Below are 72,089 nucleotides of genomic sequence, written 5' to 3'. Positions count from 1 at the left end.
GGACTGGGTGGCACAGAAATAATAAATAAATAGATAGATAGATAGATAGATAGATAGATAGATAGATAGATAGATAGATAAATAAATAAATAGACAGACAGACAGACAGACAGACAAACAGACAAACAAATAAAAAACCCACCTTGTTTTGCCTCAGAGAATTTCAAAATAAAATACTGTACTGTGTGTCTATAACAGTGAGCTCATAATAGGGCAACTCTATCAATATCAAAATGCCACTTAAATAGTTGAGCTAGTTTCAAACTAGATTTTGATTTTCTTTCTCTCTTCCTTACTCCCATTCTTTTTCTTTCTCTTTTCCTTCCTCTCTTTTTTCTATCTGTTTCTCTCTCTTTCTCTCTTTCTCTCTCTTTCCTTCCCTCTCACTCTTTCCATCTCGGCTTCTGGGCAGGTTTGGAAAACTCTGAGTTGATGATGATTTTTAAGTGAGCGATTGCTCACTGCTCAGCTTAGAGGGAACTATGGTGTCTTCGGTCTATGAAAGTGAACTCTATTGCTTCATATGTGAAAGCGAACACCAAACTGCAATGACAAAAATCTGCTATCAACACTGATGACTATTTTTGCCCCAGAAGCTGCAAAAATCCAATGACCCCTCCAAAAAAGAAAAGAAAATCTAAACCTTAATTTATAAAATGACCCATATATGTGTGTGTGTGTGTTTGTGTATGCATGCATGTTGCACATATAATGCAGTCCAGAATTCCATGGTTATTCCATACCATTGATTAAATATTCTTTGTACGTTGTGCACAGAAAGAGGTTTCTGCTACTGAAAAGTCCTTTTTTTTCATTTTGGGGGGTAATTAATATTTCTGTCAGTGCAATTCCCATGGCTAGATTTGGCTGAGCCTGGTAGAAGTAGGTTTTCCTCATTGTGGCCCCAAGCGTGAATTCCACTTAAAGGTGAGGAAATCATACTCTCTGCCGCACATCTTTTAAAGAAACTCTTCTGCACAGCAGAGAGGCAATAGAAAAACTTCTAAGGCACAGTAAGAGACTTTTGCTTTATCTTTGTAAAAGGAGTCGTGCTCTTCTTATCACCTTTCCCTTCATCTTTTCTTTTCATGAAAGATACATTTAAAGCAAGGAAAGGGGGCAGTGGAGGAGCGGGGTAGCTGTGTTCCTTCAATCCATTTTCCTTGCCTCTGGATACAATCTCCAGACTCTAGACTTTATAAGGAAAGACTGGGAATACACCATCTGAAAAGATCTGGAGTATTTTGACCCAACTATGTTAGCCCATAAAGAACATTCGAGTGCAACAGAGGTTCCATCTTCAAGCTTCAAAGCCTTTCAGAATGAAAGAATCAATTGTCTGCATTGTGCCTGAGGGTTTAGATTCGTAATGTCATATGTCTGCCACAAAAGCCTTACTAGCAAGGAGGGGGAAAAATAAAATAAAACCTCAAGTCTGCAGTGTTGTAATGAAAAAAACCTATCTTCTAACCACAACACATACTAGAATTCATTTCCCCTCCTGGCTACAGGCACCTAGGAGTCCCCTGAAGTCATTCTGTTTTGAACAGCTTTTGTTATGGATCCATTTTGAATCCCCACATATTTGCTTTTCTACTCATTCTTGCTATTTTTTAATTTTATTTATTTAATCAGATTTCTATGTCGTCCTTCTCCTGGGACTCAGGGCAGCTGACAATAAGCAAGTACGGAATATAAAGAAATCTAATATTAAAATACATTAAAATCTCAATGCTAAGACAAAAAATATCTAAACAAAATTATACAAAAAGTGTTTTTAACAGGAAAGTGAACACAAGAACAAGGGGACACAATCTGAAGTTAGTTGGGGGAAAGATCAAAAGCAACATGAGAAAATATTATTTTACTGAAAGAATAGTAGATCCTTGGAACAAACTTCCAGCAGACGTGGTTGGTAAATCCACAGTAACTGAATTTAAACATGCCTGGGATAAACATATATCAATTGTAAGATAAAATACAGGAAATAGTATAAGGGCAGACTAGATGGACCATAAGGTCTTTTTCTGTCGTCAGTCTTTTATGTTTCTATGTTTCTACTCTAAAATCCCTAAATAATTTTTTAAAAAAACCATTCATTCCCATTCATTCCATCATTCTTCACTCATGGGCCAGGTGTGGATCTTAAAGTTTCAGTGCCCCCAAGCCTGTCTGCAGTGATGCTTCTTCAATGCCTTATGGAAGGCCGGGAGGGTGGGGAATGGTGTGAATCTCTGGAGGAAGTTGATTCCAGATGATCAGGGCTGCCACAGAGAAGGCTTTTCTCCTAGGCCCCGCCAGATGGCATTGCCTGGTTGATGGGACATGGAGAAGGCCAACTATGTGGGACCTAACTGGCTGCTGGGATACATGAGGCAGAAGACAGTCACATAGGTAATCTGGTCCCATGCATTGTTATATTGTGAAGGCCAATCTTTATTTTATTTTATTTTTTATTCAGTTTGTCAAACGCGTACGAGATAACAGGTATAAGTATAAGCATAGACATGAATATAAGAAATGAGTACAAATTTATTATTTATTTTATTTATTCATTTGTCCAATACACAAATACATAGGAAGAAAAATAGACATGTAGTAATATATATAAGGGTAAAGTGAACTTAGAGGAGAGGATATATGAAAGAAAGAAAATATATATGATAAGTGAGAGAAAGGAAAGACAATTGGACAGGGGACGAAACAGTAGGACAGGGATGGTAGGCATGCTGGTGCGCTTATGCACACACCCCATACAAATCTATTAGAAATGGAGTGAGTTCACAGTAGACAGTTTAAGGTTAAAGTAACAACAGAGTCAGGCACTGACCACTCTGCTGCTGAAGTTGTATTTTCTGCAATCAAATTTGGAATGGTTTACCTTTAGTTTGTATCTATTGTTTTCCTGTGTTTTATTGGGTTGAAGCTGAAGTAGTCATTGTTGGGTAGAATGTTGTAGCTTACAATTTTGTATACCATGCATAGATCAGGTTATAGGTGGTGTATTTCTAGGTTGTACAAGCCCAAAGTTTTAAGTCTGGTGGCATAAGGTATTATATTGTGAGCAGAGGAGTGGAGTACTCTTTGTTATGACCAGAAGGTTCCACAAGATTCTGTAACTGGGTAAAGTTTTAAGTATAAGTTGTTAAGCAGAAATGGCTGTGTAAAATAGAAGTGTTTACCTCCTTTTCATTGGCTGCTGCGGTTTGGCGCCAATCTTGTAGAGCTGTCAGGCGTCGCTTGTTGCCGGGCGAAACTGTATAAAAGGAAAGTGCCACCGGGCTTACGCGCTTCTCTCTAGCTCGCGTCTGAGTGAAAGTGTATCCGCGTCTAGTTAGTCTCCTGTGAGAATAAACATTTAAAGTTAGCAACCGTGTTTTTCGGTTATTTCACTGGCGACGAGGGTCTTGAGGAGATTTTTTTTAACAGAAAAAATCATTATGGCGACCCCTTCGATTATTCAACCACCCGAGCTATTTGACCCAGAGAGGTCAACTTGGACTGCCTATATGGCTAAATTTGAAATTTTCCTTGAAGCCACTGGCATGAAAGATGCTGACAACGGCCGCAAAAGGGCTTTATTTCTTAACTACTGCGGCACTCAAATTTTTGATTTGGCAGGGACTTTAACTGACCCAGAACCTGCTAATTCGGTTCCATGGGAAACTTTGATGGAGAAGTTGGCCGCTCATTTTAAGCCAACGAAACCTGCCAGGGTTTTCAGACATCAGCTCTCCCGAATGGCTCAGGCTGAAGGGGAGACCATTAATCAGTTTGCCACTCGCCTCAGGACTATTTTAGCCAAGTGTCAGTTTGACAATCCTGAGGCTAGGTTAACTGATGCCATAATATTTGGCATGAGGAATGTTTCTATCCGGAATAAACTGCTGGCAGCTGACGACTTGTCCCTTCAAGATGTAATTAAGGCAGCGCAAACCGCGGAAGTCGCTGAAGCCGCTGCAGCTGATCTTAAGTCAAACGACAAGCTGACCACAGTTTTTAAAATCGCTGAGGCTCATCGAGCCCCCGCCAATTCTCCACCTGAGTACAACACATCTGGATTTGACCCATATGATGACTGCTGCTGCCAGCTGCGAGGACCGCCTGCCAGACAACCTCGTCCTTCTTTCCAAGCCTGTGCCGGATGCCGGGGTCAGCATGCCCATTCTAGATGTCCATTTAAGGATGCCTTCTGCCGCCGCTGTGACAAACGAGGCCACATTGCTGCCGTCTGCCAAGCCATTCTACCCGATGACATCCCCTTCAATCAAGACCTTCTGCCCACGTTCCCATCTCAACGAGGATGGCCATTCAGACAACAAGGACGGGGGAACCGGAGACCATGGACCAACCGAGGTAACCGCACATCCACGGATTTTGCCACATACCCACCTGCCCCTAATAAAATTATTGTTCCCCTCATGTTAAATCATCAACCATGCCACATGGAGCTGGACACAGGCTCTAAATTCAGTTTAATGCCGTGGCATAAACTGAGACTCTATGTGCTTTCACTGTCCCTGGACTCTTTAACACCACTGGACATTGCCATCAAGGACTTCCAGGGACATCCAATCCGAGTTTTGGGGAGCACTAGGGTGCCTATAACTTTTAGACATGTACATTGTGTGTTACCTATTCTAGTTATTGAGGGGGCGAATCATTCCCTTTTGGGACTGGATTGGATGGCTCCTTTGGGTTTAGCTGTCACTTGTGTTCACAAAGTGACTAGTGTGAAGGAGCCTAACTTTGTCCAAGAATTTCCAGAGGTTTTTAAGCCAGGGTTGGGTACCTATAAGGGGTCTCCCATTTCGAGCAGAGGAGTGGAGTACTCTTCTCGTGAAATATGTCTAAACCTGCTCAATTGTATTAATGTCCAAAATATAGTGTGGATTCTAGGCAGATGATCTGTATTTCAGAATTGGTCTAACAAAGTTTTTGTATGCTGTAGTTAATAATACAATGTTACCGGAGAAGACGTTTCGCAAAATTAGGTTCACAACTATTAATGCCTTTTTTGGCAATGTTATTACAGTGAGCTCTGTGGCTGAGATAATTTGAGATGAATACTCCTAGGTCTTTGACAGAGTGATAGTCATCTATGGGGATGGGCTACCAGCCGGAAAGGTGGGAACGTCATTCCGATGGTGGCAATGGAGCGTGTAGCTTAACTCCACTGCTGTCGGGTGTGCACGCACAGTGCACACTCAACTGAAGTGATTCTGGTAAAAAATTACTGGTTATTTTTCTGCCACGCATGGGCAGAAGCAAAAAACTGGCTATTTTTGCTGCCGGAAGGACATACGCATGTTAGATTTCAGCTGCTGAACATACATAGCAGCCAAAATATTACTGCAGAACCTAGAGTGGCAACTGGGGCCGAAGGCAAAAGTGGCCTGCCAGAGCTCCGCCCACATGGCCTGCTCTCTGCTCTCCTGCACCACAGGAGAGAGATACCTATGGTGTGGGAGAGCACAGAGCAGGCCGTGCCACTAGAGCCCGGGGCCACCCAGCCTGCTCACTGTACCATGCTCATGGAACCCCTGCAAGAGGTCATGTGCCGGAGCAAGATAAGGGCCAACTGGGCTGCTCATGGTGCGGTGGGCAGTGGCGTGGCAGAGCAGGCGTTGGGCGGGCCGCTCATGGTGGAGCTGCCGCTCATGGCAGGATAGAGCTAGCATGCAGTGGGTGAGCAGCAGCAAACGGTGGAAGCCACTTACCTTATTTTTGCCTATTTCTGGGCCTTTTTGCTTCTGCACATGCGCAGAAGTAAAAAAACCTGGAAATTGGGCACACACATGTTCTTGCACGAGATTCGGCTTAGGCACATGCGTAGAAGCTAAATCCTGTGCCAGGTGCATGCATGGAATCCCCCTTTCCTTGTGGTAGCCTTCCCCTGCTCATCTATTAGGTCACATCCATAATTTTTAGGCTCACTCTTGGTGTGAACTGAATCTATTTTTCACTGGGAGTTACTAACTTGAGCGGAAATCTGCCCCAATAGATTACTGCTCCTTCTGTCATGTCAGTTTAAGAGATATTCCTTTATTTCTGCCAATGTTGGTTGTTTTAGTTGTATCTGAATAAAGGTTGTTTTAGGATCTTTTGGGTCTCTGCTCAGTTCTTGTGAGGACAAAACACATATACAGTGTTGTACATACTCCTGATCAGTTGGAGGATGATGAAGATATTGAGGACTCGGATTCAGATAGTGTTTATGAAGTAGTGGGAGGGGGGCGGGTTTACAGGTAGTAGAACAGGTGGGAGGCCAGCCACAGGATGGGGCTATGAGTTCAGGATCTAGTGAGGGAGAATCAGACGCTCGCTGGGTTAATCCTAAATTCAGAAGGATTCAGAAACGTAGAGAGCAAAGGTCTGGAAGAAGATATTAAGGAGAGGAATGGGTTAAATATTGTAGTGAGGTAATTGGCACGTCAGGGGGCTAGTGGAGAAGAAGGGTGGAGTTTCAACGTTGCTGAAAAGAAATAGGGACGTGTTTTCGCCACGCTAAAGTAAGCCAAAGTATTTTGTATTGTATTTAGTCAGTGCTGCTGTCTTTTTTTAAAGCTATGTAGTTAGGAAATAAATCTTGTCTAAGTGAAGCAGGAAAATGAATGTGAGAAATGCGGCTAAGAGAGAGATAATGGACCAAGTGATGTCTGGAATGTGTTGAAGTATAAGAGAGCAGAGAAATAAACGGAGTTGCTTTATTCATGAAATGATGCATTTAATGAGAGTTATTTGTAATTACTAAACTTGTACTAGAAACCAGAACATACAGTACTTCCTCAGGAATCTCCATACTTGACAAATTTAAGACTTGTGACCCTCAACTTCCAGAATGCTGCCTGGGGAATTCTGGGAGTTGAAGACTACAAGTCATAAAGTCGTTAAGTTCTGGAGACCCCTGTGATTACCTCATTACCAGAATTGTATGCAGATAATATTTCCAGTGTCTATCTATTTTGTCATTTTATATTTACTAGAGATTAATCAGAATTGTGTTCAGAGTTTTGGGACACATCACATGGTAACGTCCACTTTTCCTCTCATGGATTCTACTGCATTTTGTTTTCCCTAAAGATTCTACCTTATTTTGTTACATCTGCAGATCCTGGTTCAAAACACAAGTTCAGCACTTCAGATTTAGTGCCAAAGGATTTAGAGCTAGAGAATGTGCAGAAATGCAAATAAAGCACCTGTCTATGGCTTCTTAAAGCAGCAACATACAGCAATTCCAGGAAAAATAGGCAGCTGCTTCAAAGACGTGCAGATGGAGGGTACATTCACACTTCTCCATCCTCTAATGCTCCTTTTAGAATTGAATCCAAAATGCTGGGCAGGACTAATGTTTAATATGGTACACCATCGAGTTTTAAAGAATGTATTTATTGTAAGAAGTATAATATGTGGCCAACCTATTGGCAGAGTGTAGGGAAAATAAAGTAATGGGGAAAAGGAACATACTTTCAGTTATCAATGTATAGTTGTCCCAAACTTCCTATCCTCTAGATATTTGTCCTAGGAGTCACTAAATATTAAACACAAAGGCATTTCCAAGAGTTGACAATGGCCCCCGTATCAGAGAAAGAATAAAGTCAAGGCTATTTAGTATCGACAATTAGGTTTGGAAAAGGAGATGGACTTTTGATTTGTAATTTTGAACACAAGGCAGAATTAAGGATCTTGCATAAATGCACCAGCATTCCTACTGTCCCTGTCCTAAGTTTCTCTCTTATTGGTATATAAGAGTATATATACAGTGTTATTTATTAGTATGTAAACAGTGTTATTTCTTTGTACACTACCAATACATACTTCAATGAATGAATGAATGAATGAATGAATGAATGAATGAATGAATGAATGAATGAATGAATAAATAAATAACTAAATAAATTTTGGATATCATATTGTTTGCTTCCAGTGTTTCAAAATTGTCTATTGCTGGGGGATACATTCATACATTCATGTTATAAAACCTCACTGGAATGAAACAAGATCAAGAGCACACAAAGATATTGTAAGTGCTGAAATTCTTCTTAAAATTAACTGTAATTCTAGAGGTTAGAACTACTTACTGAAAACTTAGGATCCTCATGATTGTGCTAGTCAAAAGGATGGTCCCTGCTTAGCAATCAAAATTGGTACCTGCAACTACATCACTCGTTCCTTTGATAGTTAAACAGAAAATCCCATTCCCCCCCCCTAATGGACTTATTGGCAAATGCTTCAAAAAGGACTCTCCCTAGTTTCTTTGTCTGTAAAGGTGAGGAGGGAAAGATGTGTTCTCAGACTTGCAAAATTCTGTTAATATAACCTTACAATGGGGGTCTCCAAACTTGGCAACTCCCAGAATTCCTCAGCCAAGTCATTGAATACTGATCAGCCCATTCTAACAATCTTTCTATGATGTTCAAATGGTATTATTTATGGAAGTACAGTAACTGTCACTCACAAAAGATCAGGTCCACACATGTAAATCCAATTAAACTGATTTATGTATAGGAATCTTTTCAAATAGCAGTTAGCATCTGCTTGGAATTACCTAAGGGTCCATGGACTTCAAGGGAAGTTGGACTTAGCTCGCTTGTGGCTATGTATAGATTCTAGACTGATCACACTTTTAACTCCACTTCCAGGTTCTGTCACTCTTCTCCTACATTAACAGAGAGACCAAACTAATGTTACGTATTAATTATGGATTCAACTGAAAGAAAAAAAACATGAAATATCAAAATGTAATCAAATCAGCACATCTGATTAAACAATTCACTAGATTTTCTTAATTTGTTTTCTCTTGCAAATTATGTCTGTAAACCTGGCCAAGTGAAACTGTTCTCTTTGAAGAAAAATATCAAGCCTGATATAAAAATATCAAGCCTACAAGAATGGTGGAAGGTCTTAAGCATAAAACGTATCAGGAAAGACTTAATGAACTCAATCTGTATAGTCTGGAGGACAGAAGGAAAAGGGGGGACATGATCGAAACATTTAAATATATTAAAGGGTTAAATAAGGTCCAGGAGAGAAGTGTTTTTAATAGGAAAGTGAACACAAGGACAAGGGGACACAATCTGAAGTTAGTTGGGGGAAAGATCAAAAGCAACATGAGAAAATATTATTTTACTGAAAGAGTAGTAGATCCTTGGAACAAACTTCCAGCAGACATGGTAGATAAATCCACAGTAACTGAATTTAAACATGCCTGGGATAAACATATATCCATCCTAAGATAAAATACAGAAAATAGTATAAGGGCAGACTAGATGGACCATGAGGTCTTTTTCTGCCGTCAGACTTCTATGTTTCTATGTTTCTATAATATAGGATTTAAAGCTCCAAAAACAGCTTCTGATAAAGAGAGGAGATGTATAGAACCCCTTTTTATGTTCTATGTTTGTTTTGTCTTTTGTACTGTCATTATACAAAAATTTTAATACTTTTTAAAAACAAAATTAGAAAAATACCAAGCCAAATTGTGCAGCAGAATTTTCACCCTGGTTCTCAGTATGATTATGCATCTTATTCAGACTTTCACATCCAACCCCCAAATATTACTTTTGTCCAGAGGATGTGCAGTGGAATGTTGCCTGAAAATAAATAAATAAAGGAGCTTTTTGTCAATTTAATTAGTTCCTTAATTTACGTTTGCATATGAATGCATACAAATATTTCAGTGTTCGGAATAATAAATGTTGCCCCCGGAGGCGGAGTAAAGACGCTGAGACATGGATTGTGGATTAATTAAGAGTCATTTATTAATTAACATATTTAAATAACTTTAAATAACTTTAAATAAATTTGAATAAATTTGACTAAATAAATTTGAATATTTAATTCAAAACAAACTAAGGACCTGCAGAGCAAAACTAACGGGGCGGAAATTCCTACCATAACATTCTTTGGCAACATTGGGCAATAACTCCTTGCTGATCCAGGTGAAGGTACCACCTTCACCTGGATCCTAGCCACGCCTCTGCGTGTGGGAGGAGATCACCCTCCAATCCCCATGGGACATTGGATCCGGTGATTCCCATGGACATCCTCTCTCCAATCCCCGACGTTGCTCGAACCTCTGGTTCCTGGAGAGAGGCGGTCCATCACCCTTTAATGATGCCCTGAAAGGAGCATGCGCAGTTGCATCTAATTGCCCATTTCCGCCCCAAACCTGCCAAACCCCAATGACCAAAGGGAGGCCTATTTATTATCTAAATGCACCATGCCCCCTAACCAATCCAATCCGCACCCGTCAGTGTGGAATAGGCGAAAAAACGGCCGCCTCTAAAGGGGAGGCCGCAAAAAATTCCTATTCGGCCCCGAGGCGACCTCTGGAGGACACACTGGTGATAGCGGAGGGTGGGCGGGTGTTTGCAAAAAGGACAAACAGTGCAGGCACTTTTGCAGATCGCCCTTTAAATAGGGCGATCTGTGGGCCCGCCTTAGCCAGCCGGCAGCGCGCTCTCATTGGCGCGCTGCCAAAACCCGAACTTCCGGTTTCCGAAGAACCCGGAAGTTCGCAGCTCGAAAGAGCTGATTCATCGTCGCCCCCGCCCCTGAGGCAACTCCGGCCGACGGTTAAAACCGTTGGCCGGGTATATCTGGTATAAAATGTTCAACCTCTATGCAAGTCCATGTTCAGATAGTTAATACTTTCACAAGTCCATATCCAACCAAATATATTATTGCCACCAGCAATTTTTGTCCTCTGGAGAAGAAAGCCTTTGGAAACAATGGGTGTAGGTGAATGACAAAAGCTGCTTTATTGGTGAATATAGCCTACTGAACTTTGTTTTGAAATGGGGCTATGAAATGGGGATGGCTTTGAACTCTCAGTGCCAGCTTTGAAATACAACCCTAATTAGCTCTGAAGGGCACATGATTGGCTTTGGAATTAGGGTGTCACCTTTGAAATCTAAAACGCCCATTTCAAAGCTTTGAAATCCAAACCATACAAAATGAATCTGTTCAAAAGGGAATAATAACTTGGTTGAATCTGGTGTGAGGTTGATGATCCTGCCCACCCTCATTTTTTTTGTTTTTTGGAAAGGGACAGTTTGGGTGGATGTGTCAAGGTTGTTTTGGCATATTCCAGAATTGGGGTGGGGTGGGGATATCTGAGAAGAAGAAAGAAGTAGTCTGTCTTAGTTAACAGGAATAATTTTTGAAAAAAAATAAAAAATAAAATAAAATCCATTAACATTCTAGTTTCCACTTAGTAGAAAGGGGCTGTGGCATTTTTGTAGCCATAATTGAACAATAAGTGCATTGTCACAGTGTTTAATTAAAATATATATGACTCTTTAAAGTTTGCCAGCCATTCTTAACTATAAAGACCATATTTAATTATTTTCTGTTCTTTGAAGGCAAGCCACAAACAAACCTATTTCTCAAAGCATACCACCAATGACTAGAGACACAGCTAAATATTAGATTAATATTGTGTCTTATCAAAATCTGTCAGCTATATTTGCGTGGTCATTTTCTGACTCACATCTTTAATTCCAATATTTGGAATACTACTGTACATTTAATTCTCGCCAAAGTTTCTGAAATTTTCTTTCTAAATCCACATATACCCCACTGAGGCTGTGCTCCAGACATAAAATAAGGTTTCTCTTTTTGAAACACTGCTGAAGTCACTGAAAACCCATCTTTCTACATTTTTCTGCCTCCTGCTTATTTATGTTATAGCAGTATATAGACTTTAGTAATTCTTGAGTATTAGCTGCATTAATTGTATTAGCTGCATATTTTATATTTTTAAGTTTAATATTATAGGTACTCCTTGACTTACCATTCATTTAGTGATTGCTCAAGATTACAATACACTGAAAAACCTGACTTATGGACATTTTCACTCTTATGACTGTAGCAGCATCCCTGTTGTCATGTGATCAAAATTTGGAGATTGGCAACTGCATATATTTATGATGGTTGCAATAACCTGGGGTCACCTTTTGTGATCTTATGATAAGCAATGTTTGTTTTTAAAAATAAACATTTTTAAACAAACAAACAAGCAATGTTAGTTTGTCTAATGAAAAGAAGGAGAGACTTGATAGCAGTGTTCCAGTATCTCAGGAGTTGCCACAAAGAAGGTGTCAACCTATTCTCCAAAGCACCTGAGGGTAGAACAAGTGGAAACTAAACAAGGAGAGAAGTAACTTAGAGCTAAGGAGAAATTTCCTGACAGTCAGAATGGTTGATCAGTGGAACAGCTTGCCTCCAGAAGTTGTGAATGCCCCAACACTGGAAGTTTTTAAGCAGATGTTGGATAACCATCTGTCTGAAGTAGTATAGGGATTCCTGCCTAAGCAGGGGGTTGGACTAGAAGACCTCCAATGTCCCTTCCAACTCTGTTGTTGTTGTTATTATTATTATCATTATTATTGTTGTTGTTGTTATTATTATTATTATTATTATTATTATTATTATTATTATTATTATATAATAGGGAAGCCAGATTTACTTAACAACTATGTTACTAACTTCATGTCTACATTTAGAGTAATTCACTTAACAACTGTGCCAAGAAAGACCATAAAGTGGGACAAACAACTCTCTTGCTTAGCAACACAAATTTTGAGCTCAGTTGAGGACTATCTGTAGTTATTTTTCAAGGCCATTCAAAGAAATAAAGACAGAGATGAGAGCATATTTACCTGTGCCTATTCATTCATTCATTCATTCATTCATTCATTCATTCATTCCATCCATCCATCCATCCATCCATCCATTCATTTAATTTATATGCCGCCCCTCTCCGAGGGATCAGGGCGGTTTACCACATGTCAAAAATAATATACCATATACATATCTAAAAATCCAATTAATACAACTAAAAAACTTTTTAAAACTCTAATAAGATTTAAAATCATTCATTACCATTCACACAGCAAAACATACTACACTCGTCGGCTAGGGGGCTAGGATCTTGTGGCCCCAAGCCAGATGGCATAAATAGGTATTTAAGCTTTTATGGAAGGCAAGGAGGGTGGGGGCAGTGCGAATCTTCAGGGGGGAGCTGATTCCAGAGGGCTGGGCCCCCCACAGAGAAGGCTCTTCCCCTAAGTCCTGCCAAACGATATCTACTTGACGGGATGTGGAGAAGGCTGATTCTATGGGACCTAACCAGTTGCTGAGACTCATGTAGCAGAAGGTGGTCCCGGAGGTAACTTATCCATATACTCTTACTAGTTGGGCCATATTCAATATCATGCAATGCAGCTTTTACATAACAGGAACTCCTTTCAATTTCCACACCCAGGGGTGGGCTGCTGTGGTTCGGGCGAACTGGTAGTTCCTACAATCAGCTGGCCCCACCCACCTACCCACCCCTGCCCTATCCTGTCCTATATTTCCCTTTTTCTGGCTCAGCTGATTTGCGTGGCACAGCTGATTTATACTCCGCTGTTCTACTTACTGAGGCTGCCTTAAAAAATAAGCAGTTGAGCTTCAAATTGCTGTATTTTAAATGCCGCGTGTAAGTGCACTAGGCACGCGATCTTAACTGGTTGTTAAACCAGTTGCAGCCCATCACTATTCCCACCCCACACCTACCAGATCTGCTCTATATAATATTCTGAACCACTGGAGCATTGGGAAGGCAGGTAGAAATAGAGAGAGAAGGTGAATCCCTTAGAGCTATTTATTCTACCAGAAGGCAGATACAGTTGGATGCAATCACTTGCAAGGACAAAATCTGAGCAGGTGTTTGGTTAAGAGAGCTTTATAAGCAACCAGTAATGACATTAAGCATTGCTTATGTTTTAAATATACCACCAATTCTGCATTCTTTTCAAGAGGGTTTGCAACACATCTCTTTGCTCACCTTAGCATTAAAAAATGTCACTCTGGGGGTGATTAATGGACTAACATAAGACACCCCCACCTCCTCCCTGTGTGCATTTGTTTGCTTCCTCCCTGACTTTGTCAATGTTAAACAAAATTTTGCATTGCCATTTTAATGTTTTATATAGCAGTTTTTATAGATTGTAAGCCATCTAGAGACACGTCCAGGTGAGATGGCAACATACTGTATAAGCTTAATAAATTAAATAAGTAGTAGCCGATGAGTCCTTAGTTAGAGAGTGGGCTGAAATTTTATCTTTCTCTTTTAACTTCTTTAGGTTAGGTAATTTTCATCTTCAGATTGCTAGAAGTTCATTGCCATTAGCAAGCACTCATAACTTCAGGTTAAATATGTATGTTTCAGAGGGATCCAGATGTTGGAAAGTTGTTCTCAATAAATAGTCTCCCATAGCTTCAGTGCCTGGTTTGCAATCTTAATTACTGTTAAATTTCAGGGAGGCAAAGAATAAGATTTTAAAATTCAAGTTGCTAGATGTGGAAAACATTTCCATAGCTTAGGCTGGTTAGGTCTGTGTGCTTACACAGAGCAAAACAGCAGTTCTGCCACACTAATATGATATGGTTTCAGCATTACTAATTCTGACAGCAAGCTTATAAGCAATGTTCAAAGATCCAGTCCTAAATATATTCATTAATTTACATTCCACCACCCTATTTTATGCTTTGCATTAGAAAAAGGAGACACGTTAAACTCTAAGACGAATGGATTACTGAAGGAAAAAAGAAATGCTTTCATTGCTAAAGTCAAATCTATGTAGCTTTCTATTTTTAAGAAGGGCAGGGTTGACTTTAAAGCTGATGGATGTTTTGATCACGTTCCATCGAATGACAAATTAAGCCTTTTCATGGAACATGGAAATAGTTTTAAAAAGAGTAAGAGAAATCACAAGAATCTAGAGTTATATATTGTAACAAATGCATTCAGGTATCTGACTTTTGCACATCCATTGTGTGTTCTACTTTATTAAACATTCACAAAAATGATTGCATGTGTACTCTTTATTGACAGCTCTGGATATTTTTCTTGCTTCATGGAGAAGAGATGGGGGCCTTGGGGAAAATATTTGAAGTGCTCTAGATTCTGCAAGACATGATCTTTCTAACTTGTGCTCATTTCTGAATTGAAGTGAACCTACATCCAATTTGACATGGATAGGATCACGTTGTTAATGTTCTACATATAACTAGCCATAACTGTCCCCTGAAGGATTCCTGCAGATCAACCAATGTTATTACCCAAAGAATATGACAGAGAAAAATTTATTGAATATATGAGAATGATAGTAGCAATTGCATTTACAGTATCTATTTTTATTTATTAGATTTTATCCTTCTTGCTTTTTTTTTTTGTAAGTAAATCAAGGCATCAAACATACTTAATACTTCTACACAAGGAGTGGGTTGAGAGACAGTGACTGGCCCAAAATTACCCAGGCAGCTTGCTTATAACTGTGTCCCTCACAGTCACTTGGTTTCTAATCCAGCATCTTCACCACTCTACAGGTAATTCACAATTTACAACAGTTCATTTAGTGACTGCTCTAAGTTACAATAACACTGAAAAAAGTTATTTATGACCATTTTTTACACTTATGACCATGCAGCATCCACATGGTCACATGATTTTTATTTGGATACTTGACAATTTATTGGTGGGGTGAAAGGATGGTTGCATTGCCCCAGGGTTATCACCTTTTGCAACCTTCTATTCTGACTTAGGCTTTCTGATAGAGTACAAACTCTATCAGAAAGCTATCTAAATTTCTCTTGGCTATTGGTCATTCTTCAAAACCATGCCATCGTGTTTCAGTCCATTTCTTTCATTCTTACTTAACTCATTCTGCTTTTTAGACCCTCATTTTATTGTAGCTGCCCTTAATAGAAGAAATTTATAAATTTACTTCTCTTTAAATCCCAGGAAAGAAAGGAAAAAAAAACCCATTCATGTTGTATCTTAATCTAATTATAACAAAATCAGTATACATAGGAGGAAGCGTTATTAGAGATTTACAATATATTTCCTGCTTGATTCATTCCTTTCATTCCTTTCATTATACCTGTATATCATTTCTGCTTTAACAAATCATAACCATTATATGGTTATTATTATTTCATTATTTTTCAAGAAAAGTACCTTCCATTAGAAAACCAAATACATAAGTCCCCGACTTATGACGTTGATCCATTCCTACGGTGCGTAGTAAGCGGAAATTCAGTGTAAGTCAGGATCTTCCTCCATTTTGCTCTAACACTCTCTTGCCTAATTCCCCCCAAACCTGAAGCATGGCCAGCTACACTAATGCTCGATTTGAGATTTGAGTTCGCAAATTTTAAGGGCATTGCTGCCCCCGGGACACCACATCATGATGTCATCATCACGGCGACTAATGAAATTGCCTGCTTGCTAAAGTGCTTCATTCACGCCTTCTTCCAACCCCCATGCTTCAGAAAGCACCGGAGCCAGTGAATGCTAGTGATTCCAGAGCCCACTGCCAAAATTTGGGGAGTGAGGGGGAGTAAGTAGTGCAGCAAGAGTGGGATTCGCTGCCCTCCCATGGGAAGTTTGCCAGAGGGCATGGGGGAGCCATTGCGGTGCGTGACTTGCAAGGCCTGCTTTGAGATTGGGGGGTCCCGGCTCTTCCTCCTGCGGTGAGAGCAAACCAGTGGTGTGGCAGGAGGAGGAGGGCCAGTTTCGTGCTGTAACCACAAAACATTGTAAGTCGGGGCTGTTGTAACCCGGGGACCCCCTGTATAGCAATATTCTTCCCTAATCTATATATTTTCCACGTCCACTCTTAGTGTGATAATCTTCCCTAATCTATAAATTCCACTGCTAATCCCAGTATAATTATCTTCCCTAATCTATGTGTCTCTGTCATATCAGTGCAATAATCTTCCCTATTCTAATTTCTTTCACTGCCAATTGTAGTGCGATAATCTTCCCTAGTCTTTATATTTTCCTAATATATATATTTTCCCCATTTCTATATATCCTCCACTGTTGAGCTCAGTGTGATAATTTCCCCTAATCTATTTAATTCAACTTTTCCTTACTCCATCTATCTTTCACTGCAAATCATTTTCATTCCCAGGCGTAATAAGTCCCAAACAATGATAACAAGTCTGACAACAGTCATTTGGAAGAAGACAGATATGGACTTTTATCTTTCCTGACAAGCTGCCAAAGACCAATTAGCAAGAAACTTGGCAAGGCCAAACAGAAACACCTAATCTGAACGGAAATGCCACAAGTTGAACAAAGTTGCTTCCTGCGACTAGCACTTCCGTATGCTCCACTTATATAGCCTAAACAAGGGTCCAATTATGTCCAAGCCTTACTCCCGAGTAGTCCTTCTCCTCTGTACCTGTTCTTGCCTTCTGGCAGCTCTGTGCATGCGCACATTGAAAACAGGTTCCCCCTGTTACTCTGCCTTGCTCATGTCAGCCTCTGGAAGCTCTGGAGTCGGGACAGACCTCCCAGATGGCCTGGGTTGGCTCCCTGCCTCTGACACGGAGCCTTCACCAGACTCCAGGCCTGGCCCATGTTCCTCCCCAGCCTCTGTAGGCCACTGGAGGACCACAACACCTTTTGACAAGCAAAGTCAATGGAGAAATCAGATTCATTTAACAACCATGTTACTAATTTAATATCTGCAATGATTCAGTTAACAAATGTAAGAAGAAAATTTTTTAAATGGGCCCAACTTAACCAAGTTCTCACTTAGCAGCTGAAATGTTGAGCTCAATTGCAGTTGTAAGAAAAGTGGGAGTTCATACAGGTTGCTGGTCTGCTGCTGCTGCTACTGATGAATAGAATAGAATAGAATAGAATTCTTTATTGGCCAAGCGTGATTGGATACACAAGGAATTTGTCTTTGATGCATGATGATGATCATGATGATCATGATGATGATCATGATGATCATGATGATGATCATGATGATAATCATGATGATGATCATGATGATCATGATGACAATGATGGTGGTGATAAATGATATACTCATCAGTTTTCACTAGTTTGGCCATCGTGGCCATATTGACTAGAAGCAGAACTCAATGGGACATTGAGTCTGTGGCTAATAATGAGCAGTTTTGCTAAGGGGATGCAGTTCTCAAAATAATCCTTCCCTGCTGTGTTTTTCTTGAAGGCGTGGACATTTAATGTCTTCTTTTCCCCTTGTGTTTCAAAGATGCATCAGACAATGTAATTTGGGTCTAAAGCCTGGCACATCTGAAAAACAAATGCCAGTGATACCAAACCACTGTCTGGGTTAGGAATTTGGATCCAAGTCAAAATGTTTCTGTTCTCTAGTTATTAGTGTACCCAGCTAACTGCTGGGAAAGTCTATTGATGAAAAGATAGAGAGAAACACCACCTGCTTTCTCACGCATCTCAATAAAAATGCAAGGCAGCGTATGCAGAAACTGTGCGGAAGCACCATTCATATGGTGATTCCTTTGTATCTGAATAATTTCTTTTCAGGTGCCTCGATGAATGCCAAGCTAAAGGGAGGATTTTGATCATTCTGCTCCTTAAGTTTGTTCACGACCATGTTTAGTGTCTAGCTGATTCTGAGGATCAAACACTACTCCATTGTCTGGGTACTCAACAATAAAAAGTTGAGTTGCGGGTTGCAATCCAAATCAAGTATGCCTGAATAAAATATGTTTAGGCAACATGACCTCAAACAAAATTAATCAAAACCTAGATTTTGCCTGGTCACAGGAAAAAAGGCATTGTTTTTAAAAAAAACCTCAAAAAATCTCCAACTCTATGTTATTTGTAAGCTTGACTAATAGCAAACAGGGAATTGGAGGACCGAATGCCTTTAGCTTTACTCAGACAAACTGCACCATCCAGAAAGGTAAAAAGTAATTGAATGTATTCCAAGTCAAGTCAAGTCAATCCATGAAATTGTATAATGTTTACCATTAAGTTGGCAAGATAGTTGGCACTAATATTAGAAGGTCTGGGAAAGATCCTTGGCTGAGTTTCTAAATAGTTCTACGTTAACTCTAATATAAATAGCTTGTTTTTCAAAATTGCTGGTACTGGTCTTTGCTTTAAAGAAATACTTTGACATCCAACAGATGGAATAAATTTATTCCCTTTTCCAATTATTATTATTATTATTTTTGATGGATAAAACTTTTGAGAAGAACTGTCTGTTCTTCTATGAAGGAAATTTCACTGTAATTTGGCCTGGAAGTACTGATAAGATAAAAATAACATCCTATTCCTTATGGGGAAATTAATTTTATTTATATCTGATGGTAGATAGGAAGTAATAAATAATCAGATGAGGTTAGTTTGTTTTCAATCTTTCTGAAACCATTGAAATGTTCATTCGTACTACCGATGAAGCAAAAATAGCATTGTAAACTAAGAAACACATGATCCGCAACAACATAGATAGGATAATGCTCAAATGAATATTTAAATTATGTTGATATCAATGAGGCATGCTGACATGTTTTTCATTGGTTAGTGCTGCAAACATCTTGGGTAGAATAGTTAGGCTATTGTCTTTTATTAAGCCCTTAAACTATTTCTAATCCTATCATAAATTCATGCAATGCAACATTTATCTGATGGTATGCAGGAAATTGCACGGCAATTCTGCTCCAACTGAAAACAGCTCTGGGCCTCTGCATTCCCATGATGGGTTGAAGGGCTGGGATTATTTATATGTGCTTCATTGGCACTGTAAATGAAACAACCACAAAAATAATTCACACATAATCACCACTCCCTCTTTTTCTTTTTGTGAGACATTGTGATTCAGCTTCTCCATTGAAAGGGAAACTGTCTGAGCTTCAGGTCCTTTAAGAGTAAAGGACCTGAAGTGCAGTGTTCCCTCTAATTTTTTGGGGGGTGGGTGGTTGGGCGGAAAAGTATAGTGTCTGAGCGGCAGTCCCTTCGGGACTGGGCGACACAGAAATAATAAATAAACAAACAAACAAACAAATAAAAAACCCACCCTGTTTTGCCTCAGATAATTTCAAAATAAAATACTGTACTGTGTGTCTATAACAGTGAGCTCATAATAGGGCAACTCTATCAATATCAAAATGCCACTTAAATAGTTGAGCTAGTTTCAAACTAGATTTTGCTTTTCTTTCTCTCTTCCTTACTCCCATTCTTTTTCTTTCACTTTTCCTTCCTCTCTTTTTTCTGTTTCTCTCTCTTCCTCTCTTCCTCTCTCTCTCTCCTTCCCTCTCACTCTTTCCCTCTCGGCTTCTGGGCAGGTTTGGAAAACTCTGAGTTGGTGATGATTTTTAAGTGAGCGATTGCTCACTTAAGGGAACTATGGCTCCATGGCCCTGCAGGACCTTTTTTACAGCTCAGACAAAATGGGCAGAAGCAAATATTGTGTCCCAAAGTTGCTTTTTTTTGTTTTTTCCTTGAATCTTACCCAAGAAGTTTCTTCCGCTCTGACCTATTGGTAAGGAATGGAAGCATTTATATTCATTGCAGCTATCTGATCATTAACACTCTTTCTGAAAGTCATTGAGGCCACTTGGAGGCTTATCTGTGCCCTCAGGGTCAACTGAACAGTGCAAAGAATTGTGGAACTGTTTTTTTTTAAACTGCTAAAAGGACTGTGTGGTAACATTCCACACCCACTTGGACTATTCGGGTGATCCTCAGGGCACAGACAAACCTCCCAGTGGCCTCAATGACTCTTAGAAAGAATGCTGAGAGCCAAATGACTTCAAGGAATATAAATACTTCTATCCTCCACCATTCAATCTGAGCTTTTTGGATGCGAACTGAAATGGCTTCAAGGAAAAACAAAGACTTGAAAAAGCAACCATGAACAACCGTGACCTGGATCACTGAGGATCTCCATAAAGAAATATTCTCTCAGTTTTCTCCCTTTCTCCAGTTGGGAACAAAGAAGAGACCACTCATTACTTGTGCAATGAATTTTGCTTGTTGTGGGATTTGAAGTAGCTAGGGCGAAGGCAGTGATTATTTTTGCTACTTTTATTATTATTATTAATTATTAGATTTGTATGCCGCCCCTCTCCGTAGACTCGGGGCGGCTCACAACAATAACAAAGGCAATATAAGTACAAATCTAATAATTTAAAAAACACTAAAAAACCCATTATTAAAAGCAAACATACACACAAATATACCATGTATAAACTGTATAGGCCCAAGGGAGATGTCTCAGTTCCCCCAAGCCTGACGGCAGAGATGGGTCTTAAGAACTTTACGAAAGGCAAGGAGGGTGGGGGCAGTTCTAATCTCCGTGGGGAGCTGGTTCCAGAGGGTCAGGGCCGCCACAGAGAAGGCTCTTCTCCTGGGTCCCGCAAAACAACATTGTTTAGTCGACGGGACCCGGAGAAGGCCAACTCTGTGGGACCTAACTGGTTGCTGGGATTCGTGCGGCAGAAGGCAGTCCCGGAGATATTCTGGTCCGATGCCATGAAGGACTATTTATTTCCAGCATTTCAAATCAACAGATGCAAAGATGTCAGATTATCCACAAACTGCTTTGGAGGTGTGTGTGTGTGTGTGTGTGTATATCTCTGTGTGTCTAAATAAAGATAATGGAAACATGAAGTGCAGTGCTCTCTACATGGAGAGACACAATTTATTTGGTTATTTTATTTATGTGATTATACTAAAAGAAGAATCTTGGTGGGTTTTTTTTTTAGCTCTATTATAAACATTCCTCCACCACCACCATATGCTTGGATTATTTTATACGGATTCTCTCAGTAATCTGTACAAGTGACTACCGTTAATATGTTTATCTACCGCTTCCGCATATGAATAGAATGCTTTTAAAAATCGTAGCTAAAATATGATTATATTGGTGACTTAACTGCTTCACTGCTTCTCCTTTTAATTCCAATTACATAGTAACATCCTAGAGGCAACTCGTAGCTGAGGCTCAAAATGTTCATTCAGTGGCTCATTGATTGAAACTAAATTCATGTTATTAAAATTGATAAGAAAAGGTAATGTTTATGCAATACCCAGTTTATATTAGCATTAGTTAATTATTATTTTTTTAAAAAATATACTTCTAGGCCACCCAACTGCAAACGGTTCTGGGCAATGTACTGATGTAAGTTTTCCTGGCTTAAGCTGCCCAGTTCTGAACAACTTTACAAGGTTATGCAAATAAAACCAAAACCAAACCAAAAGAGGAATTTTACAAGTCAAACTCGAACTGAATAATTTCCTGGAGCATCAAACTAGCCAGGACTGCTATTTTGAATTGGATTTCTACTGCCTTGATGGCATCATACACTTGCTAAAAAAAGAAAGTGAAAAAGTGCTTTTGCATTCTTCTTCAGAAAGATAAACTTTCTAAATGCATCTAGCTGGCCACTGTATAGGACAGTGATGGTGAACCTTTTTTCCCTTGAGAGCTGAAAGACCGTGAGAATGCACTATTGCACATGTGCAAGTGTCCACACCCATAATTCAATGCCTGGAGAGGACGAAAACAGCTTTCCCCACTCCTTGGAGGCCCTCTGGAAGCCAGAAACAACGTGTTTCCCGACTTCTGATTTGTCCCAGTAGGCTCATGTTTCGCCCTACCCAGGCTCCAAAGGTTTCTCTGGAGCCGAGGAGGGTAGAAACACCCTCCATTAACCTCCTCGAGGCTCTCTGGAAGCCAAAAACGCCCTCCCAGAGCCTCTGTGTGAGCCAAAAAATCAGCTGACTAGCACACATGTACGTTGGAGCTGAGCTATGGCAATGGCTCATGTGCCAACAGATATGGTTCCATGTGCCACCTGTGGCACCCATGCCATAGCTTCGCCACCACTGGTATTAGACAAAATTGCAGCCTGGATGAGTCATTAGTTGGATCTAGTAGGGCTTTTTAATGTTATGGTGGATCTAAAAATACAAAATCTGCAGTGATAATATTCTTTAAGATGTTATACCAGAACAAGAGGAGATTCTGACAACAGTGTCTTTATCACATACTGTGACTACTGTAATTTATCCTTTATAGTTTTGTTATTGATGATAATCCAGAAACCACTGCTGATGGGTCAGAGCCATTATAGGAAGCTAGCACCTATATTGTGGGAACTTCCTTGTCTGCTAAATTACAATTGTTCATTTAGTGACTGTTCAAAGTTCCAGTAGCATTGAAAAAAAAGATTTGTGACCATTTTTCTTACTTCTGACCCTTACAGTATTCCCATGGTTCGTGTGATCAAAATTTGGATGTTTGGCAACTGGATCATATTTATTATGATTGCAGGGTCCTGGGCTCTTGTGATCTCCTTTGGTGACCTTCTGACAAGCAAAGTCAATGGAAAAGCCAGGTTCACTTAACAACCCTATTACTTAGGTCACAAGTCTTTGGCGTGTTGGGACAACATTGAGATTGCTGTCTTCAAGACTGGAGATTTTTGTTATGTGAGTATTGCCATTTGGATTATGACTTATTTTGAGTGTGGACTTTGGATTTTAAAAAAATGTAATCTTTCTAATGTTTTTGATTGGTGTGAAAATGAAGTTTTCATAAGCCAACAACTTACTAGGAGATGACCAGGCTGAATGTGAGGGAAGAGTCGACCATATCTTTACTTTGGAGCCCTATTCTGCCCACAACATTTCAGAATCAATTGATTGTTCCACCTTGTAAGAAAAATTGGGGCCTATATGTTAATTAAGAGAATTATGTAGCATATTTTGGCAATAGAAACTCTTATTTCCAATAACAGGCCTGTCCTGGTAACTCTGAGCGAGGAAAAAGTGATGCAAGGCAAGGAAAAGTGATGCAAGGAAGGGAGATAAACAAGAAGATAAATATCAATTAAGGATGAAATGTGAAAAAAGGGACCAAAAGGATAACAAGGAGAAAATGGGGTAAAAGTATTGGAGGTAAACAACTCTAAATATGGACAGAAGGAAGGGGCCTAAACAAGACATCAAGAAACCTATAAAAGAAGTGCCCTGTAGTGAGTGAACCACCCCCAGAGATACACGGGTGCCTCTCTCTGACCTCTCCGGGTCCCTGTATGCATACCGGTCTATTTTTTCTTAATTTTGTTGTCAATAAAGTATTTTTCCTTTTATTCTCTTCGTCTCCTGGAGACTTTTCTAACACACCTTTTCTTCCCCTCCCATATTACCCCTTTTGAGTTGGATGATAACAGAAGTACCAATAGAAAAAAAAATACAGTGTTCCCTCGATTTTCGCGGGTTCGAACCTCGCGAAATGTGTATACCACAGTTTTTCAAAAGTATTAATTTAAAAATACTTTGCGGTTTTTCCCCCTATACCATGGTTTTTCCCGCCCGATGACGTCACCATGTCATCGCCAAACATTTGTCTGCCTTTAATAAATATTTTTTTTAATAAACTTTAATAAATAAACATGGTGAATAATAATCTAAATGGTTGCTAAGGGAATGGAAAATTGCAATTTAGGGGTTTAAAGTGTTATGGGAAGGCTTGTGATACTGTTCATAGCCAAAAATAGTGTATTTACTTCCACATCTCTACTTCGTGGAAATTCGACTTTCGCGGGCGGTCTCGGAACGCATCCCCCGCGAAAATTGAGGGAACACTGTATTTGTAACCAGGGCCGAACTGTGCAGTCTTTGATTTTCTCTGAGTTTGACTATTTTCTTGCAGACGTTTCATTACCCAACTAGGCAACATAATCAGAGCTAGTAGGGAATGGAGTTTGCTCCCAGAAAACAATCAAGCTCAGAGAGCACTAAGGACACCCCAGAAAAATAGACTGAATTTTTCTAGAACCAACCAACCAATCAATTAATTAGTTCAACCTATGTTCCAGATTTGCATATGCTATCTTCTATAAAGGCTTGGACTTAATTGGATTCTTTTACAAGTCACCAAGTTAGGCTCCAAATCAACTTTAAAACAATTGTGAGGCCAGGACTTCAGTTAGGAATAGGTCACTTCCATTTAAATTGTTCCCCTCTCTGTACTTTTTTCTTGTTTGTTGCTTTTGAAGTCAGAGACTGATTTCCATCCATTGCTTTCTTCCTTTCTTCATTTCACACTAAATGTGTGAATAAGACTAAGTTTGAAATGTGTAAATAAGACTAAATGTTTAAATATGTGAATAAGACTAAATAATACAATGAGGATCATACGCGGCTGCATAAAATCTACTTCTACTTGTTGGCTCCCTATCTTGAGTCACATTGCACCACCAGCTCTACAAAAGCAGGAAGCCTTAGTGAGGGGGTTAGAACAAATAATAAGAAAATCACTTCCTGTGCACGCTGATCTTCATCATCTATCAATTGGCAGGCTTAAATCCAGGAAGACCCCTCTGGCATTCGCTCGATGGTTGTCTAACAACTTTGACATAAACACACTGTGGAAAGCCAAATGGGCTGTGAATGCCCAGACACAGTCAGTTACATAGATGACCCTACCAATGTGTCCTCTAAGTTGTGCGGTCGCGCACATAACAAAAGAACAGCGTGCTGCAGTTTTCAATTCACACGCCGCGTTTTCCAACGATAGAGGGATCATTGGATCCTACTCAAAAATCCTGTGAGGTTTTGACCTTCCTTGCCAGCATTGGTCAACTCTGAACAAGATCCGTACCCAACATTGTGTCTGCCAGGATTTATTGTTTAAGTGAGGTCTTGTCTCAATCTCTCAGTGTGATTGTGGTGCTCCTCAACAAAATATCCCTCACGTTGTGTACAAATGTCCATTAAGAGCTTACACCGGCCCAATCTCTGATTTTTTTTCAACATAGACCATTCTGTCCTTGAATGGCTTGGTGGACTGGACATTGACATTTGAACTACTATAAGTCCATGCGGGGGTTGCTGTACCACCACTACTAGCGCAATGAGCATGCAGCTCTGGGTGATCAGTGGATGTGCATGTGTCCCAGTGATATTTTGCTTTTGTGCATGTGCAGGAAGCAAAATCTCATGCAGGGACGTATGCGCAGGAGAGATTTTGGGCATTTCTTTTCTTTCTGCATGCACAGAAGCAAAAAAGTCACCAAAACCTCTTACGCGTTGTTGTGATTCAGTCTGAGGCTCCTCAGGGAACGGCTGGAACTCTGCCGGCTCCATGCTCAGAGGGGGAGGAGGAGGAACAGGAGGAGGAGGAGGACCAGGCAGATGGGGAAGAGGAATGCCAGGACGAAGAGGAGGGAGAACAGCCTGAGACCCCCGGGGGGGGAGCTCTCCCCAGCGAGTAGCCTGGAATCATTAGATGAGAACGCACAAGCCATCATCAATATGAGGCAGAGAAGGGCCTCCCAACGAAGGGGACAATTAGCCAGGTATTTCCATCCCTAATAGGTTTGGGTGTGGTTCTCCCCAGAAAGGTTGAAAAGGCAGGCCCGCCCTTCCTGTATTGTGGAGAGTTATCTTTTGGGAGTCCTGTGACCTTGCTTCTATCCTTGGCGTCTCTGATTCTGGTTTGTGGCCTCAAAGGCTGAAAACTTGGGGAAGGCGTGGGTTTTATTATCTACAGTGGTGTGTGTGCCAGCAAGAAGCCTGTTGTATTGTCTGGCCGTCATGACTCTTCTGTGAAGCCTCATAGCATTCCAGTTTGTATGAACAGTTTTTGTTCTCTGTGTTTGTTTTCAAAGATATAAAGTGACTTTGCTTTTTACCAGTGTGTCTGGCTGCTTTTTTCAGTTGGTGTTGAAGTCTGGGGGCACCCAGACAGAACACGCGTGTGCTCACCAGTCACCCATTTTTGCTCCATTTTTGCTACCACTGTGCAGTGTGGCCCACATCAGGTAGCAACCCAATACTGTATAAATGCATGCATTTGCCATACACTAAATAAATTAAATCCTTTTCACAGCTTTCTGTGTTTATTCAATAATAATAATAATAAAGAAAAATACATCTTGATTTCACCTAAAACTTCTTGAGGACATTCATTTCTTCTTCTTCTTCTTCTTCTTCTTCTTCTTCTTCTTCTTCTTCTTCTTCCTCTTCCTCTTCCTCTTCTTCTCCTCCTCCTTCTTGGTATGAAGATATCCTTTAGATCTTCCTCAGCAGGTGGAAGGATAGCAATAAATGGACAATCCAGAATTGGTACTGGTACATGGTGGACCACATCCACTTCGAAATTATGGAAATAAGATTAAATAACTTTGATGAAAATAAATTGGAGAAGCTGATGGCACGATTGAATAAGGTGAAAAATTATATCTTAAGTAGAATTTATGACGACAATGTGAAAAATAAATTCCAATCACTTTTTGTATGTAAAGAAATGTAAACCGGAGCTAAGGAAGAAATTGAAACTTATTGTAAATAATTTAACCCCCTAAATGGTGGTGGGGTTTATTGGTGTTGGGCACTTTTTCTTTAAGTAATTTTTTTTGTTTGTTGTAATAAAAATTTTAAAAAATATATTTTTAAAAAATAGATCTTCCTCAGCATGAACCACTTAGGAAACTACTGACTAGGCATTAGCAGTAGTACAATAAGCACTTTCTGATTTCCTAATGGACTTTCCACAGTGTCATGTTATTTCCATATTCACTTCCAGGGTGCAAAGAAAACCTTACAGTGATTGAATCCAATGTCACTCTGCTGTTTGTTTGGGTTCCATGCCTTGCTCTTCATATGGCTACTATTACAGCTGCTTTGTTTCTTCAAAAGCTTTCAGGGTGCCTTTTGTTTTCTGTTTTATTTTTTCAAGGTTCAGAACGCACTGCGGAGAGGAGGAAAAAAAGGTTAGAATGTCACTTGAAAAACACATTATTCATAATCAAAATGACTCTAAGGACAAGGCAAAGGAACTAGAGTGAAACAGAAGAGGGGGAAAAAGTTTTCTTAGGCTTAAACTATCCCATTAGAAATAGCATGCAAAGATGAAAGCATTCATTTCCATAATATAGTAAATATATGCACTGGCTTTCTTTCTCTCTCTCTTTTTTTAAATAAAAGCCTTCCATTCCACATTTTCTTTTAGAAGTAAGGAATTATAATTTATGGTTTGCCTGTGCTTTCCAATTGTCAGCTATGCTAACCGATGGACTAGCCATATTTTTTCCTAATGTAATTGAACATTCCCCATGTACACTGGTTAGCCAATAAACCTAATGCAAGCCAAGACAAGTTACATGTGAGGATGTGGTGGTTTTGGTGTTGTTGGTTTTTTTAAAAAAACAAAACAGCGGAGGCCTTGTGGTAAGATTTAGTTCCTTGGTTTTCCTTCCTCGTGCAAATTTTAAAAAGGGAAGAGACTGTATTTAAATACGATACCCCACAGTTTTCTGGTGGTTATATATATATCAAATATTTGGTTTCAACACTAAAAATACTTGTGGTGGATGATTGAATGTCAGCCTGGAGAATGGTTGTTTTAAAACAGCTTAAGGAAGTTATTTTCTTTTAAAAAATTTAAAAAGCTGAGGAGAAGCATATTAAGTATATCTGGCAAGCTTTTAAAAAGTCTTTTGACTAAAGTTTTCACTAATTGAATTGAACAAGGAATGATTTAGTATGTGTGTGTCTCTGTGTGTCCAACTTTGAAGACCTGAAGATCTGTGGACTTCAACTCCCAGAATTCCCTAGTAAGCATGACTGTCTGTTTCCCCCACATCCACCTCCACATTCCTTCCTTCCTTCCTTCCTTCCTTCCTTCCTTCCTTCCTTCCTTCCTTCCTTCCTTCCTTCCTTCCTTCCTTTAATTTTTATGCCCCCCTTCTGCTTAGACTCAGGGTGGCTTACAACATGTTAGCAATAGCACTTTTTAACAGAGCCAGCATATTGCCCCCACAATCCGGGTCCTCATTTTACCCACCTCGGAAGGATGGAAGTCTGAGTCAACCTTGAGCCGGTGATGAGATTTGAATTGCTGACCTACAGATATACAGTCACCTTCAGTGGCCTGCAGTACAGCACTCTACCTGCTGCACCACCCTGGCTGGGGATGATTGAGAGAGAGACAAATGTCTGACCCCATAACATCCATGCTTTTGATTTTCATCTGTTATTAATATTAATTGCAATGCTTTTAATGTTTATGTTTTCATACTATTGTAAGCTGCCCAGAGTCAGATAGTGGGACAGGTGGCATGTAAATTTAATGAACAAATAAATACAATAAATAAGGAAGTACTTCTTCGGGGGAAAGTGTCATTAAATTAGTGGATTGTATTTCTGAAAATATATATATGAATAGGAGCTGTCTCAGAAAACACTACTTTTGAAAGAAAAACTAGTTTTGGAAGAAGATTATGAAAATGATTTTTTTTTTTCAGTTTTAGGTATGGAATACAAATTTAAGGATGAGTGCATAGATATGGAAGTTTATCAATATGCAGCCACGTCCTGGTACAAATATAGCCTCTGGCAGAGGCAATGAAGCATTTGTTTATATACATTTCTTATTGCTTCTCAACACGACAAGCATAATTACTCATTGCTATGAATTTTTGCACTGCAGGTGGTAACATTAAGTCATGCTGTGCTGTCATTTCTCTATCAAGCCAAGGGAGATGTGTACCACAGGAATAAATACAAGTCATGTAATTACATGTAGGTGCATATAATTGGCTGATTTTATGACAAAACGTTCAAATTGTACCACTTAGATCCACCGCTATCAACATTGTGGGTTTTTTTTCAACTTCTCTCTCTCTCTTTTGTTTTTCTTTTGAACATTTGTGGAAATTATACTGTGTGTTGCTACCTTTCCCCTTCTAAATATTTAGGTACGGACAATTTGGAGAGAAAAAATAGAATTGGATAAAATAGAATTGGAAGGCCTTTATATCAAGCAATAAGTTATGATGGTCTTAAAAATTAAGCAGAGTTACAAAAGTTGAAACTTTTTGATAGATGAGGCTTTGGGAAATTCTGTAAGCATAGTTAAAGTGGAAAAAAAAGCATAAAAATCTTAGAAGAAAACCAACCCCCAAAACACAAACCGCACCAATTTTTGTATTGCTGAGAAAATAAGAAAACCTATATGGGTGTGACCATGAAGCCATTAATTTCTTTTTTCATGCAAAATTATGAGTTGAATAACTTCAGAAGATTTTAAAGATAATTTCTTCAGCAGGAGATGTCTTTTTAAAAGAGATGGATTGAGACTCTGATATCTTACTACTCCTTGTCCCATCAACTCTTCAATTAAAAAAAAATAGTGCTACATACAAAATGAAAAATAGATCCGCAACCCCTACGCTTGAGTATGAAATCAGAAATGTCCTTTTAATTCAGTGTGATAAAAATAAATAAATAAATAAATACTTTATTATTGTATATTAATGTATATACACAGCATTATTATTGTATATTAATGTATATACACAGCATACCCATACAACAAAATTCACATAACACTTAAAGCCCAGGGCCAATACATATAGCAATCCCAAAAACATGCCCCACCCATCACAGTTTCCCCACCCTGAACCACCCAAACATCTACACAACAGAACAAGCCTAAAAGCAATTTAGGCAAAAGAGGGCATTTAATGTCTCTATCTGTGGAGATTCTCAGTCATCCAGATTATGGTTGCCCCAAAGGTGCTTTTTCAAAAGGCAACTGGACTTTGTTTTTTCTTGAAGGACTTCCACTTTTTATCCCAAGAAACTTCTTCAGTTCTTGGCTCTTCGTGGAAAAATACCAAATCTAGAGGTCTTTAAAATAAAACACTTTTCTCTCTCCGTGTCACCTGCAAGGAAGGGTTTAGTTGCCATGTGCTTTCCTCCATTTAACAAAAGGTAGGGTAATTCCATTTTAGATTTCTAGCATCGTATCCATATGGCAAAAAAGTGCTGAATGGTAAGAAATGCCTGCTCTAGTAAATGTCTCAGATAAGTCACTTCCCCAAATGGCTGTCATTTGTAGCTTAGAAGTAGTCACTGTGGAAGCTGAGGAGAAGTTTGGTTTAATTCTATAGAGTGGATGGGTCAGTTTGCAGTCTGGATTAGGTCCTTTGTTCAGTGCTTTTTCATCCCTAAATTAAATAGTGATAGAAGTGGTTTTGGTGATGGTAGTGATTGTGTAATGATGTGACACACAAACAAATAACTTGATCAAGATGTAAACATTGAGTTATTTGATTGTTTAATAATAATTATTATCATCATCATCATCCACTTATTTTCATAGTCAACAAATTTTATTGTTATATAAAACATTCCTTAAGATACTGATCATTTCTCATAATGCTGGCTTTCAGGCCTGGGAATCTGTAGAACCAGCTTTCTGGATTGGTTCTTTCCACCCCATCCAAAGGAAATGACTGTGCATGTTAAAGATGGACAGTTTTTGTGAGGGTGACTAAAAGGGTCATGGAAGTGGGATTCTTTGCAGGTGTTCTCCAGATTTGGAACCGCTTGCGCCCCCTCCCATCCAATCCCTAGCAAGGGCAGCATTCATAAAGACTTTGAAAGAGCTAGCTGTTTTTGAAGATATTTTAGAGATTGAATCCTGTAAGTACTGAAGGTGGGTTGCTTAATATGAATTATTTGTGTATTGTAACCATTCATATTAAATAACCCACATTCAGTACTTATAGCAATCAATATATTATATATTTAACGTATTGTTTTACTGATTAAAAACTGTAGTCTTAAAATGTACACCAGTTAAAGTGGTTTCGAATGAAACCGTATATAAATAACAAAATATTATTATAATATAAAATAACAAAACAGCAAAACGAATCAGTACACAAAATACAAACTTGAAGGACACAACCTTGCAGATAACCCTCACTCTGTAAAGGACCTTGGAGTACTCATAGCTAATGACCTAAGAGCCAGAGCCCATTATAAAAACATTGCCAAAAAGGCACTAAAAGTTGTTAACCTAATCTTGTGTAACTTTTTCTCTGGACAGAGAAGAACGATCAATGCCTGGAATGCACTACCTGACTTTGTGGTTTCTTCTCTAAACCCTAAAAACTTTAACCTTAGACTGTCTACAGTTGATATCACTCAATTCCTAAAAGGGCTGTAAGGGGCATGCATAAACACACCATCTTGCTTACCATCCCTGTCCCATTGTCCAGATTTACCTATACCTATTTGCTTTTGTTTATGTTTAAACCATACCTGTAATCTTGTACACGTTTTGACAAATTAATAAATAAAATAAATAAATCTAGTCAATCCAATCTATCATTCACATAATAGGTAATAGCAATTTATTAGTGATATTGGTCCTTCCTTTTTTCCTTCCTTCCTTCCTTCCTTCCTTCCTTCCTTCCTTCCTTCCTTCCTTCCTTCCTTCCTTCCTTCCTTCCTTCCTTCCTTCCCCAATGATTAAAAGCAACATATTTATGTGTTCACCCCAGAATGAAATACACAGTACCAAATGTCAATAGATCTTACTCAAATCTGTCATGCTTCTAAATAAAATTAGTTGTCGGGCATTTTACAATCAGGGAGATGAAGTATAACAGCTTGCATAAACAGCCTCTAATAGTAACAGCCAATTTAAAGGTTCATTAATAAATACCATTGGTACCACTGTAAAACCTAGCTTCTTATTACTCAGATTTGAAATGACAGGGATGAAATGTTTCTTTGAAGTGATCCCTAAATCCCAAAACAAACAGAAGGAGATTTAAATGGCAAAGTTCAGTTTTAAGGTTTTTGAGAATTTACAACTTATTGGTGCAATAAGTGTCAATCTGTCTGCCTGATAAGTTATAGTAGGGCAGACTTTGTATGTGTATCCCTCAGTCAGGAACTTTTAGAAGCCACAGAACCATTCCTTTATTTATTTATTTATTTATATTATTTATTTATTGGATTTGTGTGCCGCCCCTCTCCGTGGACTCTCCTTCCTAGTTGCTATCCCCTTCCTCTGCATTAATATCCCTCTAGATCATTTGAATGGCTCCCCTCCCTCCTCAGATAATTTGTGAAGACTTGGCTATTTAGTCAAGCCTTGGAGGCAGGGCTGTTATGATCTCCCTCTGGATGAGTAATTACTTTTAATTGTGTTTTTGGAATGCTTGACTCCCAGTATATTGGGTTGCTTTATAATGCATGATCTTGGTTTTAATTTTTGATTATTATGTAAAGTGGGTGGGGGGAGCAGGGTTGCTTAGATAGTTAGGAGCCATTTAAAATGATCAGCTCCTTCTTTTTCTTCTTTATGAGATGACAGATGTTGTAGGCACTGCAAGGGTGCTACAAAATATGGCTTTCTCATTGTGAATGGTTTCTGCTTTGCAAAGACTCAATTATCCATTGCCAAAGTGCTCCATCTCAGTTATTACTTTGTTTAGATTGATGTTTTCTGACATAATTACTTGGCTAAAGGGTAGCTGGTGGGTGGGAAGAGTCAAAAAATTCAAGATGGTGGCTGCCATTTTAACTTTTCCATCCAATTTTCCCCACAGCTTTCGCTCAGCAAGAGATCACTTCCTGAGTCCATTAAACCAGCCAATCCCAACCATTGGGAATCCAAGATGGTGGACAGGCTGCAACAGCTGTAATGAATTCTTCCATAATTTAAAGACTTTTTTCCTTTTTTTTTACATTTTTAATTCACTTTTAAAACAATCAATATCCGATTTTTTACACAAGCACATATAATAAGGCTACCACTATATATAAACGACCTTTGTAAACATATTGTAAGCAGCTGCGTCCTCTTTGCCGTCAATGTAAAACTATTTTATACCACAGACAATTCTATCACCCTACAAAATGGTCTAGATTATGTATCTGAATGGTCAAACAATTGGCAACTCCAAATCTCTGTTAACAAATGCTCAATCCTGTACATTGGCAATAAAAATCAGAATATCAAATACAAGCTAAATGGAAATGATCTAAAAGATGACCCACACTCTGTCAAGGACCTTGGTGTACTAATTTCAAAAAATCTAAGTCCCAAAACTCACTGTAACAACATTGCTAAAAAGGCATTAGGAGTTATCAACCTTACTTTATGAGGTTTTCTCTCTGGTAATGTTATACTTCTAACTAGGGCATACAAAACCTTTGCTAGACTTATCCTTAAATACTGCTCACCTGCCTGGGACCTGCATTGAATTTTAGATATTAATACATTAGAGAGAGTCCAGAGATATTTTACAAGAAGAGCACTCAACTTCTCTGCTCGCAATAAAATTCCTTATTCCAGTAGACTTTAAATTTTAGGCCTGGATAACCTTGAACTACACCATCTACGGTTTATCCTATGCTTAGTACAAAAGATCCTCTATCTTAATGTCCTACCTGTTAACGACTACTTTAATTTCAACCGCAATAACACTAGGGCTATCGATAGATACACACTAAGTGTATTCCACTCTAATCTTGATTGCAAAAAAATATGACTTCTGCAATAGAGTAGTAAATGTCTGGAAGACTTTACCTGATTCTGTTGTTAGTTTCTCTGACCCTCATACTTTTTACCTTAAACTGTCTAACATAGACCTTATACATTTCTTAAGAGGTCCCTAAGGGGGCATGCATAAGAGCACCAGTGTACCTACCATCCCTGTCCTACTGTACCCATTTGTAGGTACTCATTTTATGTGTTAATGGTTATGTTTTGCTTTTTTATATCCATTTGTGTGTGTAAAATAAAATAAAATAAAATAAAATAAAATAAAATAAAATAAAATAAAATAAAATAAAATAAAATAAAATAAAATAAAATAAAATAAAATAAAATAAAATAAAATAAAATAAAATAAAATAAAATAAAATAAAATAAAATAAAATAAAATAAAATAAAATAAAATAAAATAAAATAAAATAAAATAAAATAAAATAAAATAAAATAAAATAAAATAAAATAAAATAAAATAAAATAAAATAAAATAAAATAAAATAAAATAAAATAAAATAAAATAAAATAAAATATAAAATAAAATAAAATAAAATAAAATAAAATAAAATAAAATAAAATAAAATAAAATAAAATAAAATAAAATAAAATAAAATAAAATAAAATAAAATAAAATAAAATAAAATAAAATAAAATAAAATAAAATAAAATAAAATAAAATAAAATAAAATAAAATAAAATAAAATAAAATAAAATAAAATAAAATAAAATAAAATAAAATAAAATAAAATAAAATAAAATAAAATAAAATAAAATAAAATAAAAAATAAAATAAAATAAAATAAAATAAAATAAAATAAAATAATAAAATAAAATAAAATAAAATAAAATAAAATAAAATAAAATAAAATAAAATAAAATAAAATAAAATAAAATAAAATAAAATAAAATAAAATAAAATAAAATAAAATAAAATAAAATAATAAAATAAAATAATAAAATAATAAAATAATAAAGGAAAGGAAAGGAAAGGAAACAAAACAAAACAAAACAAAACAAAGCAAAACAAAACAATAAACCAAGGATCTCCAGCATTGGCAACTTTAAGATTTATGGACTTCAACTCCCATGAATTCCCCAGACATTTTTAAAGTTGCCAAGTTTGGAGATCCCTACCTTATACCCAGTAAACATTTTAAATGATCCTTTAGGGCAAAAACGGATGGGTTATGTGGGGGACACTTTTTGCAACCATATTTCCCCCCTCCAATTTGTTTACCCACAATGGGGTGGAAAGAATGTGGCAGTAGTGGCTCTATTTAATTTTCTTTTTTTAAAAAAAACTTTTTATGTTTTGGTAAAACGGTTCTAAGGATTGCAATTTTAAGGAAATCAGTGTGCTAAGTTTATCAAGGCTTGTAATTGCTTTTCTTCTTTTAAAGGCAGAAAATTATATCGGTGTGTTCAGTGCTGAATTCTGGCACGGTAGTCTGGTTAGCAAGAACAGGGAGACTCCAAAATTTTGAAAAAAACGTTAAATAAACACAAGCATTTCATTCTTCTCAATTTGGAAGAATTTCCCCTCCTCTCTTCTGTTCCCCTACCCCCTTTTATTTTTAATCTCCATTCATGGAATCTCTCCCATTATTTTCTTGTTAATCGACTGGAGTTCATTTACCATTTCTGTCTCTCTTCCCATCCTTCATTTTTTTTCTCATCTTCCCAAGTGCTTAATTATTTAAACATTTTCTTAACAGCAGTAACCACCAGTCTGCTAATTCTCTGCTCCACTTAATCCTTTCAGAGACCGGGCCGTCTGTCAACAATGCTGAGGGCTCTGAATAACACACACACACACACACACACACACACACACACAAGCCAGATTGTGAAAGCTGCAAAACATTTTTTTTTAAAAAAACATCGAGACACTCCAGATGTTTTAAAAGTTGGACTTGGGTGGAGTCAAGTGGAGGGATCAAGGGTCCTATTTTGTGCTTCTCCCTGCCCCAAACCCATAGAATAGCTTATGTCATAAATAATAAAAACTGGATAACAAGAAGGGGGGGGCGAAATGCCTGGGGGAAAGAACTCTGAAGCGATTAAGGCGTCTGGCGGAGGCCTTGTTTTAATCAATCAAGTGTGAAAGTGCTAATGAGAAACCTGTGCCAACTCTAAAAAACACACAGAAGCAAGACAGGCTACAAGAGATTTACATGAGCAGCTTCTTAAAGCTGCCCAGCTCTTTGGATGAGCTTAATAGCATTTTGTTCTTCGGTGGGGCTTTGGTTTTGTTTGGCTTCTTTGAGGTAAAAATAAAAAGGGCCCATGAAAGAAATGTGCAACTGATTTTAGCTCCAACTAAAACAGAGTTAAGAGGAAGAAAGGAATATAATTTAGGGAATGACTGAGGGTGATCCTCAAAGTGGGACCACAATTGACCCTACAATTTCTGTTGCTAAGTGAGGCAGCTGTTAAGGGAGTTTTGACCCATTTTACCACTTTTTTTGCCACTGTTGTTAAGTGAATCATGCGGTTATTAAGCAAATTGGGCTTTTCCTATGGACTCTGATTGCTGAAAGCTAGGGAAGCAGTAGTGGGTTCTAAATCCCTTTGCGACCTGTTTGCGTGTACACTTATGTGCATGATGCTTCTGCTCAGAAGCATCCTGGGTGGGTGAGCAGAGCCTCCCACCACCACCGCTACTGGTTCACTGAACCGGGCTGAACTGGGAGCAACCCACTGCTATGGGCAAGGTACAAATGGCGATTACCACTGTAGGGCCACACTTACCTTCCCCTACTGGATCAGCTTGGGGACCGGCATGGGTGCATACATGGGCGGTGGTGGGTGCGTGCATCCCCGCATAAGATTTTGTTTGTTTGTTTGTTTGTTTGTTTGTTTGTTTGTTTGCTTGCTTGCTTGCTTGCTTGCTTGCTTGCTTATTTATTTATTTATTGGATTTGTATGCCACCCCTCTCCGCAGACTCAGGCGGCTCACAAAAAAGCAAAGAAATCGGCAAAACCCGCGTGAGGATTTTCACACGCATGAGATTTCAGCAATTTACCCTGATTTCTTTGCTTCCATGCATGCTCAGAAGCAAAGAAAAGCTGAAAATCACAGAAATCTTACATGTGTGAGCATCCTCACATGAGAATTTTGCTGATTTTCACCAATTTCTTTACTTCCGCGCATTCGCAGAAGAAAAATCTCACATGGGGGTGCACAGGGGTGCATGGGCGCATGGAGTGAACATGCAGGTGCAAATGCATCGCCATTTCCACTACCGGATCGGTGATCCCAGACGTTCTGAGGGCAGCCAAATACTGGTGATCACATAACCCCAGGACAGTGAAATTGTCATAAATATATGCTGGTTGCAAAGCACCCTAATTTGATTGCGTGACCATGAGGATGTTACAATGGTGGTAAGTGTGAAAAACGGTGACCCTAACAGAATAACTGAGCTGGAAGGAACCTTGAAGGTCTTCTAGTTCAACCCCTGCTCAAACAGGAGACCTTATACCATTTCAGACAAATGGTGTCCAACCTCTTCTTAAAAACTTCCAATGATGGAGCACCCACAACTCCTGAAGGTCATTTTACTCATTCATTTTTCTAACTGAAATTTCTCCTTATTTCTCAATTGGTTTATAAGTCACTTTTTCCAGTGTCTTCGAAACTTTGAACAGTCACTAAATGAATGGTTATCAGTCAAGGAGTATCTGTATGCAACAGGTGTGGGGGGGGATTAACTCCCACTTCTTCCATGGTAGGAGTGGAGAACAGCTTCAGGTAGAATATCTTAACTAACCACAAAGACCGAAATTCCAGTATTGGTGTTAAAAGCTGTTATAACTATCTACTTCAAAAGATTGTCCATGGAATTCTTAATAGAATAGAACCAAGGGTGAAATGTTGCCAACTCTATCTGGCTCACATGGGCTGGTAGCGCTGTTGGCATCAGGCTCCACCCACCCACCTGGATGTCGGTCATATCCTGGTTTTAACCTCTGCACATGGGCCAAACTCACAACATTGATGATTGCGAGCGTGCACACTTTCAAGTCAGTAGGGAACCTGGCTTCATTTCATCCCTGAATAGAATTTCTGCAAGGGGCTTAGATTCAGTTGTCTACAGATCTGGAACAAGTGTTATTTAACCCTTTTTGCTGAGCCTAGGAATGAGCTGTGTAATGAATGGTATATTCATCTGTTGAACAGACCTCCATGACATCTCCATGACACCAAGCTGGCAGGGGTAGCCAACACCCTAGAGGACAGGCTCAAAATACAGAAAGATCTAGACAGATTAACACTATGGGCCCACACTAACAACATGATGTTCAACGTCGACAAGAGCAAAGTCCTTCACCTTGGTAAAAAAAAAAACTAGACACACATACAGCCTGGGAGGAAACCCCACTTAGCAGCAGTAACTGCAGAAGAGATCTTGGAGTCTTGGTGGATAATCAACTAAACATGAGCCAGCAATGTGCAGCAGCGGCCAAAAAAGCCAACACCATCCTAAGCTGCATCAACAGAAGGATACACTCCAAGACCAGGGAAGTATTAATACCACTCTACTATGCCCTGGTCAGACCACATCTAGAGGACTGCATCCAGTTCTGGTCACCACACTTCAAAAGAGACATTGAAACTCTGGAGAAGGTGCAGAAAAGAGCAACCAAAATGATTAGGGGACTTGAAACCAAGACTTATGAAGAGAGATTGCGGGAACTGGGCATGGATAGCCTAGAGAAAAGGAGGGCCAGAGCGGACATGATAGCAGTCTACAAGTATACGAGGGGATGTCACAGAGAGGAGGGGATCACTTTATTCTTCAGGGCACCAGAGGGCCGGACGAGGAACAACGGCTGGAAGCTGACCAAGGAGAGATTCAACATGGAGATAAGGAGGAATTTTCTGACGGTCAGAGCGATCCACCAATAGAACAACCTACCAGCGTACGTTGTGAACTCCAACACTCTGGACATTTTTAAGAGAAGATTGAACTGCCACTTGACTGGTGTACTATAGGGTTCCTGCTTGGGCAGCGGGTTGAACTCGATGGCCTTCATGGTCCCTTTTAACTCTAACAATAAATAAATAAAACCCTTTTTGCTGAGCCTAGGAGTGAGCTGCGTAATGAATGCTATATTCATCTGTTGAGCAGACCTCCATGACACTGAGAGGGAACATGAGACAAGAGTTGCCACAGAACTCAGTCAGGCGATGAAACTACCAAAGAGTTGGAAGTGGAGGAATCCTCCCTTAAGTTCAAGCAGTTGGAGGACTGAGCGTAACATTAGAGACATGGAAAGAAGATCCAGTAAGCAACACAGGAAACCTAGAAATACCACATGTTTTAATTATTCGCTTAGATCCCCGCTGTGGTAATTCTGTGTTAAGCCTCTCTCACATCTGTTCACAGTATGTTTCTTCCCCCCCCAACCCTTCTCTTTGTGAAACCAGAATGGATAGATGTGTGTGGGGGGTTTCAACCAGTAGTAATGGGTCAACCTTTACAGTTGACTGCTGTAATGGAAATGTGGATTGGAATCCTTTTTTTCCCCAGCAGAGGATGATGGCATTTGGAGTAAACCAGGATGATGCAGAAGTAATAACCTGCGTGCAATGAGGTCACGATGCATGCATATATTACATACTTTCATTCTGATCTCTTAAGTAAGTAGAAACCTATAAAGCCCTACCTGGCTTAGGACCAGATTACCTGTGGGACCGCCTTCTGCCTCATGCATCCCAGCGATCGGTCAGATCCCACAGGGTCGGCCAGGCAATGTCATGTCACAGGGCCCAAGGGAAGAGCCTTCTCTGTGGTGGCTCTGGCCCTTTGGAACCAAATCCCTCTGGAGATCCATATCACCCCCACCCTCCTGGCCTTTCGCAAGGCCCTGAAGACCCATCTTTGCGGGCAGGCATGGTGGGGGCACGAGTGTTAAGAACTAACTGGCTGATGAATGTTTAAATCCAATTGGATGAATGTGGATGATTGGGTTTTTTTTAGGAAAATGGGGTTTTAGAAATTTTTTAGATTTTTTAAAATTACATTTCTTGAACATTTCATATCTGTTATTTATTATGTTGTAAGCCGCCCCGAGTTGTTTGAGGACAGCATAGAAATATAAATATAATATAAAATAAAATAAGATAAGATAAGATAACATATAAAATAAAATAAAATAAAATAAAATAAAGTAAAGTAAAGTAAAGTAAAGTAAAGTAAAGTAAAGTAAAGTAAAGTAAAGTAAAGTAAAGTAAAGTAAAATAAAATAAAATAAAATAAAATAAAATAAAATAAAAAACAAAAAAAAATAAAATAAAATAAAAACTAATGACATCATAATGCATGAAATTAAAAAAATGCCATTTTGACCTATCTCACCTTCTGGCACCATTAATTTAGGAGATTAAAAAAAGACTGCTATAAACATGTGATCCAAATTCCACCACTTTTTAACCTGGTGCATGTAAAAGCTCCAATCATGTGCTGATACCGTGCTGTAGACCTCCTTTCACAAATAAGTATAAAATCCCAATGGTGGGACAAGACATGTCTGCATCAGCCACATGAATGCCACAATTGTGTTTTTATTATTGTAACTGAAGTAGCCTATGATGATGCATTTTACCTACACATGAGGAAATGCTCTTTGCAATAACAGATGCTACTTGTGAAAAGGCATGTTTCTATATGAAATTGAGAGAATGGAACCAACATATTGTCATGAGTGACATATCTACTATATGGAATTTGATTACTGAACAATATAAATGGATTTTCCATGATCTTACAGGTAGTCTTTGACTTGTGACCAGTCACTTGATGACCATTCAAAGTTACAACAAACTTCAAAAAAGCTACTTACAACTCACCTTCAAAATTATGATTGCTAAAGAATCCCCCCTCTGGTCAAATTATCACATTTTAGGTGTTTGGCAGCTAGCTCTCATTTGCAACCAATTGCAGCATCCCAGAGTCATATGACCATATTTTTAATGTTTTCTACAATGACTCATTGTAAAAAATGTTGTAAAAATAGAGTCTGGTTACATGATGTCTTGCTTAATGAATGCAATGATTAATGGTCAAGATTCCAGGGCTCAATTCTTATTAAAAGTCAAGGACTATCTGTACTATTACGAAAAGACTGATATTCCAACATTTGAAAGATAAATGTATGGCCCCATTTACTCAGTGAATTCAGTTGCTACTTATGATCAAATTGCCTATACACATAGATTTTACATGGATAAGTATAATGAAATATGAGACATATTTATGCAAAATACAGTGGGTTAAAAAGTATGATAGTTTAGAATGTATTCATACATACATACATACATACATACATACATACATACATACATACATACTGAAAATAAGGCAATGTCTTATATTTTTTGAAGCCTCAAATAAGTGCTTGGCCTTATTGTCATGAACTCAAAGCCTGATTAGGCTTATTATTAGGGGATGTCTTATTTTTCAGGAAACAGTGTGTGTGTGTGTGTGTGTACACACTCACACCCACAGACATATACACACATATACACACATACATATATATATACATATATACATGTACACACACACACACACACACACACACACACGGGCATGGACATATACACACATGTTTGTATTAGACAATCATATGTAAAATTATAATAGTTATTCTAATAGCATATTCTATATTTTATTTTTGTTGCATTTTTTTCATTTTTAACCACTTACACTTGCTTTTTATGATGTATACTTTCATCTTCATTTTTATTTCTTTTTCTGTTATTATTTTAAAAGCAGTGAAATTTTAAAAAGACCAACAACACTATTGCTTAGCTTTGTAACAACTCTGATTGGGTATTACAATATATTCCACTGATACAGCTGATTACGCTATTTAGACTAACATCTTGTACACATGTCCACTCTAATGAACACAGTCAAAAGAGCCCAATTAAGCCAGAGTCACACTCAGAAATATTAGTTGATAAACAAAGTGATTTTTTTTCCTAGGAGACCAAAATATGGTTTTACTCTACAGGCAAACATTGCCATTTTCTTTTGGTGGGATAGCTATCGTAGCAACTAAATTAGATTAAGATCTTCCCCACCACCCAGCTTGAAAACACTTTGCAGAGCCAAGGCTGTTTTCCATTGTTGAGATCTGGATCTCATTGTGATGCCCTAGAAGGAAAGATTTCCCTAGAGATAACAAGGAATAGCTTGCTTTCAAGTCTCTCCATCCATTATGTTTTCCCTCCATTTTTATTACTTTAATTTATTACCTAAAGAGTATGTGGCTTATTATGATCAGGGAAAAAAAGGGAGGTGGGTTATAATATTCTCCAAGAACAATTTCCAGGTGCCTTCCTTATGCGGAATATAAAAACCACCCGTTTTTATGAGCTTGTTATTTCAAGGTGCTGATAGTTATGAGAAAAATTAGAACTGTTTCAAATACAGTGATACCTCGCCTTACAAATGCCTCATCATACAAACTTTTCGAGATACAAACCCGGGGTTTAAGATTTTTTCGCTTCTTCTTACAAACTGTTTTCACCTTACAAACCAACCACCGCCGCTGGGATGCCTGAGGCTCCTCTCCATGGGAAAACCCACTTCCGGACTTCCGTGTTTTTGTGATGCTGCAGGGGAATTCCAGCAGGGGAATCCCAGCAGTGCAAAAACGGGTGCTTCGCTGGCAACAGAAGTCCGGAGGTGGGGTTTCCCAGCAAGGGGAGCCTCAGTGAAATCACAGCATCACAAAAACACAGAGGTCCGGAGGTAGGGTTTCGAGGAGTTCGGTGTTTTTGCGATGCTGCGATTTCACTGATGCTCCCTTCACTGGGAAACCTCACCTCCAGACTTCCGTTGCCAGCGAAACACCCATTTTTGCACTGCTGGGATTCCCCTACTGGGATTCCCCTGCAGCATCACAAAAACACGGAAGTCCGGAGGTGGGGTTTCCCATGGAGGGGAGCCTCAGGGGAATTCCAGAAGCGCAAAATGGGTGTTTCGGCTGGCAAAAGGGGTGAATTTTGTGCTTGCATGCATTAATCACTTTTCCATTGATTCCTATGGGAAACATTGTTTTATCTTACAAACTTTTCACCTTGGTCCCAGAACCAATTAAGTTTGTAAGACAAGGTATCACTGTACAGGGTTCCATTATACATTGGGTTAATGTGAGCTATGTAAATTCAACTTTATAATTTCTAATTATCAAAACGCCCATGTTTCTCTTTAGGAATATACTAAATATTAATTTACCATGATTTCAGAATTATTTTCCATATGTATCTGAATGCAGAATGGGACAACTCACTGCAACCAACTCGTTGCAGGCAACTGATCGAGGTACAACTCATTGCGGAACAATTTGATTTAATTATTTAAAATCAGTGAAAACTTATATTAATTTTTGCCATCCAGATTTCATTCTGTCCTCCCTTTCCCATCTTTTCTTTAATGATTCTGTTCCACTATTTCTTTGATATTGCTATAACTTTTGTCTCCAGTGACTTGTCCAGCTGTGAATTGGTGGTGGTGAGTTGGCCATGATGAATTGGCATAGCCCCATCTGAATGTACTTCATACAATTATGCTGATGTCTTTAGGCAATTTCAGTTAGCAACAGTGAAGGGGAAAAATAATCATATCAATACGGGATGATCAATAAAAGCCCTGTTCTTATACATACGCTTTCCAATGTCAGCCATAAGCACAGACATAATACAGATAAATCATGGGTGAGAAGAATTAGAACAACATCATTGGAAGGGATCTTGGAGGTCTTTTAGTCCAATCCCCTGCTTAGGCAAGGAAACCCTATACCAGAGATGGCGAACCTTTTTTTCCTCGGATGCCGAAAGAGCGTGAGCATATGCTATCATGCATGCGCAAGTGCCCACACCCATAATTCAATGCCTGGGGAGAGCAAAAACAGCTTCCCCCAACTCCTGAAGGTCCTGTGCAGGCTGGAAATAGCCTGTTTCCCAACTTCTGCTGGTCCCTGTAGACTTGTGTTTCACCCTCCCCAGACTCCAAAGGCTTCCCTGGAGCTGGGGAAGGGTAAAAACGACCTCCCCCACCCCCAAGAGCTTCTCTGTAACATAAAACCGCCCTTCCAGAGCCTCTGTGTGAGGCAAAATTCAGCTGTCCAGCAAACACATACACGTTGGAGCTGAGCTAGGGCAACGGCTTGCATGCCAGCAGATATGGCTCGGCATGCCACCTGTGGCACCTGTGCCATAGGTTCGTCATCACTGCCCTATAACATTTCAGACTAATGGTTATCTATTATTATTATTATTATTATTATTATTATTATTATTATTATTATTATTATTATTATTATTTAGATTTGTATGCCGCCTCTCTCCGTAGACTCGGGGCGGCTTACTGCAAAGATAAAAACAATATATAATGAGAAATCTAATAGTTAGACTCTAAAATAACAATAATACATTTAAAAAGTCTAAAAAACAAGAAACCCCAATATATAAAAAACATACATACAGTCATATCATACACAGAAAACTACATAGGCAGGGGGAGATGTTTCAGTTCCCCCACGCTTGATGACAGAGGTGGGTTTTAAGGAGTTTACGAAAGGCAAGGAGGGTGGGGGCAGTTCTAATCTGTGGAGGGAGCTGATTCCAGAGGGTCGGAGCCACCACCGAGAAGGCTCTTCCTCTGGGTCCCGCCAAATGACATTGTTTAGTTGATGGGACCTGGAGGAGACCAACTCTGTGGGACCTAACCGGTCACTGGGATTCGTGCGGCAGAAGGCGGTCTCGTAGATACCCTGGTCTGGTGCCATGAAGAGCTTTAAAGGTGATGACCAACACTTTGAATTGTTACCGGAAACTGAAGCAGGTTTTGGTGCTTTTGGCAGTGTGGGCAGGTGACAAGTTCTGCTGTAAAATTTAAGTCACCATCCCCATAAAACTCATATGCAGATGGAAGCATGGAGTGCTCCAAAATCTCTTGGTAAATGGCTACATTGACCTTGGACTTAATGAAGCATCTTGAACTAACTCCAGCAGATGACATAGCTCTCCAAATCAACACAGACTGTGGAAACTTTTGCATCTCATTTGGAAACCAAGGACCCAGAGTATGGGGGAAGAATGGAGAGGCACACACTGAAAGATGCTTGAAGTCCACTATAAAGTTTCCACAGTCTGTGTTTGGAGAACAGTTTAATTGTCTTATGGCAACACTGTAAAGCTATTGAAAGAAGAGCCTCTGAAGTTTTCTGATGACAAAACTTTAGTCTCAAAATTTGTTTGTAAGGTGACCACTTTCATACAGGTACAACACTTTCCAACTCTGAGGAAGGAAGCTTAGGGAGGCAAATCACTGCTGTGCGCATTCATCTGCCATGGTGGAAGATAAATTATCTGACAACTTGCCTTCATTGTTTCAGTTGCAGGAAAGGCTCAGCTTCGTTAGAGACGGGGAGGGAGAAGAAAAACAAAAGATAGCTGAACTTATTTCCTCCATACTTCAGCTTCTTCAATCTGCTATCAATTACACACAGTGTTAAAATAACTCTGCCAAATTCTGTTTTATCAATTCATCAGAAACCTCTTCCCCAAATTGATTGATCTGGGCAAAATCATTCCAATGCACATCTTTAGAATACACCTGGAAGTCAATGATGTGTTCATAAACTTGGCATATTCCTAGTCCTAGCATTCAGATCTTGCGATTCACAATTGTTCTTCTGCCAGGTTGTCAAATACAGTTCTAAATCTTTGTATGACATTTTGATAGCTGTGCTCATGCCAGCTTTCTAAGCTACTTTAAAAAAATGAGGAGCAGATTGCGACAGTTTGGCAACAGTTTGCAAGACACCCAGTATGGATTGTGGGTCGTCATATCTTCCCCTTGGATAATTCTCCTCCTGTCATTGTCCTGTTTTAGGAAAGCAATGGCCAATCACTTACTTTTGTGTAGGTGGGTCTTCCTACAGATATGACATTTTCTTCTTCTCCTCTTTCTTTCTTTCTTTCTTTCTTTCTTTCTTTCTTTCTTTCTTTTTTACTTTCTTTCTTCCTTCCTTCCTTTTTCTTTCTTTCTTTCTTTTTTTCTTTCTCTCTCTTTCTCTTTCTTTCTTTCTCTCTCTCTCTTTCTTTCTTTCTTTCTTTCCCACATTTATTATTTTTATAAACAACACAAGGGGATGGACAACTGTTCTGTTGTCCTATTTTTCCCAGAACAACAATTCTGCAAGGTGGGTAGGACTGAGAGAGAGTAACTGGCCCAAAGTCACCCAAATGGCTTTCATGTCTAAGGCAGACTGTTGAAACATAATTCCCCAAACTGTGTGAAAAGCCAATCTTAGGAACAAATACTGTACTGAAAAATATGAGAAATAAATCTTTCAGTACCCTTTTTTTTAAGGCCACTGATTATAAAACCCCATATTAGAATCCACAATTAGGGGAAGTTTCCTTTTCATGATAGAGGGCTTTAACCTATTCAATATTAAAACGAATGAGCTTTGGCAAAATATGTATTCATTCATGCTATTAACATTTATTTATTTATTTATTCATTCATTCATTCATTCACTCACTCACTCACTCACTCACTCACTCACTCACTCATTTATTTATTTATTTATTTATTTATTTATTTATTCGATTTTTTTAATGCCGCCCTTCTCCTTAGACTCAGGGCGGCTTACATCATGTTAGCAATAGCACTTGTTAACAGAGCCAGTATATTGCCCCCACAATCTGGGTCCTCATTTTACCCACCTCCGAAGGATGGAAGGCTGAGTCAACATTGCTTTCATCTCATTCTCTGTCCATAAATGAGATGGTTTTAAATAATCCTTACCAGACCTGATCAATGAGTAGCTCAGTTCTTACCCAAAACAACTCAAAGTGTGTAAAATCTTTAAAAGTCCACAACTTTAATGGAAAGTTGGGATGCTGCATGTCTTGAAATAGAAAAAGTAGGAGCCGGCTAGAGATCCACAGAGGAAATGCAAGCTAATATTATCTTCTGTTGATTTAAGGACAGATGGGTTCAACTCCCAGTGGGTCCTTAAACCTTACTCATAAAGTCACTATGAATCCTAAACTGAAATTTGGCAAGAAATCATGCTATCTACATCCAAAAAAGTCTTTATTTAAGTTTCAAGGTAACAAAGCAGGGGAATCTAAATTATCCTTAAACTTGTATTTAATTTTCTTTTCACTTCATACACATGGACAAATTTTATCCTGTGCTTTTATGCCTGTTGATCCAAAAGTTCCTAATAGCTAAAAAGCAGTTGACAACCAATTTCAGAAAATGATTAGATAAGGATGTATGTGAACCTGGTGTCCATAAAGGTGCTGATCATAGTTTGACTGAAGATTATCTTGCAGTCTTCTCCTGAGGACCCACTGTCTGGAGCAGGGGCAGGGGTGGGCTACTGTCCGGATGGGGGGGTGGGGAAACACAGTGGGATAGTAAAAATGGAGCTTCACCCAGAGCACCCAATTTGCACTGAAAGTTGTTGAAAGAAAATGCAGGGCATCCTGCATAAGCCACACCCACAGTGTGGCAGTAAAAAAATTGGTAGCCCTTCACTGAGCAGGGGTCATGAAACTTTTAGTCCTCAGGGATCACTAAATTCATAATTTTAAATCCCGTGGACCACTAATATGACCTGTCTAATGACCAGCTGGGTGGGTGTGGCTATGTGGTCATGAGTCTGGATGAGCATGCCCAATTTGATGTCACTCATGTTGAGGGGTGACTTGCCAACCTCTACTCACCTCCCTGCCCGGGCTCCTTAGGGTCCCAATAGGAAGCAGTTGTTGGAGCTAAGCATCCACCAAGAGCAAGTGTTGGCAAAACAGCTCAGTTCAAATTGGATCTGAGAAGGAGGCTCAGTAGAAGCACCTCACCGAGGACTACAAGCATAGGCTTTCCAAGCAGAGGGAAGACAGAGTTCAAGGACAGGTATCAGCATCTGGAGGCTCAGCAGGCTGAGATGGTCAGCCAGTTCCAGGCCATGTTGCAGACCAAGGTTGGGTTTTAATTATCTCACTGCCGATTCACTTCTTCTGGCGCTGCATGGGTGCATCGTGTGGGTGCATATGCACAGTGCCAAAAAAAAAAAAAATCCCCCCCAAAAAGCCAAGGTGACAATGCATGGCAGTGCTACTAATTCATGTGCAAAAGAAAAACAAGCTGGGGGAGAAAATAATTTTTTAAAAAGAAAACCATAAACAAGATGGCAATGCATGCAGAGTGCTGGAAAGTTAGCTTCTGCCCATGCGCAAAAGAAGAAAAACCTGGGGGGATTTTTTTAAACAAATCCAAACAATTAATAATAATAAAAAGATCCACAGACCAGCATCGACAGAACCATTTCTGTGATGTCATTGTGGCCTCTCCAGCAGCTTGCTAGTGGTTCAAGCAAACCAGCCCAAACCGGGGGAACCCACCTCTGATGCACTCCCACTGGAACAGGGTCACCCAGCTCCTTGCCACCAGCGGCATTTTTCTCCAGCCTTCAGCCAAAGACCTGCACTAGGAGGCAGAAGTAGACCCCAAGTCAGAATTTCTGCCCCCCTCCTACCCACACAAAAAGACCCCAAAGGGGGAGACAGTCTTTAGCAACACAAACGTTCATTGCATCTATATGTCCCAGGGGCCATAGTTTGAGGACCCCTGATTTACTGCAATATAAAAAATGCAAATTATTTTTCTGCGGACCACCAAAATGTTCTCACGGACCACCAGTTGGTGACCACTGGTCTGGAGCACTTGTGGACAATCTCAAATCCTCTCCTTATCCAGAAAGGAATTGTGAAGAGTCTGTCCACTCGATGGCTTTTCATTTTGTTGTGGTCATTGGGTTTGCCTTTAGCAGAGCTGTTTTCAGGTTACTATTTCTGCCCCAGAAGTCCCCACACTAACTAATAAGGATCCTGAAACTTCAGGCATTGGCAATTAAAATATGATGTCCTCAGTACAGTCTTTGAGATTTTGGTGAATTAAACCTTTAAAGAAAATTACAAAAGCTGCAATGCTGAATAATAATAATTAATAATAATTTATTAGATTTGTATGCCGCCCCTTGTTGAGAACTCAGGGCAGCTCAAAACTTAAATTTATTAGCAATCTGATTTAATTAATGGAAGAAAAGGAAGAATGCGAATGACTAGGAGAAGTGGTAGTACTATTTCTCTATGAAAATATATTTAAAATAGGCTATTCTCCCAACAGAATGAACAGAAGAGGTTCAAGGAAAGAGGATGCAAAACCTGCTTGAAACAAGAATGAAACACATATACCTCACCACTAACAGAGTGTCACTAAAATGTGTGGAGTTATGCTAATTGGAGGTATGGTTGATAGAATGAGGTAATAAGAGAGGCTGTGGATAAAAAAAATGCATATTAAAGAACGGCTATTAGAATAAATGCATATTAGAGGATGACAGAAAGCTATTGCATAATGTATCTATAGAGAAAAGTTAACAGAGTTAATTGAAGTGTTTAAAGAAAAAGGGGGGGAATGTATGAAGCTATATATGATCTTATACACTTGTTATCCATAGAAGTGTGAGGATAGAAGAGTATGAATAGACATAGTGATTCAGTTGTATTTACCTATGCTTCTTTTGCTTTTCTTCCCTTAATTTGTCTTTACACCTTCTTTGTGCATCTTCTGTAGAATTACTTATTCTGAAAGTTTAATGAGCAGATATTTGTAACTTCCAAGCAAAGGAAAACATTAATTCTGCTTTATAAGCTCATGCTATTATTAATTACAGGAGAAAAGCTATCTATGGAAGGGCTTTTTTCTTTTTAGTTTTATTTTTTCCTATTAATTAGATGGTGGCATAGTAATATTATTGCCCTCGTTTTCTTTTAGTACTTTTTGCTTCCTTCCCAACTTTTCCCTCTCTCCCAAAAACAACAACAACAACAACAACAAATTCCAATACCACCACTATCATAGCTTTCTCCTTAGGAAATTGGGTGGATCACATGTCTTCATTTATCTTGCTCTTCCTTCATTTGTTCACTTACCAAGTTGAGCACATTAATTAGCTTTATTACATTTGATAAATTGTTATGTATCAATCATGTTTTTTTTCCTATTCCCTTTTCTTCTCTTTAATTTGATGTGAGGCTGCTTGGGATAAAGGATCTTATTAATGTTATTGCCAAATGGGAAACTTATGCAGCAGACTGGAGCAAAATAGACAGATCTTTCTTTCTTTCTTTCTTTCTTTCTTTCTTTCTTTCTTTCTTTCTTTCTTTCTTTCTTTCTTTCTTTCTTTCCTTCCTTCCTTCCTCCCTCCCTCCCTCCTTCCTTCCTTCCTTTTTTAAAAGCAGAATTGCAATTTTGTGATGACAAGGGCCCCTGGGGCAAATAAAACAACCACATTATCTTAAATGGGGTTGCAAGGTCTGTGCAAATGACCTCACTGCTGTATTTGCAGCTGTCCCGCTTCCCTTAATGACCACTTATCTGTTCCTCTCTGCTGGAGAGAAGGAGCATCACTCTCTCTCCAAAGATGACAAGTTAAATGAATCAGTTTCTATTTTTTTCCCCCTAGTCTGGCTGCTGAGAACATAATTCAGGAACCCACCCATCCCCATGGATAACGGAATTAGATAAATTCTGAAATTGGATTGATTTATGCTTCTTTCAGATGCCATGTTTCTTACCTCCAGCACAAGCTACTTAACAATAAGTCGCCCAGCATCCCCAGGTAAGCAAGCAAAATATTTTCCAGTGCATACAAAACAGGTAACTGACCCCTATCGATTGATTTGCGGCAGTTGTTATAGAAATCCCAACACAAAGCTCACAGTCTGACATACGGCATGCAATTAAGCAATTTTAAATTCAGTCCCCATAAAAAGAGAGAAAGCATGTTTGCAAGTAAGGCTGGGAGAAAGCCTTTCTCTCTTACTCCTGTTCAAAGAGTGCTATGTTGTTCTGTTTGCCACATGGGTGTCAAACCTGTGGCATCATGTTGCAGTCATATGGTATTTTTTCCCTTCACGGATCTGGGGTGGGTGGGACCTATACATGATGCATCTGGCCCAGAGGCCGCCAGTTTGACACCCCTGCTTTATAAGTGACTGCATGCCATATTTTAATGGGCAATGTTGAAGCAGACAGAGCAATGGTGCATATGTTCGTCGATCAACTTTGTGGGTAGGATGTCTGCATTAAATCTGTTGTAGGGTCTATACGATTATTGCTTAAGTTTCACATCTCAAAATGGTAGGACATGGCTGCTATAATTCTATGATGTAGTCATATGGTGTCTGCAGGGGACTGGAAAAAAGAATCTTGCGGTCCCATGCAGACCCAGGTTGCAAAGTTCTTTAACCATTCAAACATTGTAAAATATTTTGCTCTATTTTAAAATTGTAAAAGGAGAGTGCACAAAGCCTTCTTTATTGGTGGTGTAGCCTTACTTCTTAAGAGTCATTGAAATGCGGCAGTATTGGTTGCAAATGTGAGATAGGTTGCACTTGTGGAGATAGGTTGGTGTGAGATTCTTGAGTTTGGTTAGAAGAAGAGAGAGCAAGAAAATTACAAATTGTCCTTAACATATAGCAGTTCCTTTAGTGATCTTTCAAAGTTACAACTGCATTGCAAAAAAAATGATGTGGTTATTTTTCACACTTATGAACTTTGTAGCATCTCCCTTTGATCATGTGATCAAAATTCAGGTGCTTGGCAACTGGTTCATATAATCACCATTGCTGTGTCCCAAAGTTATGTAATCACCTTTTGCAACTTTCTGACAAGCAAAATCAATGGGGAAGCCAGATGCACTTAATAACTGCACTACTAATTTATTAACTGCTATGATTCATTTAATAACTGTGGCATGAAAAGTTGTAAAATGGGGCAAAACTTACTAAACAAATGTCTCACTTAAGAACAGATATTCTGGACTCTATTCTTAAGTCGTTCATAACTGTAATTATGAGGGTTGAGACTTTGTGAGAAATGAGAAATCCCTTATCATGATTTTAGAAGAGAGTCCTGCTACTACCTTTCTGCGTTGGCAAATTAAACAATTTGAAATTCAGTTCCCATAAAAAAGAGAACTCAAGAATTCTGAGCACTGCATTCCATATAATATAAATATTGTTGTACATACTCCTGGTCAGTTGGAGGATTATGAAGATATTGAGGACTCGGATTCAGATAGTGTTTATGAATTAGTGGGGGGGCCGGGGTTACAGGTAGTAGAACAGGTGGGAGGTCAGCCACAGGATGGGGTTATGAGTTCAGGATCTAGTGAGGGAGAATCAGATGCTCACTGGGTTAACCCTAAATTCAGAAGGGTCCAAAAACATAGAGAAGAGGTGTCTGGAAGAAGATATTAAGGAGAGGAATGGGTTAAATACTGTAGTGATGTATTTGGCATGTCAGGGGGTCAGTGGGGAAGAAGGGTGGAGTTTCAATATTGCAGAAGAGAAAAATTGAGATTTTTTTTGCCGCTCCCAAGTAAGCAAAAGTATTCTGTGTTGATGCATATTTTCTTGTTCTTGTTGAGATTATTATTTCTTAATCTGATTCTTTAGTATTCATATGTTCTGTTTTATGCCTTGACCCCACATTGGACTTGCAGTTTTTTAGAATGTGCAGCGTAATTAATGAGCACCTTAATTTCCCCAAAAAGTGTGTGCGTGCATATGTGCGTGTGCATATGTGTGACTAATGCTTAGATTAAAATCCAAAAATGTGTTTCTATAAAGAAATTTTTTTTTTATTGTAAGCCTATTATATACTTCTAAAATCTGTTAGCAACTCCATAACAGCATTTACCACAGTGATGGCGAACCTATGGCATGCATGTCACAAGTGACCCACAAAGCCATATCTGAGGGCACATGAGGTGTTGCCCTTTGTCAGCTCCAGCACACATGTATGCTGGCCAGCTGATTTTCGGTCTTCCAGAAGTCTGGGGGAGGTTGTTTTCACTGTGTTCTCTTCGCCAATAATGTAAAACTATTCAACACCAACAACAATGCTGCTACCTTTCAAAAAGACCTTGACTATGTATCAGAAGGGTCAAACAGGTGGCAACTTCAAATCTCAACCAACAAATGCCCTATCTTACATATTGACAAAAAAATAAAAACATAAGATACAAACTGGATGGACATGACCTTGTAGACGACCCTCACTCTGTCAATGACCTTGGAGTACTCGTCTCTAATGATCTAAGTGCCAGAGACCACTGTGACAACATTGCAAAATAACAACAACCAAAAAACAACAACAACCCCAACCTAAGCCAATAACCTAATCTTATGTACTTTCTTTTCTGGTTATATTGTACTGCTAATTAGAGCATACAAAACATTTGCTAGACCAATTATCTAATACATGCATACTAAAATAGATAGATAGATAGATAGATAGATAGATAGACAGACAGACAGACAGACAGACAGACAGACAGACAGACAGACAGACAGACAGAATAAATAAAATTAAAAACCCCCGAACTTTGCCCGAAGTTTGAAAAAATTTCGCGTTTGTGTTCAGCATACCGAACACTGCAAAATTCGGTGCGGACCCGAATTGTGCCGGTTCAGTTCGCCCATCACTAGTGATATCCAGTTCATTTATAACCTGCAGACTTGTAATCATCTTTGTTGTTCCTCTATGCACTTTCTAGAGTCTGTATAGACTCTTAGTTTCTGTTCTGATCTCCAGCTAAGCACACTGTTAATTGGAATAATATTGCTATATACATAGATTTGTAAAACAACCCAGCATCTTTATTTTTCTTTCTTCTGTTCCACACTGAATCATCTCGGCACGCAGGGCTCTCTTATCTTAACTTTGGTAGGCAAGGCAACATCAAAATCACGAAAACATTCCACAAGTCATTCTAAGATTTATGGCTAGTCAGAATTAGCCCAGACTAATAAAAACTGCAATTAAAAGCACACAAGGCAAAGCTTACTTTCAGAGCCGCTTGAAGAAACCTCCATATTTCTTAATAGCAGATTGACAACTCAAACCTTCTCTTCTGCTGACACCCGGACATGATGAATTAATTGCTTAATTAATTAACCTGTTCCTCTCCTTAATATTTCTTCCCTGACACTGGCTCTCTTCGCCTCTGCAAGTGTCTGAAATAAGGATTTACCCATCTAGTATCTGATTCTCCTTCACTTGAATCTGAACTCATAGAAACATCCTGTGGTTGGTCTCCTACTTCTTCTGCCTGTAAATCAGGCCCTACCAAAAATTCATAAACACTTTCCGAATCAGAATCTGAAAAATCCCCAAACTGAACAGGAGTATACACAATCCTATTGTTTAAAGCTTCCTTTTCTAATGTTCAGTTCTTCAGAAAGCACACTGCTAGGCCACTACTTTTGCTATTTTAAAGAAAGATGTCTTACTAATACTATGCAAGTGTACAATAGACACCCTAGTGCAACAACTACTCAATATTATCTTATCATTAAATATACATATATATATATATATATAAAACCAAGCCTGTGCATCAAAGTTATCTCATTAAAAATAATAGGAAAAAGATCTTTGATCTAGTTAAAAGAGTTATGCTATCTTACGCAGTCTGAGGCCTCATGTATCACTCTTAAGAAATGAGGCCATATTTTCCAGCATAGTTAAATTATGCCTGCCTGATGCATTGGAAATAAAAGAAGTATTCCCTATTATCAGGGGGTAAAATGAAAACAAAGGTAATGGCTGTGATGCTGTGACTGAAGTGCCACCAATTTTTAATGCGCATCTGAAGGGATGTTTTTTAAAAAGTCACAACAGCCCTAGTGGCAGTCCAAGTAAAGTCCTACTTCAGTGTGTATGTGTGTGTGTGTACAAAAGGGTAGATGTTTGGTTGCATTGTTACCTCATGTATTCTCCCTGCCACCCCTTGTTGGAAAGAGATATTCTGTAAAACATTGAATCAGGCCACATTTACCTCATTTTTTTTTGCTGCTTTACTCCTTTTGGACTCGGAATATATATACTGTATATATAAATATACCACAATGTTACTATTGTCCTATGCCTAGGCCTAGAAGGAGAAAATGACAGAACATTTGTCAATTTCAACTGGTTTAAAAACACACATATTTCATTGTCTCACCGTTCCATCAATAAACTTGAAAACAAAGAAAATGGCTCCAACTTTTAAGTATTTCATAAGTACATGATCACTGAACTGGTTTTTAAACCGGTAGGATCCCACCACTGAACTAGACCCTCTTATTTGTGTAATATACCTAAAAGGCATTTGATCTACTCAAAGTCTGAAGGTAAGAAGTACAAATTGCAAGAATTTGTTTCCAAAATCAACAGTTGGATTAAGATTTGTGGCTGAGATTGGCCAACAACATCTAATCAGGAATTTTCACATACAGTACTGAGCCAATTCTGATCCACATCAGATTTCTGTTTTCACTTTTTATGAGTGTATCACAATGATATAAGAGTTCTCTGACTGGCTTTTTCAAAGGACCTTTGCTGCCCAGGAAGCATGAATAGTTGTGGTTAAAGGAATATTTTTTCACACGTGCAGTAGTTATAGCTATCATAGCGGAACTGCTGTTCCAGTGTGTTTTGGAAAGAACTTGCAAATAGTGTGTGAGTCTGTAAAATCATATGACACTATTCACTATGTTCACCACATCAAAAGCCACCATGGCAATTACATAGTTCAGTATACAATTGCTTAGACTGTAGAGCAAAAACTCATGGCATTCCCCATTTAATACAAAACAAGTGGGGAAATATCATTTCAGTATGTAATTTAATCCTCTTTTGTACCACAGAGGTCATATTTAGACATTGGTTTGACCTAACTGAAATACATTAGAATGTTCTCTTTTAGTTTGTTAGATGGTGGATCACTCATCAGCTTGCCAATCAAACATTCTACAGTTGTGGTGGGTTATCACTTTACACCCATTAGCAGCTTATTAATCCTAGTCTTTCATAATGTGAGACTATAGAATATAGTATGGATTAAACAATGTGGAAAACCAATCTTTCCTAAACCAGCTAAATGTTCAGCTCCATATTATGCTAGAACAGAGGCAGGTATCTATGGCTATGACCTGTGAACTTTAACTCCTAGAATCACTGGCTCAATAATTCTGGGGGATGAAGTCCACAGGCCACCGCTATGCAAAAAGCTGACTGAAATCATATAGTTATATCTTAGTGTTGTTTTCTATTAAGGATGAATTGAAAAGTATGATGCTGCATGTTAGATTACTGACCTATTATACATAAGTGTAATGTTTGAAGCCCAAAATTATTTGATCTTATTCTCTATCCCAGAGGTGTCAAACCTCTCAGTCCACGGGCTAGATGCGTCATGCACAGGTCAAACCCACCCCAATTCTGTGAAGGGAAAACATCATGATACGTGATGGCAATGTGAATCTGCAAGTTTGACACCCGTGTTATATCCATTGTTCCAAAATTTATATTTGGCAGTTTTGTTGTTCATTTGAACTACATTGTACAAGCATCGGTTACTCCTATGACAACTATTACGTGTTCATGTATTATTTTTCGCTACACCCTCATGTAGCAATTGACATGAAGTCATTTTTCTGCCTTATAAATGAGATATAATCATTTTAATGACCAACAGGCTAGTCCTGCCTTATGTACATATTAAAATGACTGTTGGGTAACTAGTAGAGCAAAGGCAGCTGCTGTGGTCTCAAGGAATTCAAGATTCTTGGCAGCACATTGTTCAGAGTGCAAGTGGATCTTTCCTGGCAGCTGCCATGAATTCAATGAGGGTTTTTTTTAAAAAATACCAGTGAGCTGGACAAGGTTGCAGGGTAGTCCACATGTTGTGCAAAGGATTATTGCTCTACTCCTCCACTCGAAACAGAATACCCTACGAAAGCAGACTATCAGTCCTAGGTCTAGAAAGCTTAGAACTATGTCGCCTAAAACACGATCTACGTATTGCCCACAAGATCATATGCTGCAATGTTCTACCTGTCAATGACTACTTCAGCTTCAATCGCAACAACACAAGAGCATGCAACAGATTCAAACTTAATATTAACCGCTCCAAACTTGACTGTAAAAAATATGACTTCAGCAACCGAGTTGTCGAAGCGTGGAACTCATTACCTGACTCAGTAGCGTCAACCCCTAACCCTCAACATTTTTCCCTTAGACTATCCACGATTGACCTCTCCAGGTTTCTTAGAGGTCAGTAAGGGGCGTGCCTAAGTGCACCAGTGTGCCTTCCGTCCCCTGTCCAATTGTCTCTCCTTATCTCATTTATCTTTTCTTCCTTTCAAATATGTTCACGTATACTTTTATATCTTTTCTTCTATTCTTTTCTTTACTTATATTATTACATATCTTGCTCTTCAATGTGTATTATGTATTGGACAAAATAAATAAAATAAATAAATAAATAAAATACCTCTACCTGGATAAAGTTTTGCCTTTATCAAGGCCTCAGTCTGATTCAAGATGGCTGCTCAATTTGGAAAATCAATCCTTCTACTCTGACATCTTGATTTGAAGGCTTAGAACAAGATATTTCAATTGAGTAAGGCAACTTGCTCTTAACTGCCATCAAAAAGAAGATCTGAGTTAATCTGGACCACTGGTTTGGAAGAAGTGATTGAAGCTGCATGAAATCCAAGTGTCCCGTCAAAGCTCTAAAGAAATTGCTTATCAAACTTGGCAACTTTGATATTTATGGACTTCAATTCCCAGAATTCCCCAACCAGCATGCTCCCTGGCATTTCAATTCTGGGAAGTGAAGTCTACATTTCGTAAAGTTCTCAAGTTTGCAAAACACAGGTCTAAAGAAAGATTTTCATCCCCCGTCCCACCCCACCTTACTTATATATTTTTTGTGTAGGCAGGTGCATTCATTTCCAGATCAAAACCACTTCCTGTTTTATTTTTTAAAGAATGCCCCTGGGCCCCATTTAGACCACTGAACACTTTTTAAAATAACAGTAAAGGTAGAGGCTAATTTTGCAGCAGGCCTACTTGGTTATTTCTTGAATTACAATATTAATTGGTTAAATGCAAAGCACAGCCCCCAGCAAGTTCCAAAACAGATTAGTGGTCCCAATCTCAAACTGTTCAAAGCTTTGAAAATTAAAGCCAATGCCAGGCTGGAACCCTGGACAATGGTTGGTCACCTGTGCTAATTTTTCTGTTTAGATCAGAATGGAAATGATATGAGAATCCCAAGAGCAGCTCTCCTTGTTAGAATTCCAGAGGAATCCCACTAATAGGGGAAACATGCAATAAAGTCCTCTCGGCAATACTTCATTAATCCTTCAATCTGAGGTAAATCCCTAATTTGTTGAAGGCTTTGTTAATTAAGCAAAGGCAGTGAGATATTCGTAGTTTACAACAAGATCTGCTTCCAGAATGGTGTGACGCCCCACTAATTTTACACAATAGAATTAGGAGCTGGATCAAGCAAAAAAACACATCCCATGTTCTTAAATGGATAGAGACTTGGGTCCAAATCTGGAATGCAGTGTTGTACCTCATTTCCATACCTAATTAATATGTAAATGCTCTTCAGTTTATGCCCTCATTTGCACTGTGTAAACAACTTCAAATGGCTGCTTTCTGTTTTTTGCTAAAACAATGCCCCTTGAAACCCAAAGAAAAATTAATAGCAGGTAAGAGATTAAGTTTAATGAAGCATAGATAAAGCGGTCATTTAGTATAAATTGTGAGGGCTTCTCTAATCTTATTCAGTTCCTCAAAGATATATCAATTTGTTTTGTCACTAAAAATTGGATTCTCTCCCACGCCTTCAAGGCCATTGTTCAGATCCTTATAAATTAACAGGGAGAATATATTTCATTGTTCTCCACCAGATGAATAGAAATAGGATGAAAGAACATGTGAAATCATCAAGATTGTAGAGCCAGTTTTTCTAAATGAGAAATTGCTTAACAGCACACTTGAATGCTTGCCCAATTAGGAGGGTTTCAATGAATGTAATTCATGTTTACTTATATGTGAGTAAACTGAATTCGGTGGCTCTTACTCCCACATAAATAGATTTATTGTAATTGCATGGAAATTTTTTTTATTTTGATTTGAGTTTTGTTTGGATAATAATTATGTGAAGTAGGTCATTTCCCTGGATGAGATATGGAAGAATGAGTTTTCAGAAAATTTGCAAACATTGGCCTGATATTTTGAATTACTCATAGGCTATTACGTTTGTTAATATTCTTGGCTACATGCAGTTGAGACTGATTTAGATTTGCTCTGAATTAGATTTGGTCTAAAGATCGCTTTTACCTTTGGGATATAACCTAGGATACAAATGGAACAACCCACAGTTTAAACACACCTATGATTATGGAACAACACACAGTTTACCCTACATCTGACAAAAAGAGAACATGTCCTGTTTTTGGTCTGCACATCTTCCATCTGGTAGGGATAGACTTAAAATCAAGTAGTGTCCAGCTTGGTTTTTTAAAAAAATAAATAAAAAAAATCTTCTTTTCACAATTGTAATTATTCAAATGTTCATGTATTGTGACTTTATAAATTTGTTTCATCTGTGGATTTCCCCTCCCACTCAACCCAGGCTTCCACAATTCACCTTATTTTCTGATTCCAACAATCAATTTCAATCCAGTATCCTGAAATCTATGATCACTTCAATCCAGGGGTGTGAAACACAAGGTCGGATCTGGCCTGTGGTGCTGTTTGAAAAATGTAAGGAATTGCCCTGCATGGCTTCAGGGCGGTCTACCCAATGTGAAGAGAACGCATCAGGCCAGCATGGCTTTGGCCTGTTCTACCCAATGTGAAGATTAAACATGCCACCAGTTTGGGGAGTAGCACACCCACTCAGTCAACCATGTCCACCTAGTTGGCCACTCCAAATGAGTGGTGTCAAGCTAGCCATGCCCACCCAGTTAGCTATACCCACCCAGTCACCTACACCCACCTAGCACCCCCCTTCATGGTCAACCACAGCTCTGATGTGGCGCTCAATGAATGTGGCCTGATGCAGCCCTCAATGAGCTACATATTAGACATCCCTGCTCTAATCAGTAGACTCATCCTATGACTCATCATATTTTGGGTGAAATTTGAAGATACATTGTCAATTCTATACTATCACTCGGGTATGTTCTTGAAAATAAAAAAATGCTGAAAAAAATGCAGCGATTGAAAAACATATCTTTCTGATGTTGAAAAGGTAATTTCACATATATGTATATATTTTTTGCAGTTTGTTTATTAACATTTTTGTTGTGGATCCAATAAAACTGAACAGTGTGCTCTTCTTCTCATTCTCCACCAATTTGACCTACTTTCCAATTGTCCATGTTATCCTTTGGCTGTTCAAATATATGGTAGCCTTATACTCAACAAAAATATAGAAACATAGAAACATAGAAGATTGACGGCAGAAAAAGACCTCATGGTCCATCTAGTCTGCCCTTATACTATTTCCTGTATTTTATCTTAGGATGGATATATGTTTATCCCAGGCATGTTTAAACTTAGTTACTGTGGATTTACCAACCACGTCTGCTGGAAGTTTGTTCCAAGGATCTACTGCTCTTTCAGTAAAAAAATATTTTTTCATGTTGCTTCTGATCTTTCCGCCAACTAACCTCAGATTGTGCTCCCTTGTTCTTGTGTTCATTTTGCTATTAAAAACACTTCCCTCCTGAACCTTATTTAACCCTTTAACATATTTAAATGTTTTGATCATGCTCCCCCTTTTCCTTCTGTCCTCCAGACTATACAGATTGAGTTCATTAAGTCTTGCCTTCCACCATTCTTGTAGCCTGTCTTTGGACCCATTCAGTTTTTCAATATCTTTTTGTAGGTGAGGTCTCCAGAACTGAACACAGCATTCCAAGTGCTCTATATAGTGGGATCACAATCTCCCTCTTCCTGCTTGTTATACCTCTAGCTATGCAGCCAAGCATTCTACTTGCTTTTCCTACCACCTGACCACACTGTTCACCCATTTTGAGACTGTCAGAAATCACTACCCCTAAATTCTTCTCTTCTGAAGTTTTTGCTAAAACAGAACTGCCAATACAATACTCAGATTGAGGATTCCTTTTTCCCAAGTGCATTATTTTACATTTGGAAACATTAAACTGCAGTTTCCATTGCTTTGACCATTTATGTAGTAAAGCTAAATCATTTGTCATATTACAGACACCTCCAGGAATATCAACCCTGTTGCACACAGCATATACTCTAGATGCTAAATAAAATACCAAATCCCCCTTCTTCATGCACACCGAAGCCATAAAATGGGCATAATTTTTAATTTGCTTTACATTTTTTATACATGGATCAACATTCATTAACACGATACATTCAACATTCCTAGGCCCAGACCTCTAGACTCACTGCTTGTCTGCTGTTAATATACTTAAAGCACAATACAACTGCCCAGCATCGATCCACACATCCCACTTTCTAATGCTTTGCCTTCTGAGAAAATTGCAAAGTACATACAGTCCTCCAAGAGATAAGCTCACAACTTTTCTGCACAGATTCTTCAAGCATGGAATGAGGGAGAACAAAGCAAGCGTGAGTCTGAGATCCAGCTTGCACATTCACAGGCAACAGAATAAAGCTTTCTTTAGTTTCCCCACCTTTATCCTGTGAAGTTTGTTTATTTATACAAGTTTCAGCCTATTTTGCTCCACGGAACATAATTACCCTTGCATGTTTAAAATTACATAGTTCCTTCCTCTCTCCCTCCCTCCTATAGCTTGTTTTAGAAAATGTTTTATGTATTGTTTTGTCGAGGAATACAACTTTGTAAAATCCTTTGTGTTTACTGGGCCATTAAATTAAAATTATAAACATGATAATTTGTCATATGCTGCTTATAATTGCACAAGGGTTTTTTTTTTAAAAAAAACATCACGATCCTATAAGAACCAAATGAATAGCCCAACCCACTTGTTGGAGAAAGCTTAAGCCTTTTAGTCTTTCTAGTTTTATGGCTTCCCTTTTTTTATTTCCTTTGCAGTCTCTCTCTTTTCCCTTTCCCTCTCTCTCTCTCTGCCTCTCTCCCTTTCTTTTTGTTCCTGGAACATTCTGTTTCTTTTACGAGCTAACAAGTTTGATGTGGCCCTGTGTCTCCTTCCCTTCCAGGCTTGCAGCTGTTTTGGCAACAGAAGAAGAAAAAATCTCCATAACAAATCAAATAAAAGCCCATTCTATAAAGAGGAATTGAAAACAGCAGGCCTCAAAGTGGTCTGCACATGAGATGCCTTGTTCTGGCTTTCAACGCAACTCAAATCAAAAACGCATTATCATAATCTGAAACAGCTCACTGCTAACACAAGACAGATGGTGGGTAATAACCCATGCATCATTAATAAATAAATTCCAGCATTAAAGGCTTTACCAAATATGACAACATTATCTGGGCAAAACGACTGGCCCACTCCCACCCCGACATCATTTTGCTACGTTGTGGGTCTCCTCCATCCTCCCATGTCTTTCTTTTCTTCTTCTTAAGTCTCTGTGCTTTGAAGGAAGCTAATAAGGTTCTCTCTGTCTCCCCCCCACTTTAACCAGATGAAAACCATCTCAGTATATAAGACAGTTTTGAAGCTCCAGAAGGGAAAAATAAGATTGCTGCCAAACTGTAATAGGTCCCATGCACTTCCTTTGGATCAGCAAATGGCAAAATATTAAACAGCCCTTCGCTGCATCTCTCTGGTCCTTTGCTGTTGTCATTTTCAGCTCCATATTTCAAATCACAGTTTTGGCATCATGGTGGCCGCAAAACTGAAAGAGAAAAATAGAATTTCTCAGCTTTTCTTTAGGAGATTCTGCCCTCTGTTGTACTGTTGCCTACGTAACTTGCCCACAATGTTAACTTCATATATTTTGCTCTAATTCCAAGACACATAGGACAAATGCACAGTTACCAGAGGGATTTGATCTTGCTTATAAAAAAGAGGGGGGGGGGGGGGTGACCCATGACCCATCACAAATTCTTTTAGGAGACAATACTGTTACAAATAAAGTTTAAAGTTCATCGGGTTTCATAATTGTTCTGTCTGGGTGCCCCCAGACTTCAACACCAACTGGAAAAAGCAGCCAGACACGCTGGTAAAAGCAAAAGCACTTTATAGTTTGAAAAATAAACACAGAGAAAAACCTGTTCTTCCCAACAGGCAGGCTATGAGACTTCACAGCAGAGTCCTGGTGGCCAGACAATACAGCAGACTTCTTGCTGGCACACCCACCACTGTAGAGAATAAGACCCACACCTTTTTCCCCCAAGGTTTCAGTATTCAAAGTCACAAACCAGAATTCCAAGACGCCAAAGATCACAGCCAGGTCCCAGGACTCCCAAAGATAATGCTCCACAAGCCAGGAAGGGTGGGTCTGCCTTTTCAGCCTTTCCAGAGAGCACCACACCCAAACCCAGATGTTGCCTCTTTAGTGCTGAAAGTACCTGGCTAATTGTCCCCTTCGTTGTGTTGCTCTTCTCTGCCGGAGATCGATTATTGCTTGTGCATTTTCATCTAAGGAATCCAGGCTGCTTGCTGGGGAGAGCTCCCTCTCGGGGGACTCTGGCTGTCCTCCCTCTCCCTCAGCCTGAGATTCCTCCTCCCCATCTGCCTGAACCTCCTGTTCCTCATCCTCCCCCTCTGAGCAGGAAGCCGGCAGAGGATCAGCCGTTCCCTGAGGGGCCTCAGACGGAATCACAACAATAATAAGACAATAAAAGGGAAAACACTTCCACACTACCCAAGAAATTCCCAAGAAATGAGTTGAAACTAGTTTTTCTGGAGTTTCAGAAAACAGTGAACCTGCAGGAGCCAATCACTGTTCCCATTCAGGGGGTTAATAGGAGGATGAAAAGAATGGTGTTCAATCACTGCTTTGTTCTCCATCTTCATTTTTATTTCATGTTGGGTGCATTTGTCTGGGGATTTGCAAAAACTCAGAGCGGTTGACATAAGAAAGAGCTGCATAGCTGCCCAAACTCAATACCCATTATTCTGGTGAAATGATAGCATCTTGGCCTGATTGTTTTGGCAGGTTAACCTCTACAAAGAAGGGAGGGGATGATCATGTGACCAAAAATCAGAGAACACGAGTTTCTACCTATGGGAAACTTTCAGATGGAAAGTTCATTTTGGTATGGTTTCAGATGCACTACACTGGATCTCAAAATATACAGTGTAATATTACTTGCTAAATTCAGACAACATCATGAATAGTGTTGGGTGAACCCAACAAAGTTCGGGTTCGGCGAACTCACCCAAACTTTGCTGTGAAGTTCGGGTGAGTTCGACGAACCTGAACCCGAACCCGAACATTTGCTTGCGGCAAGCGGCTGTGGCGTCCTTTTCTGTAAAAGTAAACAAGGAGGCGGGGAATTCCCCGCCTCCTTTTGCTTCCTTTTATTTTTACAGAAAAGGATGCCGCAGCGGTGCTGCAAGCAAAAGGAGGTGGGAAATCCCACTAAGGGATTCTGGGGGGCAGGACTTTGACATCACAGAGACTCCTTCCTCCCCATTTCGGCCGGCCAGGAAGTAGTCTCCGTGACGTCAAAGCCCCGCTCCTGGAATCCCTTCATGAGATTTCCCACCTCCATTTGCATGCAGCGTTGCAAGCAAAAGGAGGTGGGAAATCCCACGATGGGATTCCTCACTCTCCTCCCAGGCGGCGGTGTTTTGCAGTGTTCAGCCAAACCCGAACCCAAACTTTACCCAAACTTTTTAAAAAGTTCGGGTTTGGGTTCAGCATGCCAAACACTGCAAAGTTCGGCACAAACCCGAACTTTGCAGATTCGGTTCGGCCAACACTAATCATGAATCCACACAAGGTAGAACCACATTTTCCACTTGCCCCAATGCCATTATGTCCTACCAGTCATTTTTCGAAAGTAGGGATGCACAATAACCCCCTACCTACTTAAAGCCAACAGGGCAAAGAAGCTTTGCTGTATCTTTCCAGAAACACCACCACTCCTTCATTCATTAGGTAGTGGTAGCCATGGACATTCTCTCCTAAGTTTCTACATTGCTGAACCATCTTGAAGGGGATAATTTACTTTGTCTGGTTAATCCCTCCCCTTCCCTCCCCTCCCGTCTATAGTTATAGAATTGGTTTGAAATTTTCTGAAATGTAAAGCAAAAGGTTAATGTTGTATTTTTGTAATCTATTGTACCAAAGAAAGTCATTTGTTGCATTTTTCTCTTTTTCTAACTTAGTTTGCATCTATATTTTTATGTGACAATGAAACTTGTTTTTTAAAAATTACTATACAAAAATTACTATACATCCTTGGCTATTATAACAGTTTGTTCCTGTTATAATTTTTTTAGTGCAGCCAGAACAAAAGTTACCCTTAACAACAACAAAAAAATTGCATTCTTCTTTGCATTCCTTCTTTTCTTTTTCATCCATCCTCTCTTTGTTGAATGAGGTATCTGGCTGACTTTAGCTGATCAAGAAAAGCCATGCAGGATCAGAATGACTACTACCTAGGTAGAAAAAAAGCAACATGGCCCTCTGCCAAGAAAACTACATGGGCATCTCTGTAAAAGAACCAGGAATAGACTTTGATTGACAGAAAACTCTACATCTCAAAGGCAGGCATTATTTCATTTGTATGTTAGGAATGCATTTTTGTTTTCGGTACTCAAAGTAGCCTTATATTATTTTGCTAATCCTGAAGTGGATTTTCTATTCATGGCATATAGAGATTTTAGAAACACAGCCATAAACTATGGAATTTGTCCAAGCAAATCCAGTCATTTAAAAATGCTACTGTGACTGTTTCTTTCCCAGAACAATCTTTAGCTATTTGTAAAGGCCCAACGTTCCAGATTTATGCATTCTTTTAATATATGGCCATTCCGTTTTCAAGAGTTTGCAAACTTCTGTGTACTCTTGACAGAAAATGATTGACTTACAGCTGGATACAAAATGAACTTGAGCTCACCAAAGTTGATTTTTATGGACACAATGGGGACAGATCTCTTCACCGAATTAATATTAGGAGGTGGAATAATGTAAGTTGAGTCTTTTATTATCCAATGTGAGTGGTGGAAAAATCCAGTCAGTCCAACTTCTTGGATCTGGATCAAATTTCCTTTCTATGCTTTTTTAATCAAAGATTATTCTTCATGCTAGAAAAGCCCTGGCTGTTCCGAGCACCACCAGCTGTGTTCCCTGCATTCCTCAAGTCTAAAAAAGCTTGTCAAGGAGGCAGAAAAAGAGTGTGCTGGAGCTGACATTGAACCTTTTCAAGTCATTCTCATTCCGTGAAGATTTAAAGGACATTGAAGACATTATGTAATGGATTTGCAAAGCATGAGCCGAGTCACTGCACTCTGATCAGTGTGTGCAACAAGGATCAGTGATCTTGGCATCCATCATCTGTTTGTTTCTGGGAGCAACCAGAGAGGGAAGAGTTGGACTATGAAGGCCAGAATTATTGCTAAAAGGGAAGTCACTGCTTGGTTAACCCTGTACAACCATATGGACAGAAGGGCTTCCTCCAGAAAGAGCTTAGAGATGAACATGCTACCTCGCTCCATTTAAAACAAGTGGAGAAAGTTTGAATAACAGCAAATAGTTCTTACCTGAAGCTCTTGTAGTTCCTCCATCCTCAAAACTCTTGCTTGTTTCCAGGGCATGATGTACTTTAAAAGAGAACTGAGGCTTTACTCATGCACCCATCACTGCCACCTTGACATTTTTTGACACATTTATTTATTTTATTTATTACTTAGATTTGTATGCCGCCCCTCTCCGAAGACTCGGGGCGGCTCACAACATGTAGAAACAAATCATAAGTAAACAGACAAATTTAAAAATATTTAAATATTTAAAAAACCCCATATGCTAACAGACGCACACACAGACATACCATGCATAAATTAAACATGCCCAGGGGGAGATGTTTCAGTTCCCCCATGCCTGACGGCAAAGGTGGGTTTTAAGGAGTTTACGGAAGGCAGGAAGAGTAGGGGCAGTCCTAACATGCCATTGCCCTGGTCTTGATGCACTTGATTTTTCCTAGCACAACAAGAGAAAAGTATAGAATGAGTACCTCCTCTTTCCAAAGTTCCATCTTTGCTGGGTTTCTATAAAGCTTTGAAGACTTGGCCCTGTGCCTAAAGCTGGGGTCCTAACTGTGGGATGGACCCCATTGCTTGGTTATGCAGAGTGGTTGTAACTTTGCATTTTATCCCCTGGCTGCTATGGTTTTTATTTTGTTTGTATTTGTTTGCATTATTTTTAATATTGCTGGCTGCCCAGAGTTGTGTATGAAACCCGAGAGGCCATATATACCCATAAATAAATAAATACAGGAGGCACAAATTTCAAAGGTATTAAATTGGTGGGTGAAGGTGACAGGAACAGAGGCAGACTTCAAAAGTGAACAACAAACAGTAACCTTCATTTCTGCACCACAGAAACAGAACAGAGAAAGGTGTCTTGACTGCTCCTTTTATACTCGAACTGCCAAACTCTCAACCAATGACAGGACTCCAATTTCCTGCTTGCTGGCAGCTCACGTCAGAGCCAATCATGCTCAATTAGCAGCTGATATTGTTGTAACTGTGAGGACTTAACATCCTTCACCCCCCACATGGCACATGCATAGTCCAAAAGGTAGGTGGGTGGTCAGTGACTCTGCCCAAAGTATAAGGCTGTTGGCTGAAGAAGGAGGGGGCAGCAGAGTGCAGCTTCAAAGAACCACCAGAGACATGGAGAGCACCGTGGTAGGAGGCCTGGTCAACACTGGAGAGGCCCCAGCAACAGGTGAGACAAATGGCTGAAAATTGGCAGTGGAAGGCAGAGAAACATTTGGAGGTGGAGTGGGAGGTGGATGGGTGGACACGGTACATTGTTGCTGGGACTCACCAGCATAGTTGGTTTATGTGGCACCGTCACAGTTGTCCATCATCCAGGTGCACCCTATAAGAACATTGGGACCATTAATTGGTCCACATTTCCCAGAATTCATTTTAAACCCATCTCAAAATTCAAAGCAAAAATAGGGTTGCCTGGCGAGAAGTGTCTACCGGTGGTCATGGTGCGGGGTTGTTATCCCATGGCATAGCTGGGGTGTAGATGATCAAGCTGGGTTCCTAGGCAACAACCTATGAGCAATTTGGCCAGGCTCAGTCCAGTGGGCTGGCATAGGATGGTATGTTGTGCCAGTACATAGGTGATGAGGCTCATGTGCCAATTTAAATGCCCCAGGTGGCCCAAAGCTTATTTAGTGGATCGAACGGCTTGTTCAGCCAAGCTGTTGTCAGCCAGGTATGCCAGTGCTGTGGTGGCATGGTGACCCCTAGCTGTGCCAAAAAGACCTGGAAGGTGGCAGAGGGAGGAATACTAAATAAAAATTAAGTAATCCCAGGAAATCCTGGAGCTGGGACCTGGAGGAAGGGGGAGGAGTGAGCCGAATGGCTTCAATTTTGGAGAGTGTTGGGTGAATATCCTCAGCGTCAACAAGGAACCCCAAGAACTCTACTTTGGGGACCCCACTGCAACATTTGTCCTTCTGCAGATGAAGGCCAGCTTCACAGAAACAGAGAATAGCCCTTAATTTGTATAGGAGTTCAAAGTGGCTGGAGGCAGAGATTAGGACATTGTCAAAGTAGGGCAGGGGTGGGCTCCAGCCAGAACGCTAAATTGGGCTCACTGCCATGGCTCCTGAGTGCTTGCGGGGCCAGCGCGATTTTGCTTCTGCACCTGTGGAGATAGCAAAATCACGCACGGAGTTGCAAGTGCAGACATGTTTTGGCATGCGTGGAGGCAAAAAGACCTCATCGAAACACCTGTGGCTCCGTGCGCGATTTTACTATCTCCACAGGTGCAGAAGCAAAATCACACTCGCCCCGCAAGCGTTCACAAGTCACAGTGGCAAGCCCAATTTAGCATTCCGACTAGCAGCCCACCCCTGAAGTGGTGCACCACTCTCTGCAAACCTTGGAATAGCCATTCCCTAAGGCTTTGAAATATGGCACTCACACCAAACTGGAGGCACTTGCACTTGAAAGTTCCCCAGTGCCTGACAATGGTTTGAGCCATGGCAGCGGCATTGTCCTCTAGGAACTGTTGATGGGCCTGTTCAAGGTCCAGCTTGGCAAAAATGGAGCCCCAGAACTTATCCAGCCTTGGACCAGTGTTCGTCATCAGATCCCAGACTGCTACTCTGTGAGTTACATCTCAACGGTCAGAAGTCCCTGCTTGACTTAGTAGTGATTATGAACTCATTGTGATTATGAGGCCAGGCAAGCCTGCATGTCCGATGATTAACAGCCACGGCAGGAGCTGAAGCTCATCTGCCAAAAGTGCCCGAGTGCCTCAGATGACAGAGAGGACTTGGGCAAGATCACTCACAAAGTCCAGAAAAACAGAGATCAGAAACCAGCATTCGGGAAGGGAGCTCTGGTTAACCACGTCCATCCATTTAATAAAATGCATTAAAGTAGATAGGTAATTTCAGGGCTTTAGAATTTCCTGTTTAATATTTCCTTTAAAATTTATTCTCTCTGTGTACAATAGATTTACTTAGTGCTATTTTCTATTCTGTGGGCTGTAATGGATGTATTTTTACTTAATGCCTAGGTTTGCATATCACAAAATACTATAATGTGTTTTTATGTAGTGTGGAGTATGATGCCAAAAGTTGTGGTTTGTAAATCAGGGTTTATGGCTTTGTGTGTTTCATGAAACCAGCAATTATGATTTATTAAATCAATAATGGTAAAGGAAATCATAGCTTAGTGTGATATCCAAACCCAAAGTCTAGGAGAAGCTGCCAACATTGGTACCACATTATAATTATACTATTTACCCACTACTTCCTTGTGTATATTTATAACCAATAAGGGTAGTTCACCCAATGGTTTGAGTAATATATATTTTGCAAATTCCAGTCTGTAGTCGTCAAAATCTAGACTTGCCAAACTGAAGTTCGGACTTCCTAAACACTCCCATTCAATCCTTGGCTCAATGGAGTAGGAAAATATCCTTTTATATGTTTAGCTTGAGAGAAAAAGCTTAAAAACAAGTATTTTGTGAGAAAATAAATTAAGAAAACGTGTAATACAGTTTTTTGTGGATTTCTTTTTTCTTTAAACCTGGATTCCCAGGGAACAGGAATGGAATGGTTTTTCTGAGTCAACATAAACATAACCAAACCCAGCCTAGAAAGTGATTGATTTGCACTTTCCTTCTTTATCTGCCCCCACCAAACTTCCAGATCTCTCCATATGCAAAACCAAAGGCCGCTGGGGGCCTGGCAGCTTTCCAGCTGGAGGGAATTTGTTGATCCCGGTTTGGCGAGACTTTACACATGTGGAAATGATTGGGCAAGTGGAGGACTTTATTTTCTTTGATGAACAGCATCTGCCTGGCATGGCATCTGCTTTTTACAAGGGTGGTGGTGGTGCATTATTACACTGCATGTGATGTTGGTGGTTTGCAAGAATAAACCAATGTTGTATTCTAAATATTGGCTTCCACTTTGTTTATCTGGATTTGATCCATCAATAATAGCAACCCCTGGAGATGTATCCTGGCCACTGGACCTTGGGATAAAAATCCTAACCTCTCCCCAAAACAAGTTAGTCTCTCACAGCAGTAGCAGTACTGATATTCCAGCTGCAACATGAGACAACAGCAGAATTCAGATTTTTTTCCATTTTGCGTGGTGAGTGCGTTGATTTTGAGTGCCAAGTAGGGAAAAATATACACTGCATTTTGGAATGGAAGCCCTTATTTTTTGGGAGACACTCATGATTTTTAAATCCAGCATGTTCCAGAATGTTTGAAGGACCACAGAGAGAAATGAGAGTTTTTGTGGAAACAGTTGGTGAGTTCTGAGGTAAAAATATTATGTATTAATTTTTTTGAACTTTTCTCCCCATCCAAAATGACTGAAGTGCCTCCAAATATGAATTGAGGGGTGGGTTTGTATAACACTTTTGGTTCAACCCTAAAACTAGATTTTCTTTCATTTTGACCACTAAGATATATATTTCCTAATGAAACTGGGTTGGTGTATTCAACACATTCATTCTAAATAAATATCCCAATATGTGCACAATAAGCAGGCAAAGAAGAAAATCAAAATGAAATCCATATGGATTGTCTTGATCCTCAACCTTTCTTTTGCAAAGCTGAACTTGTGATTCATCTGGTAAGTAGATGAAGACTTCAGTGAACTGGAGAGCTTTGTGAATCTTCAGGCTTTTAAAAAAAAGAATCTCATGCAGACGCTTTGGTGACAGAGTCCAAAAACATTTATGGGCCATGAAGTGGATTATAGCCCATTCATACAGGCACACAATACTATCTTGAAAAAACCAGCCTGGATTTTTTGTGGCTTGCCTTGCTTGTCATTAAAAACAATATTTTAAAGAATGTCTCCTTGAGCTCTTCCACAAAATATCTAATTCCCCCATCAACTGAAAGAAGTTTAAAGTTCCAAGGCTGAAGTAGACCCAGGACACGGGATGAATTGAGAACGGTACGTTTATTCAGCTCAGTGAGTAAAAGTGACTTTCAGCTGTACCGTCTGGCTTGCCTGGGAGAAACCGCTCTTTTTATACATTTGCGGTTCCCGCCAAAGCAATAGCCAGGCGCGCCTGAGCCAATCAGGAGCGACTTCCTTATTTGGCTCAGGCAGCGTTGGAAAAGAGGAACAAACCAATTCAATGATACAAGGTAGCCATTTCAGGATACAACACCCCTCCCTCCTTAGTTGGAGACATCCATCACGAAAGCCACGTGACAAAATCGTCCAATCTGTTGGGTCTTCGCGAGGCTCGCTCCGACCTGCGCAGTCCAGTTGATTCCTCGCTGTTGATGGTGGAGGACAGCTCGCTGTAGCTCCCCCGGCGCGGCTGAGGCCTGCTTGGGGCCTCGGTCTGTTGACTCGGCCTGGCAG

The sequence above is a fragment of the Erythrolamprus reginae genome, chromosome 2 (genome assembly GCF_031021105.1).
Source record: "Erythrolamprus reginae isolate rEryReg1 chromosome 2, rEryReg1.hap1, whole genome shotgun sequence".
Classification (NCBI taxonomy): Eukaryota; Metazoa; Chordata; class Lepidosauria; order Squamata; family Dipsadidae; genus Erythrolamprus; species Erythrolamprus reginae.
Note: the sequence above shows the minus strand (reverse complement) of the source record.